At 39.2% G+C, this 72,089-nt stretch overlaps 1 long non-coding RNA gene across 1 annotated transcript; it reads left to right on the top strand.

The window, feature by feature from the left end:
• Positions 1-36,741: 36,741 nt before the first annotated feature.
• LOC150019769 (uncharacterized) lies at positions 36,742-60,855 on the top strand. The gene is made up of 3 exons (XR_016509296.1): positions 36,742-36,854; positions 53,574-53,662; positions 60,697-60,855. It is a non-coding gene; the product is annotated as an uncharacterized LOC150019769 (long non-coding RNA).
• The last annotated feature ends 11,234 nt before the right edge of the window (positions 60,856-72,089 follow it).

The raw sequence follows: 72,089 nt of genomic DNA, 5'->3' as shown, positions 1-72,089 counted from the left end.
TGTCTTTGGCTGCACTGTAAGCTGTTGGGACAGAGTCAGTACCCATGAGGTGCTAAATCAGGACATACCAATAGATTGAGGACTAGGGACCTGGCCCAGGAGACGAGAATGTTGCCAATACTCATGAAAACAGATATTAAATAATGTGATCATACTTGTCATTATTATCCTCTGATGGAGCTAACTTTTTTACATTGTTCTTTGCTCACACAGCTTACATTTTTACTTTGTTCACTTAATCACATAGCAATCTCTGAGGTAAGCAGTGTCATCTCCACTTTACAGATGAGGAAGCTTAGAAACATGCCCAGGGTCAGGGGTCAGACAGCTAGTTGGAGAAAGACCTGGGACTTAAATTTGAACTCTTTCTAAGAGGAGGAAGTTTCAGCAGATTTTATTAGTGGAAAATGTCCAAGGTCTCCATGAAGAGTTGAATTTTCTAGGGAACTCTAAATGACATTGGAGAATACTCATTGTAGTACCCTGGGGGCGCCGCAATTGCACACCCTTGTTTTCCAGAGGCCGTGAAGGAGGTGTAATGGCTTCCCCAGAGTCACAAGTTCTGCACAAGGCTTTCTGTGTTCCTGGCATTTGTAACTAGCAGAGTAAGTGCTATCCGGTTGGGCTGGCCTGTTGGAAGTAATTTGCCTTAGCTTCTCATTGGGGTCTTGAGTCAGGGGCCATTGACACCAAGGTAATCATAGCCCTTCTTGACATGCATGGCTATGACAAGACAGCATGTATAATCCTCTCCAGACCTTCAGTGGGGATTCATGGGGACTTCAGAAGTGTTGACTAAAACTCGGGCTTAGATGGCCCTCTTCTTCTGGGCCTGTTTGAATTATGCTGAAGCTGTCATAATGGTCTCAGAATCAGGTAACACAAGTTGTCTTAAAATTATGTTAGGCTCATTTGATATTAAATTTTGCATTTCTTCTGATAAATTCAGATTATGTATTAGGACACCAGCAAAAAGATAAATGGTTGTTGAGATAAATGAATTTAAGTTTTAACTTCGGCTTTGGCTCTTTCTGATTATTTTTCCCTGAGGTAGGTTATTTTGCTTCTCTCGGCCTCGGTTTCTTCATTTGCACAATGGGGATAATGTTGGGATTAAATGAGATAAAGCATGTAAATAGCCCACTAGCCTGCTTCGTGCAAGGTCAGTGTGCATCAAGTCTTGGTTTTCTTCCAGAAATCCAGGTCAGGGTCCCTCGGCAGGCTCTGGCTGGCCCTACCTGATGTACTCCTTCCCACCAGTTGCAGCCTGGGCTGCTCGCCTGCGGCAGGGAGTGTATTCCACAAGCATTCCTGTGTGCCAGCTCAGGCCCGGGGCTGCTCTGAAGTTGCAATTCCTTTCATGGAGCTCCTGTGTGTGACAGGGTGTGCCCAGCTCTTAAAGCGCTTTGATGAGAATGCCTTTGTGCTAAAAGCTCTATAAATATAAGGAGCAGACCTGGGCGTGGTGTTTCCAGAATACTCTCCATGTTAGCCATCATCAAAGGCTTAGGTCGCAGAAGAGTTGGAAATGGAGGTGGTTTGCCAATTCAGTGAATGATTCGCCAAAGCAGAGGTAACTTTTCTTTTTCAGCTTCCATTTCCTTGACTCACTTGATTGTACAAGGCCCATCTTGCCTTTCCTGTGTCTCCAGAACTACAAAAACCTGATTTCAAGTATAAAGAGAAATGTCAATTGCAAACCATTGCTCTACCAACCTCTACCCTACCCAGCTGACCTACCATCTAACACCACTCAACAGCACCCCCTTGTGGTCAGCAGGGAGCTTCTTTGACCCCACACTTTCACCATCTTTCCCCTTATCCTTGAGTATTTATTCATTCCTTCAACAACTTTTTACTGATGCACCAGGCATAGTAGACACTGGAGATACCAATATGAACAGATATGTTCCTGTCCTCAAGGAGTCGCAATTCTGTCATAACTTAGTTAGGAAACAGACAAATAAGTGACTATGATTACAAAATGTTTGAATGACAACAGAAATAAATATACAGAGGGTGCCAAGGGAGGAGCCAGAGCATACTTATCTGAAGCTGAGGAAGCTAACACTTCAAGGCCTGCTCATATGCTCAGGGCCCTTCTGAGGCCCTCTCAACATGTTCATACACTTACTCGTTTTTACTTTGTCTTTTAAATCCTCACCTGAGGATATTTTTTAAAAATTGATTTTAGAGGGAAAGGAAGTGGGAGAGAGATAGATAAATGATAGATAGATAGATAGTAACATTGATGTGAGAGAAAAACATTGATTGATTGCCTCCTGTACATGTCCCGGCCAGGGATCGAAAAGCAATCTAGGTATGTGCCCTGACTGGAAATTAAACCTGTGACCTTTTGGTGTATGGGCCAACACTCCAGCCAACTGAACCACCTGGCCAGGCCCACATATTTTTATAAAATCCACAAAGTAAGCTATTTTAAAAGGACCAGTTAAAATTACTTCTATATCTACTTCTCTGTCATATTTCTCTTTGTATTAGGTGGCACGAAAGCACCCAAGGGCATTTTGGGAACTGGCTGAGTAAAGGTTGAGTTTGATACATTTTGTTTGAGTTTAAAGAGATATTATTACATGGTTCATAGTTAAGTTACTGTTAGCCCTCCTCATGCAGGAATACTTCCAGAGATACTCCTATAATCCACTGCTCTGGCTCACTAGTATTGTGACATAAAGCTTCACGATCAGAGGTTATATCACAATTTAAATTTGTCTTCTAGCTCCTGGCACCAGAACTATGTGAGTAATGGAAGAGAAACATGATTTAAATGCATGGAGCCAGAAGCTGGTCTGTGCAATGTTTGTCAAGTTATCAGACGTGTCTGTCATATTGTAAGCAGCAGAAGATACACTTATGGAAAAACTTGAGAGAAGTTTTCCCGAATTTGGCAGCAATCTTAAAATTTTATATAATATTACAAATATTGAGTTGTAAAGCTAAAATAAATGTTTTCAAGTAATTTATGATGTAAATCAAATTACCATCAACTATGTTAGAAGAAAGAGAATGGATCTTTCTATTCTCTGTATAATACATAGAAAATATAAAATTGTGCTGTGAGGAAGTGATCAAAGAATACGCAGCGAAAAAGTAGAGGGAAGGTATGTAAGGCAATCATTATTAAAAAAATGTGGTTTTTGTCAGATGTTGTAGCTATATAATATGATTGTTTTTCTCATTCTAAATCAATGTTTACTTTGTGATTTTGTGTAATTTTTCTGTAAAGAGAGTCTCCCCCATACTCTATCAACTTCAGACCTGTAAAACATGGGTCAGGCCCCAGAAAGAGACCCTAAGTTTGCTAAGGGGAGATCATTAGGGCTTCTCAGAGGTTTACTGTGTGAGCAGAGAGTAAAAAGTGAGGAGAGGATTCTCCAGGCAGAAGGACAAAGGTGATGGAAGGTCAGGTGGGAGCATTCCCACACAGCGAAGTGGGACATGGCAACTGGGGGCACAGGGTGTGAGAGAGGCCCACCAGCAAGACCATGAGGAGCAGCTCTGGCTGTGTACCAATGGGTTAAAATCATGGAGAGCTACTGGGGGAGTTAGGCTGGGAGCAAACACCTGCAGATTCGGGAGTTTCTCCTGTCTCTGTCACTTGCAGGTTTTAGTTAATTCTACCTTCTTCAATGTTTCTAATTTCTATGTACATATCATATCCCCTTTATTCTTCCTCTTTTTTCATAATTTTGGTTATTTAAGAAACTAAATCCCTTGTCTTCCCTCCCCCCTGTCCTGTGCAAGCAACTTTTTATTTATCTCTCCCCAATTCATCTGTGAAGTAGGAATGGCTACAGTCATCAAATGAAATAACTCAATAGTGATGAGCACCACTACTTTAGTTTGTTCAGGCTGCTGAAACTGGAACGAGCATGGTTGACTAAAAGTCCTCTTTCTAGTTCATAGGTGGTGCCCCATCTTGCTGTGTTCTCGCACAGTTGTGGGTGAGTCTAGGTACTGGAGTCTCTTTTGTAAGGCACTAGTCCTGTTCATGAGGGCTCTGTCCTTGTGACTTAATCACCTCCTAAATGTTCCTTTTACTAAAATCATCATCTTTGGGGGTTTATGATTTCAACACATACATTTTTGGAGACATGGACATTCAGATCATAACACCCACTATGTGATAGGTGCTGAGAAATGAGCTGGTAATGAAAAGGGCAAAGTCCTTGCCCTCACGGAGTCTATGAGTCTACTGGGAAGTTCAGCTAAACAAGCAACCAGACATCTGGATTTTAATAAGAACTGGAAGAGAAATCATACACCACACTTTGTTTATCCAGTCATCTGTTGATGGGCATTTAGGCTGTTTTCATCTTTTGGCTGCTTTGAATAGAGCTGCTGTGAACACTCATGCACATGCATTGTCTTACCAGTGTTCACTTTATACATGCCTGGAAGTGGAATTGCTATCACTTCTGTTTTTGATGCTTTGTTGCTCTATCTCTCTGCAACCTTAATTTATCAATTATTCCCCTTGCTTCTTCAATCTTTCCATCACTATTGTCTCCTTCTGCCTGGTGTATGAGCACATTGCAAGACTCAATTTGAAATATACATTCAAATACCTTGAAGGAAAGTTCATGATTTTTGGATACACAATACTTCACTGTCAATCAATTGTGAAAAATCTTTACTTTCTAAAAGAATTGGAAATGTATGATGAGAACTGAGGAAAAAGAAAACCTCAACAGATGCAGTTATTGGAAGCTACTTCACTTCAGCCTCAATTTTAGAGTTATCACTACAGTGGTTGGCAGTTTTCACTTCTACGCTGTTGGGGTTTCAGCCTATTTACGAATAAAGACAACAAAAGTTTTACACAGATTAAGGCCAACTTCTCCGTGTTTCCATTTGCTGATTTATTTCTTGATTTGGCAAGTTTGCAATGCATAGATAGATTGCTTTCAAATGCTGCTTCAGAGTGGAGAAGCCCGAGGCTGACTAGATAAGAGATGACAAGTCAGCAAACTGCGAAGTCCTGCTGTCACGTAGCTGGGAGGGCTAAGTCTGTCCTGCTGTCACGTAGCTGGGAGGGCTAAGTCTGGGCCATCACAGACTGTATCCTGGACAAACAACCAAGGCATTCTGTATTCTGCTGAATTTGAAGGTATCTTTTTAACAATGTTCAAGTTGCGTTCTAAGGTTTCTTTCAGCTTTAAAAGCTTAAGATTTTAAATATAGTGCTGGCTTTGTCACATGATCAGATACAGAAGTGACACTGTTCCTACTGACACTTCTTACTCTGAGTCTATGCATGAGATTTGTTGAAATATAAATTTGCTGATAAACATATTTCTTTTCCTTAAAAGTACATTTACTTCCCTTTGAACTTGTAAGGTGTACATATATTATGTGGCGTGTTTGGTAAAGAGTGTCTCACAAGAAGGTCCTGGTTTTAGCAACCTGAGGAAATTCTTCAGTTAAAACTTCATGAAGTTCTTACCAGATACTTTTCAAGTTCCTAAATAGAAGGAGTAAAACATTTTGAAGTTTTCTAAAACTCTTAAAGACACTGTTTTGCTTGGTTAAACTCTACAATCTCATAAAACTACTACAGTCTTCAAATTCTCTTCTTATTTAATCTCAAAGATACTTGCTTCCTGATGTGTGACTCTATTTGTTTTTGTCTTTTTTTTTTTTACATGTTACAATTTCTTTTACTTTTCTTTATTTGGATGAAGTGTCCATATATATGATGTTTTTAAGAAGCCTGCTAGGGGCCTCGGATGTCTATTTTATTTGAGTATGAGGTGAATATTTACTTACTCAGGCTTGTTGGTGCTGCTCTGCCACATCACTTGCTAAATCAGATCCACTTTCACAGAGCCTCTCCCTGTGCTCACCTATCATTCCTGAAGTGGGTCTGTAGTGCTTTGTTCCCATCTGCCTGCAAGCTGCTGAGGTGGGCCCCACATGCTTGAGATGATTTCTTCCCACACACCTGTCCTCTGTTTGTACCTCCTGGAGACACTAACTCATCGATTCTGTCTTGCAGCGTTTTCATTACCTCTTTACATTCTGATTCTAAAAGAGACTGTTCAAGTCATGTCTCCAGGATAGCTGGCCCAAAGGTCTGAGATATCTAAACACTTTCTGCCTGTGTGCATTTTCCAGCATTGACGACGGTGGCTGCAGGATGAAGGTACTGCTCTCCAGGGTGACCTTCAGAGGTCATCATGTCCACCAATCGAGCCATGGGGATTTTCTAAAACATATATTTGCTTTGATAATTTGTTATGTGAAAACATGGACGGAGTGCTTAAGTAGTGCACTGAAGGTAGAGTTGCAGTGGCTACTCCACAGGAGATTAGGAAAAATGTTCCTTTTTTTCTGTATTTAATCTCAGTAAGAGTTTTCTTTTTCTTTTTTTAAAATAAAGGCCAAGTAGTTTATAAACTATGAGAAGGGGGTCTTCAGGAGTTGTGCATCTTGGCAGCACTGCAGCCCTCTCTGTGTTTCTTTACCCCAGAAGAATTTGCAAGTACTTATTTCATTTGAAAGTATTTGTGATTTTACCTCGAAATAATGCGCATTGTATAAATGTGCCTTCCCTCAAGAAGTTTGTTCACTCAACAAATATTTATCGATGGGCCACTCTGTGAGAAACTGTGCTTGCCCTGGCACTTGGATGTCCACAGTCAGGCCTTGTGTCCTTAAAGAGCTTGCAAAGTTGTCAAAAGGGAAAAAGAAAAGATGAATGTAATTGAAGGGCTATTTGCATACAAACACTAAGCACCAATATTAGCAAATTTAATAAGGGTGTCCCTAAGTTACTGGTAAACAACTTTCCAGCCCCAAAGGCTTTGTGCCCTGCTGAGGCTAGATAAATAATTTTACCACAAAATATTAGATTAGAAGAAATTCATTTGTGGTTTGCATGGGTTATAACAAAAATATGAATGCTGCTACAATGTCTTTCACTAATCTCAACTCAGAAAACACCCCCTAGCCTTTCCTTTCAGTAAATAAGTGAAATTTCTTCTGGCTGGTTTTTGGAACTTTGATGATACAGACTGAGAAAAGCCAGGGTTTACCCTTGTTTGCCTGCTTTGAACTTTTCAGGAGGCTGAGCAATTAGCCCTAGAAATAAAGAGATGCAAGTCATGGCTAGAGGTTGCTTGGCCCTTGTGAAGTTTTGTCTTGAAGACTAGTCAGAAATATAGAGACGATCTCATCGACCAGTAGATGAAAAGCCATCGAGAGGAAGTTCACAGAAAAAGAAGGAACTGACTCCTCTGCTCTCACCAGAGTATGGCTGACACATATCTGGGCAGAAACACAGCTCTCTCTAGTATTTGTGGGTTTTTCTTTATTGTTTTTCTTCTGTGCTGTTACAAAACAATTTTCAACTGAGTAAATCTGAAGACCTAATTGGTTTTATTAAATGATTCATGAAATGGGCAGCATCTCACCTAGCAAACAGAGAGATACTCTGAGCAGCTATAGAAAATGGAAGGATTTTAGAGAAAGGAGGGTGAAGCAAGGTCATTAGAAAAAGAAAAATAACAGTTCTTTGGAGGAAAGTAGGAGTTCAAGGAGCTGTGGTGTTTCTTATTGTCTGGGCTAGTAACTGGGCAAGAAGAAAATTTTTTTCTTCCTGTCAAGGCAGTAAAGTAGATACATCTTCCTGTTGGAGATGCAAGGTGTATGTCTTTCTGTTTGGGGTAATTGACAATGATGGGTAGGGCGTGAGAACTCCCTCTATGGGCCTTGCCAGCTCCAATTTTAGTTGATGTTTCCTTGGTTAATTTTCACAGTGCCTATAAGAAGTATAATGTGCATAGGTAATCCATATGTCCACAGTTATTTTTAGAAATAAATGTGAGGCAATAAATGTGAAGCAATGACATATGGACCTCCTATTGATTGTTCAATAATCATATTAACATTTATAACATTTATAGTATTTCTACTCTTTGAGAGGAAAAATCTGAAAACAGTATTTATACAAATTAATTCCTTGAGGAATGGCTGCTGAGAAAATCAGTGCAATGTGCTTAGAGTACTGTTGAAATTTTAAGTTCTTACAGTCAGTACCTAGTGCTCCTGGCCTCTTTCAAGTTTTCTCTTGTTGTTGAGCAAAACAGTAAATGAGCTTAGTGAGAATTTTCAGTGGATTGCCCTACAATCACTTCATCACTTCTAAGTGTTACCTTACCTTTTCCTGTTCCTAAAACCACATCATTAAAATTAATATCACAAAGAAAAATTAGATTTTCCAACTTTTGGTCTCATAAAGGCAGAACTAGAAGCAGAGGGTGAAATTCGGAAAGGTAGATTTTAATTCAACAGAGCAATACCCTTTCTAACCATCAGAACTTCCTCGTGGCCTGGGCTACCTTGAAAGTCCTAAGCAGGTTGTTGGTGGGGCTGTGAGGTGAGAGGCGGCATCATGCCTCTAGGGAGATCAGAAAGAAGGCACTGATATTAGGAGGAAGATGGCAAAAATGATTTCTCAGGTCCCTGTGGACCCTGAGCCTTTACAGCTCTGTCAGCCTTAAAATTAAAACAGCCAGTTGTTTTACAAGCAAAATGTGTTCATTGGGAGTCGCAGGGAATTGCAATATGGGACAAGCAAGCAATCGCAAAACCATAGGCCAGTCCAGAGAACAAAGGGGAGGGTCTTGTTTTTATTAGGTCTTAGGAGGAAATTGGGGAGGATTGTTTTGAACAAAAGTTCACTGGAGAAGAACAAGAGTTCAAGGTTGTGGTGGTTTCTCATGGGCCTGCAGCAGTGCTTAGTGCACTGTTGCTGGGGCAGGAACGAACCGTCCTCCTTTTTCTTAAAAGCTGGAGATGAAATTCCCATGTAATTAATATCCTCCCTTGTCAAATAATTCTTATCTTCCTTCTTCCTGCTGGTTATGCAGCCTGCAACGAGCAGTACGTGCGTGCAATGTTCCTCTTTCAGTGTTTCCCAGCTCTATCTGAAATGAGGTTTTCGTTATTTATTTTTACATTTCCAGGCCCTCAGTAGTATCAAAGAAGGCATTTAAAAAAAATTTTTTTTGGTCACTTCCATCTCCAGAAGAGTAGCACACGATGTAAGAGGATGAAGTTGTTTTCTGTGTTCTGCATTGGCACCAAGTGATCTTTTTTCAGCTTAGTTTCAGGTCCTGAGCTATGGGTGGACCTGACTGCTATCATCGGAATGTTTCTGTCCCCTCAAAATTCACCTTGAATCCTAATCCTCAAGGCAATGATATTGGAAGGTGAGGCCTGTGGGAGGTGATTAGGTCATGAGGATGGAGCCCTCAGGAATGGGATTAAGGCCCTTATAAAAGAGACTCCAGAGAGCTCCCTCACCCCTTTCATCATGTGAGGTTACAGTTAGAAGTTGCCAACTCTGCCAGACACTGACCAGCAGGCTCCTTGATCTTGGTCTTCTAGCCTCCAAACTGTAAGAAATCAATGTTTTTTGTTTACAAGCCACCCATTTCATGGTATTCTGTTACAGCGGCCTGCCTAAGGCCTGACTGAGGCCCACCTTTCTGGACTTTGTGGATGGACGTATGAATGTCTGGTTTACACATATGCACTCCATCCAGTTCAGCCATTTGGCTAAGTAGGTGGTAGAGGGCAGATTCTCATGTGGAGATACTGTTTTTGGGTCTGTGGGGAAATGTCACAAGTGTGGAGTCTAGATTAAATTTATGGTGGTGGGGGAGGGAGGCTTTGGATGGGGAGAAAAGCAGGGCAGCTTTCATGTTAGGAGAGAATGAAGAAAATGTCAATATATTCAGAAATGCAGTTACACCTGCACTTTCAGGCTCCGGGCATGTAAGAATCAGCTAAATAGAAAGCACTCTCTCAGTCCTTCTGAAATCCTGGGACAGCTTCACTGAGAAAGCCTGGACCACGTGGACTAAGTGCAGTCTGGATCTTGCTACAGAAACACTAATGCTATACAAGCTTTTGATTGGGCAATGCAGAAACACAACTTGTGAATCATAGCCTGACTGCTTGAGGACACATCTTTGAAATGAGGCTTGTGTAGAACAAGACAGAGAATTTGCTAGGAAGACTACTCTGGGGCCAGAGGTCAGTGGTCTTCTTGAGGTCTTCAGTGCATGTACTTCCCTTGTAGAAGATCAGAGCACATGCAACTGGGATCTGTCTCCACCACATCCCCAGCCTCCAGCCCCTTCCCTGCTGAGCACATCTTCCTTCCCTATCATAGGACCCTGATTCACCACCCTATAGGATATTTTTATAACTAAATCCAAGGCTAAAACATTTGATACCAGTCCCTAAGGGGTAGTTTTTATTACTGCCATGTTTCTGTGACTGAGAACTTGACTCCTGATTTGAATGCATGTTCTGACCTTCTAGTAGGTAATATATTTTATTTGCCTGTTAACAAAAATTGCCTGAAGAAATATTTTCTCATTGTATGATGAGTTATTTCTACTGGATGCAGGAAAATTGAGAGAGGGGGGCTCCATTATCTTCTGTGTTTAGAAGAAACTCTCACTGAGGATCCACAAATGTAATAAAGTTTTTATTTTAAACACTAAAACCTTAAACAATTGTTTTTTTACTTCTTATAACACAGTATATATTTAAGATATTACATTTCTCTACATTTCCATGTTTTCTACAATTACCTAATTATCAGCACATTTCATGAACATTTTCCATGTTATTAAATATTTTTCTATAACAATATTTTAATGGTTTTATTATATTTCATTCTATATATGCACTATAATCTATTTATTTCCTTATTTTCACAAACTTGTGCTCCTTCCAATTTCTCTTTTTGCAATACCAAAAAAATGTACACTTCTCACTTTTGGCCAAGATGGAGGCCTAGACAGACACACTGTGTCTCCCTCCACAACTAAGAAGGAATACAACTACCTCAAAACTAGAGACAACCAGAAGTTCCAGAAAATCAAGCTGCATGGAAGTCCAATAAACAAAGATATAAAGAAGAAATACTCATCCAGACAGGTAGGAGGGGTGGAGCCAGGCAGAGAGGACGCGGTGTGGTGGCGGCAGCAGCAGCAGCAGCAGCAGCAGTGACAGGCTGGTGGAAAGCACAGTCACATGTTTTCAAAAGTCAGAATGGACACCAGGGGAGTGCTTCCAGCACCAGACCAGACCACACAGCTCATGGTCCCAGTGCCAGGGAAAACAAAGCCTCATTGCTTTTGACTATGCAGACCAGTGGGGATTGGGGTAGAGGAATGAACTGCTGGTCTCTCAGCAGAGTCCGCTTGTTTAAAGGGCCTCCACGGTCCTAGAACGTCTGCAGGCCCACCCACCCTGGGAACGATGGCCAGGGCAACAGCTAGAGAGGCGCCAGTCCCATATGGAAGTGTGAGAAGTGCCTGGAAAAGGGGTGAGTGCTGAGCAAGCAGCATTGTTCCCTCTCAGACCCCTCCCCCACATACAGCTCCACAACGTGGTGAAACTGGTTGCCCTCTACTGATGACTACCTAAGGCTTTGTCCCTTACAACGTAACAGGAGCAATAGCACTACCTAAGGCACAGAGGCAAACAAACACAGGAGCCTATCAAGATGAGGAGACAGAGAAGTGTGGCCCAAAATGGGGAACAGGTCAAGGTTCCAGTGGAGAACTAAGTGATGAGGAAGTAGCCAACCTAACAGATGAAGAGTTCAAAACACTTGTGATAAAGATGCTCACAGGCTTGACAGATATGCTTGAGTACAGCAAATACATAAGGGAAAAAGTAAAGGCTATGATAAGCGAAATGAAATAATATCCACACAAAACCAATGGTGAAGGGAAGAAAAGCAGGGTTCAAGTCAATGATTTGGAACATAAGAAAAAAAACAAAAAACAAAAAACAGTCAACCAGTACAGAATGAGGAAACAAGAACTGAAAAAAATGAGGAGAGGTTTAAGAACATCTGGGACAACTTTAAATATGCCAACATCCAAATCATAGGGTTGCCAGAAGGAGAAGAGGAAGAGCAAGAAATTGAAAACTTACGTGAGAAAATAATGAACAAAAACTCCCCATATTTGGCAAAGGAAATAGACGTATAAGTGCAGGAAGCACAGAGAGTCCCAAACAAGCTAGACTCAAGGAGGACCACACCAAGACACATCATCATTAAAATGCCAAAGGTTCAAGATAAAGAGAGAATCTTAAAATCAACAAGAGAAAGGAAGAGAAATACGTACAAAGGGGTACCTATAAGACTGTCAGCTGATTTCTCAAAAGAAACTTTGCAGGAAAGAAGGAACTGGCAAGAAGTAAGTATTCAAGGTGTTGAAAAGCAAGGACTTACAACCAAGATTACTTTATCCAGCAAAGCTATCACTTAGAATGGAAGGGCAGATAAAGTGCTTCCCAGATAAGGTAAAACTAAAAGAGTTCATCATCACCAAGCCATTATTATATGAAATGTCACAGGGACTTACTTAAGAAAAATAAGATCAAAATTATGAACATTAAAATGACAACAAACTCACAACTAACAACAAATGAATGTAAAAGAAACAAAATCCAACTAAGCAAACCAGAATAGGAACAGAATCATAGGTATGAGGATCATTTGGAGGGTTATCAGCTGGGAGAGGTAAGGCTGAGAAATGGGGAAATGGTGCAGGAATTAAGAAGTATAATTAGTAGGTACAAAATAGACAGGGAAAAGTTAAGAATAATATAGGAAAGGGTGAAGCCCAAGAACTTATATGCACAACCCATGGACATGAACTAAGGGGTGCGGGATTGCTGGAGGGAAGGGGTGTACTGGGCAGAGGGGAGCAAAGGGGAAAAAATTGGGACTACTGTAATAACATAATTAATAAAATGTACTTAAATTTTAAAAAATGTACACTTCTCCTAGAAATGTGGGATAGCACCCATTTCTGCAAAATCATTTACATAAAATATAATCATTTTAACAATTTTCAGGTTGATTGAGTAGGTAAAGAAGGCATCTGTTGTTGCTGAAATTTGCATCTTTTTTATAACTTGTAGGGATAATCATAGTTTTAAAATGTTTCTTGGTTATTTGTGTATTTTTGTGAATTTTCCTTTTTATTCTTTGCCAATTTGGGAGAGGGGAATGCATTTCTTCCCAATTAATTATAAAAGGTTTAAAAATTCTATTATAGATGTAACATGTTGCAAATAAATTTAGTATTTTTTCATTTGCCCTTAAATTATATTTACATTGTAGGTTTTGTTTTTTTGACATATAGAACATTTTAACTTTATAATGTTGTCAGGACTTCTCCAGAATCCTTGAAGAAATAAAAAATATGTAAGCCATTGTTTCTGTTTTAAGGAACCTACAATTCAGTTGTGGAAATAAGATATAAATGTGTGTAAAACACACAATCTGATTTTAAAGCAGCAGCTTTTCATGAAGAAGGGGTGAAACACTATTAGATGGGCTGTTGTTGCTCAAAGTTTGAGACCAACCCTTAGAGACCACTTGTCCTCATTGACCCCCTACCTGGTTGATGATCACAGATTTAAATGTCAGTTTGGACAAAAAACAAGAGCATCTCCGGGCAGTGTGTGATCCATCACACATGAATGTGATGATGCACTTGGCCTTCCTCCCAAGAGCACTGAGAGAGCTCTTCTAGGTAACTCACTCAAATTTATGCCAGCACTTTTGTTAATATCAGTTGACATAAATTGTGTTTATCTCTGGCCTATGAAAACTTAGAAAAATGGAAAAAATTTTAGAACAAATGAGAATGAACATGAGTTTTCATTAATTTCTTTTTGTAACTTTCAAATTATACTGTGTTGTCTCAAGAGTTGGGGTCTTGCTTTATTTGTGTCTCTTTTAAGCACTTCTCAGAGTACTGAGCACATTTGTCAGAATTTGTAAGTTGTTTTAAAGACTCCAAGCCAATGAGACCTCACTATGGGTGTGTGTGTGTGTGTGTGTGTGTGTGTGTGTTGCCTAGTCTGACTCCAGTCAGTGTGTGGGGAAGGCTGAGGGACACTCTAGAGGCATCTCTCTGGACGGTGTGACAAACAGCAGTAGAAGTCCTGAGAACGGGAGCTTTTCCAGTGCAGGTGGACTTGAGCCAGTGTGGTGCTGATAAACATTAAACAACTGGGTCTCTGGGGAAATCAAATCATGCTGTGAGCATTTGCCCATTTCTCAGATGTAAATGGTGGGCTGCAAGATACCACCATGAAGTCACTGGATGTGGAGCTAGAGAAAGAGGTGCTCCATAGGCTCTCATAAACTGCTGTGAGCTGTCATTCATTCATGGCAGGTTCACAACCACTTCTAGTGGTGAGAGCCAGAGAGGCAGAATCTAGTCCCCAAGGGATGTCATAGCATTAAGCAGAGAGTGCATCAAGGCACCAGCCCCACTAGCTGGAGTCAGTGCTTGGCTTAGGGGCAGCCAGTTCCAGTGCTAAGCCTTAAAGATGAGGCAGAAGTTCAGTCAAAAGTAGGAAGGTGACTGCACTCACAGAGGCTCAGGAGTACCAGCACTAGCCTCAGGACAATTTCAAACCCTCTATTATGACCCAGTGGTTGACACCCTGGAAGCCACGATGTCAGACAGACCTAGCTCAGACACAAGGGAGAACACCAGGGACAGAGAACACCAGGGACTCCAAGACAAGGCCAGACAGGTCAACTTTTCAGTGGACACCCAGTGAGTGAATCCGATGTCTTCATTTACTCACATATGGAGGAAGGGAGTAGTCCTCTCTTTTCAGTATTTGGACCTTGTGAGAAGTTACATTACAGCAACTATTTTATCAACAAATATCTTTAGGTCAACAAGAGAGACACAATCTTGGTCTCCTGGAGCCTGCATTCTTGTGGAGGAGACAGAAGATAAACAATTTATAATGGGGCAAAATAGTTTCAGATGAAGAAAAAAGCTATGAAAGGCTAAGTTGTGACAGAAAGGAGACAGGAGATGGGCTACTTCAGACAGGAGTCATGTTCTTTCTGAGAAGACAGTGTTGGAACTGAGGTCTGAAAGATAAGAAGGGAGCAGTTGTTGGAAGAACTTGGGGCAAACGTAGAAGGTAAAGAAAGTGTCATGGTCCTGAGGCAAAAAGAAAAAGGGAGAAGCTTAGCATATTTGAAGAAAAGGTAGGCAGGCAGAGAGTTGAAGTGTGGTGGGACAGGAGGCACAAGATGGGGTCAGAGAGGTCGGTAGGCCCATGATCTTGTAGGGCTGTACAGGTCAAACGGGTGGTTGGATTTTGTTCTAGGTGAAATAGAAAGTCCTTGTTACTCAAAGTGTGGCTCATGGACCAGGAAAACAGGCTCACTCAGGAGGCAAGCTTCTACTTCTTTACTGAATCAGAATCTGTATTTTAACATGATCCTCACCCGATTCATTTCTACTGTCTTAGTCAGCTCTGGTGGCCATAACAAACAGCCCAAGTGGCTTATACAACAAAAATGTATTTGCTCATAGTTTTGAAACCTGGAAGTCTCAGATCCTGGTGTCATCTTGGTAGTGTTCTGGTAAGAGCTCCCCCTGCTCCCTGCAGACAGATGTCTTCTCACTGTGTTCTCAACTGGTGTGTGTGTGGTGGGGGGACAGAATGAGAGGGAGATTGAGACGGGGTGGGGGATCTTTCTCTCTTTCTGTTCTTATAAGGCCACAAGTGTAAGGGATCAGGGCCCCACCTTTATGATCTTATTTAACCTTAATACCTTCTTAAAGGTCCTATATTCAGATATAGTCACACTGGAGATTAAGGCTTCAACATATGAATGTGCAAGGGGGCATAATTCAGTCCACAGCTTGTACATTGTCTGTGAGCAGCAGTGATCTAATATTAATAATTTTCAAAATTTAGCAGATAGAAATCACCTGGAGGACTTAATAAAACCCAGATTTTTGAGCCACCAGGGATTCTCATTTAGTTAATCTAAATCTGATTCAATAGGTCTATCCAATACTTTTTGCATTTCTAACAGACTCATTAGTGATTCTACCACTGGTCCATGGGCCATACTTGGAGTAATGAATTAGATCATATATTTGTATAACCAATTTTCTAAATTTTATTTATGTATTTGTCTATTTTTTAGAAAGAGGGTAAGGGAGGGATAAAAAGAGGGAAAGAGACATTGATTGGTTGTTTCTCATATGAGCATTGACTGAGGAGCAAACCTGCAACCCAGGCATGTGCCCGGATGAGGAATTGAACCAGTGACCTTTTGCTTTGCTGGATGATGCCCAACAAACTGAGCCCCACTGGTCAGGGTGGGTAACCACTTTTCAAAGAACTAAAATATCATAAAATAATCTAAACTAAATATTTTTAAAAATGTACTTCAGTAATTCCGAAGACCTTTCATATTTCAAAGACAGAGGATTTTAAACATCATTATATATATATATATATATATATATGTATATATATATATATATATATATATTTAAGTCTTTTAAATTTGATCTTACTTGTTATTCTGGATAAAGGTAGTTTCCTTATCTACTTTTCTTTGATAACCTGAAAATGTTTTGCAAGCATTTTGTTAACCCTTAACTCTACTCCAGGGTGAAGAGTAAATAAAAAATTAAATATAGAAAATAGCAAACTTGACCAATCAGCAGTGGAGCAGGAAGCAAGAGGAAGGGTTTGTTAAACAGATGTCTGCCCATGTAAGACACTAAGAAGTGTGAGTGATGATCTGCTGTTTTGAATTAAGCAATGAACTTTGTAAGTTCATCAATGCATAGACATGAAACTCCCCCACCCCTTGAATACTAAGGGTGCAAAAATCAATAGTGTCTTGGGTCATAGGTTTCTAAAACTGTGGTAATGAAACCAAATGGGGACATATGTATCAGTTGTAATTCGCCCTGAAAGCAGCTAACTTAGGACAGTTCTTTAAATCCTGTAAGTTGTGGAGTTTAGCAACAATGCAGTAATGAGTTATACAAGCTGTGTTGTTTCTATTATAGCATCATTTTACCTAATTATTTCTGCTATACACCCTAGTGGAAACAGTGCATATTTTTTTTTATGAAACTCCAACCATAAACATTGGAGCTCAGGCAAGAAAGAAACTTTGGCAGGGTCCAGAATAAAACTGTGATATGTGTACAGTATTCCCACAAATATACAATGAAGAATTAATATAAAACATCATGCCAAGAGCACATTACTTAATATTTGTGCTTTAGTATTACAACTAAACTTGTTTTGAGGATAGCTGATTTTTCTCCTATAATTCAGAAAGTTTAGTTCAGTAGTTGAAAGATTACAACTCAATTGGAAATGTATTATTTCATAATTCATCTAAAGAAATGTTTAGGGGCAAAGACAATGTATTCAGTCAGCAAATATCATTCCCCACATTAATAAGAGTATGAGGATGCTATTGACAGGTTAATTTCATGAATGTCTATTCCCAGAGTGAAACTTGGAATTTTGAAAGTATTCAGGAAAAAGAGATGGTGTTAACATCATAGGGCTACCTTACACAACAGAAAAGTTTTTTTTTTAAATTAAACTTCTTATTTTGAGATAATTATAGATTCACATGAAGTTGTAAACAATAATACAAAGAGATTTCGTATACACTTAAGCCACTTTCCCTCCATGGTAACATCTTGTAAAACCATAGTACTATGCTATAATCAAGATATTGGCATTGACCGGCTTAAGAACATTCCCATCACCATAAGCTCTTTCGTTTTCTTTCTTAGTCACACCCACTTACTTCCAGGCTCCACCCCCTCCTTAACACCTGGCAACCACTGATATGTTCTCTATTTCTATAATTCTATCATTTCAAGAACAGTATCTAAATGAAATTGTTCAGAATGTAACTTTTTTGAAACTGACTTTGTTTTTTCACTCAGCGTAAGTCTCTGGAGATTCATCCAGGTCGTTCTGTGCATCAGTAGTTCATTCCTCTTTATTGCTGAGTAATGTTCCATGGTATGAATGTTCAATGGTTAGTTTAACCATTCGTCCCTTGTAGGTCATCTGGGTTGTTTATAGTATTTGGTCATCACAAATAAAGTTACTATAAATATTTGTGTACAGGTTTTTGTTTACACACAAAATCTTCATTTACCTGGGATAAATGCCTAGGAGTACAGCTTCTGGGTCTTATGGTAGTTGCATGTTTAGATTTTGAAGAAAACTACCAAACTGTTTTTCAGAGTGGCTGTACCACTTTAATTTCTACCAGTAATATGTGTGAGATAGTTTCCTTGTATCTTCACCAGCATTTAATGTTGTCACTATTTTTTATTTTAGCCATTCTGATGGGGGGATACTAACAGCTCATTGTGGTTTTAATTTGTGTTTCTTTAAAGGGTGATGATGTTGAACATCTTGTCATAGGCCTGTTTTTCATCTGGGTACCTTTCCAATGAATGTCTGTGTATGCATTCTGCCATGTTCTAATTAGATTGTGTGAAACTTAAAAGTTCTTAGTATGTTTAGATACTAGTCCTATGTCTGGTGTATAGTTCACAAATTTTTTTTCCCCACATTGTAGCTTGTTAGTCTTTTGAAGAGTATAACTTTTTAGTTTTTTTGCTTATTTGGCTTTCTTCATTTAAATCATTCTTAAGTTACAGTTGACATACAATATTATATTAGTTTCAGGTGTATACCCTAGTGATTAGACATTTATATAACTTAATAAATAATCATCCCAATAAATCTTGTATCCATCTGACACCATACATGGTTATTAGAATATTATTGACTATGTTCACTATGTTGTACTTTACATCTTTGTGACTATTCTGTAACAACCCATTTGTATTTTTTAATGCTTTCACCTTTTTGCTCATCCCCTCAACTCCCCTGCTGTCTTGTAACCATTGAAATGTTTTCTGTATCTATGAGTCTGTTTCTGATCTGCTTGTTTTTTATTTTGTCTTTTAGATGCCATTGTTCATACATATGTATTTATTGTCATTTTATTGTTCATTTTTTAAAAGTATATTTTATTATGTTGTTACTGTAGTTCCAATTACTTTTCCCCTTTGCTCCCTTCTGCCCAGTACCCTCTTCCCTCGAGCAATCCCATCCCCTTTAGTTCATGTCCATGGGTCATGCATGTAAGTTCTTTGGCTTCACCCTTTCCTATATTATTTTAAACTTCCCCCTGTATATTTTGTACCAACCAATTATGCTGTTTAATTTCTGCACCATTTCCCCATTTCTTCCCCTTCCCCCTTCCCAGCTGATAACCCTCCAGATGATCCTCATACCTATGATTCTGTTCCTATTCTGGTTTGCTTAGTTGGATTTTGTTTTTATGTTTTAGATTCAGTTGTTGATAGTTGTGAGTTTGTTGTCATTTTAATGTTCATAGTTTTGACCTTCTTTTTCTTAAATAAGTCCCTTTAACATTTTATATAATAATGACTTGGTGCTGATGAACTCCTTTAGCTTACCTTGTCTGGGAAGCACTTCATCTGCCCTTCCATTCTAAATGATAGCTTTGCTGGATAGAGTAATCTTGGTTGTAGGTCCTTGCTTTTCATCACATTGAATACTGCTTGCCAGTCCCTTCTTGCCTGCAAAGTTTCTTTTGAGAAACCAGCTGACAGTCTTACAGGCATCCCTTTTGTAGGTAACTCTTCGCTTTTCTCTTGCTGCTTTTAAGATTCTCTCTTTATCTTGAACCTTTGGCATTTTAATGATGATTGTCTTGGTATGGTCCTTTTTGGGTCTAGCATGTTTGGCACTCTCTGTGCTTCCTGGATTTGTATGTCTATTTTCTTCACCGAATTTGGGAAGTTTTCCTCCATTATTTTTTTACATATGTTTTTCATTTCTTGCTTTTCCTCTTCTCCTTCTGGCACCCCTATGATTTGGATGTTGGCATGTTTAAAGTTATCCCAGAGTTTCCTAAGCCTCTCTTCATTTTTTAAAATTCTCGTTTCCTCATTCTGTACTGGTTGACTGTTTTTTTCTTCCTTATGTTCCAAATCATTGATTTGAATCCTGGTTTTCTTCCCTTCACCATTTGTTTTGAGTGGATTTTTCTTCATTTCACTTAGCATGGCCTTCACTTCTTCCCTTATGCGTTTGCTGTACTCAAGCATGTCTGTCAAGCCTGTGAGCATCTTTATCACCAGTGTTTTGAATTCTGTGTCTGTTAGGCTGTCTATCTCCTCTTCTGTTAGGTTGGCTATCTTCTTGTCACTTAGTTCTCCCATTGGAACTTTGATCTGTCCCCCATTTTGGGTCATATTTCTCTGTCTCCTCGTCTTGACAGGCTCTTATGTTTCTTTGCCTCTGTGTCTTAGGTAAAGCTGTTGCACCTATTATGTTGTAAGGAGTGGAGCTTTAGGGATTCGTCAGTACAAAGCGACCCATTTCACCACGTTGTGGCGCTGTGTGTGGGAGAGGGGTCTGAGAGGAAACAATGCCGCTTCCTCAGCACTCATCCCTTTTCCAGGCACTTCTCCCACTTCCGTAGGGGACTGGCACCTCTCTAGCTGTTGCCCTGACCATCGTTCCCAGAGTGAGTGGGTCTGCAGATGTTCTAGGACTGTGGGGGCCCTTTGAACAAGCAGACTATGTTGAGAGACCAGCAGTTTCTTCCTCTGCTCCAACCCCCACAAGTTTGCAGTCAGAAGCAATGAGGTTTAATTTTCCGCAGAGCTGGGACCATGAGCTACACAGTCTGGTAAGGAGCTGGGAATGACCCCCAGGTGTCCCTCCCTACTTTTTAAAATGTGCGACTGTGCTTTCCGCTGGCCTGCCGCTGCCACCACTGCTGTTGCTACTGTTGCTGCCACCACACCGAATCTTCTCCACCCTGGCTCCGCCCCTTCTACCTGTCTGGATGAGTATTTCTTCTTTATATCTTTGTTTGTTGGACTTCCATGCAGCTTGATTTTCTGGAACTTCTTGTTATCTCTAGTTTTGAGGAAGTTGTATTCCTTCTTCGTTGTGGAGGGTGACCCAGTGTGTCTGTCTAGGCCTCCATCTTGGCTGGAAATCCTTATTGTTCATCTTTAAAATCTTTTTAATCTTCCTTTTAAAGAAGACCCTATAACATTTCATACAATACTAGTTTGGTGATGATGAACTCCTTTAGCTTTTTCTCGTCTGGGAAGCTCTTTATCTGTCCTTCAATTCTAAATGATAACTTTGTTGGGTAGTGTAATCTTGGTTGTAGGTCCTTGCTTTTCATCACTTTGAGTATTTCTTGCCAATCCCTTCTGGCCTGTGAAGTTTCTATTGGAAAATCAGGTGACAGTCTTAGGGGAGCTCTCTTGTAGGTAACTAACTGCTTTTCTCTTCCTGTTTTTGACACTCTCTTTATCTTTAATCTTTGGCATTTTAATTTTTATGTGTTTTGCTGTGGGCCTCTTAGGGACTTTCTGTGCTTCTTGACTTGTATGTTTATTTCCTTCACTAAGTTAGGAAAGTTTTCTTTCATTATTTTTTTCAAATAGATTTTCAATTCCTTGCTTTCTCTCTTCTTCTTCCAGCACCCCCATAAAATGAATGTCAATATTCCTGTAGTTGGCCCAGAGGCTTTTTACTCTATCATTATTTTTAGATTCTTTTTCTTTTTTGCTGTTCTGATTGGGTGTTTTTTTATTTCCTTATATTCCAAATGCTGATTTGATTCTCTGCTTCACCTAGTCTACTGTTGATTACCTGTTAATTATTCTTCATTTCAGTTAGCATATTATTCATTTCACACTGGTTCTTTTTTATGCTTTTCATGTCCTCTTTTTATGCTGTTGAAGTTCTTGTTAAGTTCATTGAGCATCCTTATAACCAGTGTTTTGAACTCTGCATCTAGAAGATTGCTTCTCTCCACCTTGTTTAGTTCTTTTCCTGGAGTTTTATTCTTTTATTTGGGATGTGTTTCTTTGTCTCTTCATTATGTCAGCCTTCCTGTATTTGTTTCTATGAATTAGGTAGAGGTGCTACGTCTCCTGGGCTCAGTCGAGTGGCCTAATGTAGTAGGTGTCCTACTGGGTCCAGTGGCACAGCCTTTCTATCACCCAAGCTGGCACTCCAGGTGTACCCCCTCACGTAGGCTGTGTATGTTCTCCTGTTGTAGTTGAGCCTTGAATGCTATTGCCACATCAATGGGAAGAACTTATTCCCAGGCCAATGATCTGCAATGACTGACTGTGATCACTGACCATTGTGGAAGATAAGCTGTGCAGAAGCCCACCTCACAAAGCAGGACTTACTTCAGCGGGGCTCTGGTGCCCCCTGAGTATGCCCCTTGAGTGTATCCCTCGTGGAGGTAGTTGACTGGGGCTTTGATGTAATTTGAAGCTGTCCACCAGGTGGGTTGGCTGTGGGGTCTCTCAAGAGGTTTCTGCCAAGGTCAGCTGCCATGTGTGTTCTGCCCAGAATCACCCAGCATGATCTACAAAGTGATCTGCAGGTGGCTGCTACTTCTGCTGGGATTGGAAGTGCTCAGGGGAGGTCAAACCTTGAACCAAGGCCAGCTGCTGCTAGTGCTGGGCCTGCGGCCACTTAGTGAGAGGTATGGGACAAACTGAGGTCAGATGCTCCTTGTTTGAGAGATTTTAGACAAGTCTGAAGTATGAGCCAAGATAGGTCATTCCTATGAAAAGCCACTGGAAACAGCTTGGGTGAGCTCATAAGCTGGGTGGGGCAAGGTCTCAGGGAATCACCAGGGCAGGGCAAACTGTGTAAGCCAGAATTATGGAGTTTCAGGTATGGTGCCCACCTGCTGACATTTTTGGGGGAGGACTCATGAAAGGAACAATGACCTTGGCCAGCACTTTTGTCTGGCAGAAATCTGCCCCCCAGCTCTCACCCTAATGGCAGAGTGCAGTTACTTCTCATATGTCCCTGGTGCCTTTCAAGCTGCTGCCTCGCTGCTGAAGCTCAGAAGGAATGAGTCTAAGTAAGTCTGTGTGGGGGCCCTTTAAAAGAAACTGCTTGGGACTTCAGAAGCCCTCCTTCTCCCTCAGCCACAATCCTTGCTGGTTTTTACAGCTAGAAGTTATGGGGACTTCTCTTCCTGGCACTGGAACCCTGGGCTGGGGCACCTGGTGTGGGGCTGGGACCTTCTGCTCCTGAGGGAGGACTCCTGCAGCTGAGATGCTTCTTTGGATTTTCATCTGCCACATGTGGGTGTGAGACCAGCCCATTCTGTGTCTCTGCCCCTCCTACCAGTGTAGACATGTCTTCTTTAAATCCCTAGTTGTAGGATGTCTGTTCAGCTAGATTTCAGGAAATTATGAATGATGGTTGCTCTGTAGTTTAATCGCAATTCTGATGTGGTTGTGAGAGTAGGTGAATATCATGCCACCATTTTGACCAAAAATCTCAAAAGTTTTTAGTTTTGATGATGCACAATTTCTCAACTTTTATTTTACAAATAATGCTTTGGGTGTCAAGTCAAAAACTCTTTGTGTAGCCATAGACCCTGAAGATATTTACCTTAAAATTTTATAGTTTTACATTTAAAGTTTTACATTAAGTCCACAATCCATTTTGAGTTAAATTTTGTAGAAAATGTTGTATTTTGGTGTGAGGTTCATATTTTCCCCTGTGGATGTCCAATTGCTCCAGCATCATTTGTTAAAAGTTTATTCTTCCTCTTTTGAATTACTTTTACACTTCATTAAAAATCAATTGGGAATATTTGTGTGGCTCTATTTCTGGGTTCTCTGTCCTATTCCCTTGATTTATGTGTCTGTCCCTCTGCCAGTGGCACACAATCATGATTACTGTAGCTTTATAGTAAGTCTAGAAATTGTGTAGCCTGATCCCTCCTATTTCTTTTTCTTTTTTTCAGAATTGCTTTTGCTATTATAGTTTCTTTGCTTCCCATATAAACTTTGGAATAGTTTCCTCTAGATTTAAAAAAAAAACAAAAACTCGCTGGACTTTTGATAGAAATGGTATTGAATCTGTGGGAAGAACTGATACCTTTACTGTGTTGAGACTTTCAAGCTCGAACACGGATCTCTATTTATTTGGATTTTATTTTATTTTTTTCATCAGCATTGTGTACTCTCCAGCATACAAAATCCTATACAGGTTTTTTTATTTTATTTTATTTACACCTAAGTATTTCATGTTTTGAGCAATTGTAAATGGTATTATATTTTTTATTTCCATGTCCACATGTTCCTTGTTAGAATATAGAAATATGATTTTTATGTTTATCTTTTATCCTGAAAGTCTGCTGATCTCATTTATGAGTTCTAGGAATATTTTATAGATTTGCTGGTTGTATTTTTTTTTTATTTTTATGAAATCATGTCATCTGCAAATAGGGGTAGTTTTATTTTTCCTTCATATTCTACATGCCTTTTATTATTTTTTTCTTGCCTCACTATATGGCTAGCATTATCCTGAGTAAAAGTGATAGGAGTAGACGTCATTGCCTTGCTTCCAATCTGAGGAGGAAACATTGAGTTTTTCACAATTAAACATATTATACACAAGTCTTGTCAGGTTAAAGTTTTCCTCTAAGATCTTTGTTTGTGTTAATGAATGTAGCAATTCAGATTATATGAATATTACAGGAGTTTTGCTCTCCCTTTAAAATTTTGCTTGTTGATATGATGAAAATTATGTTTCAGGTTTACAAAAGGACTTTTGTCGTCTTTTCCTGCTGGATGGATGTAGCGTTGTTTTGCCTCTGATGGATTTGTTATGAAATGCACTGCTTCCTCACAGGAAATCTTTGCTATCAATCTTAAACTAACTCACTAAGAATGAAAATAAGTCTCAGGTCATAATTTGGCTGGCATTGGGTATAACACAGGAAAATTTCTGGGAAACAACAGAGTTGGGGCCCTGAGTTCTCCTAGTCTCCTCTCTGTTCCATGCCTCCCAGGCCTGCAGAGAGCTAGTCTTTCAGGCTAGACCACAGGGTGATGGATATTTTTCTTCCTAACTCTAATTCTTTGTGGCTACTTGACACTGCAGAGCTCACATGAGGCCTCTTTTATTCTCTGATCCTGCCCAAACACTCCTAAAGCCCCATTTCCTTGTACATCAGAGCTTCTCAAGAAGACAAGTCATGTGTTTTCTTCTTTGTTCCACTTAGACTTTTCAGGCTATGAGTTGCTGAGTTTATCTCTACTGCTTGCCCACTAAGCTTTGCCCATTCCAGACCTCTCTTTGGTGTTAGATATTTGCTTTAGAAAGATTAACGTTAACACTAGGCACTATTACCAACCACAAAGTGAAAAAAATGTGGCAAATTATACAGTTCAGTCCTATAGATATGAAGTACAACGAACTTTTATTTGCTTAGTTTGTTTGCTTTAATTGTGCAGGAGGGTTATCTGCATTGATCAAACATCTTTGGGGTAAGACCCATTGATGCCAGGGGACGCACTGATGCCAGGGGACCCACTGATGCCATGATGCCCACTGATGCCAGGAGACCACTGATGCCATGCAACAGTGAGTTCAGATTTGAAGTCATCAGTACCTGGGTTCAAATCTTCATCTCTCTAAGCTACTGTTTCTCCATTTCTTTCTTTTTTTTTTTTTTGTATGTTTTATTCATTATGCTGTTACAATTGTGCCAATTTCTTTTCTCTTTGCTCCTCTCCACTCAGCATCCCCTGTCCCTCCAGCAGTCCCACCCCTGTTAGTCCATGTCCATGGGTCATGCATATAAGCTTTTTGCCTTTACCCTTTCCTGTGCTATTCTCAACAACCTCCTGTCCATTCTGCACTCTCCTACTATGCTTCTTGATCTCTGCACCATTTCCCTCCTTCTCTCCCTTCCCCCTCCCAGCTGACACCTCTCCACATGCTCCCAATACCTACTATTCTGTTCCCACTCTGGTTGTCTTCTTAGTCTGTTTTTCTTTTTGTTTTTATTTTTAAGATTATGTTGTTGATAGTTGTGATTTTGTTGTCATTTTAATGTTCATAATTTTGATCTTTTTCTTAAATAAGTCCCTTTAACATTTCATATAATAATGACTTGGTGATGATGTGCTCCTTTAGCTTTACCTTGTCTGGGAAGCACTTTGTCTGCCTTTCTGTTCTAAATGATAGCTTTGCTGGATAGAGTAGTCTTGGCTGTAGGTCCTTGCCTCTCATGACTTTGAATATTTCCTGCCAGTCCCTTCTTGTCTGCAAAGTTTCTTTTGGGAGATCAGCTGATAGATTTATAGGTACCTCTTTGTAGGTATGTCTCTTCCTTTCTCTTGTTGATTTTAAGATTCTCTCTTTATCCTTAACCTTTAGCATTTTAATTATGATGTGTCTTGGTGTTGTCCTCCTTGAGTCTAGCTTGTTTGGGACTCTCTGTGCTTCCTGGACTTGTATGTCCATTTCCTTCACCAAATTAGGGAAGTTTTGCTTCATTATTTTTTCACATAAGATTTCAATTTCTTGCTTTTTCTCTTCTCCTTCTGGCACCCCTATGATTTGAATGTTGGCACATTTAAAGCTATCCCAGGGGTTTCTAAACCTCTCCTCAATTTATTTAATTCTTGTTTCTTCCTTCTGTACTGGTTGACTGTTTATTTCTTCTTTATGTTCTAATTCATTGATTTGAACCATGGTTTTCTTTCATTCACCACTGGTTTCACATGGATTTTCCTTCATTTCACTCAATATAGCCTTCATTTAGAAATGGGTATACCTATACCCAAAGGGGTACCTATAAAACTATCAGCTGTCATTCTTAATCTTTTATGTCAAGTCTGTGAGCATCATTATCACCAGTGCTTTGAACTGTGCATCTGATAAGTTGGCTATCTCCTCATTGCTCAGTTCTCCCACTGAAACCTTGATCTGCCCCCCATTTTCGGCTGTACGTTTCTGTCTCCCCATCTTGACAGTTTTCTGGGTTTGACTCTGTGTCATAAGTGGAGCTATCACAGCTGTTACATTATAAGGGATGGAGCTTTAGATACTTGTCAGTGCTGGTGACCTGTTTCACCAAGTTGTGGCACTGTATGTGGGGGAAGGGTCTGAGAGGGAACAGTACTACTTGCCCTGCACTTGCCCCTTTTCCAGGCACTTCTCCCTCTTCCCATTCTAAACAAGCTGCCTCCATTGAGAGACTGGCAGTTTCTTCCTCTGCCCCAATCTCTCACTGGTTTTCACAATCAGAAGCAACATGGCTCTATTTTCCCTAGCACTGGAACTGTGAGCTGTAGTCCTGTCTTGGGCTGGGATTGGTCTGGTTTGGATCTGGGATTGCTTCCCAGATTTAAAATGTATGATTGTGTTTTTTTGTTGCAGCTATAGTACCTGTGCCACTGCCGCTGCCACAGCGCCAGACCTCATTCTCTCTGTCCCAGCTCTGCCCCTCCTACCTGTCTGGATGAATGTTTCTTCTTTATTTCTTTGTTTGTTGAACTTCCATGTTGTTTGATTTTCTGGATCTTCTGGTTTTTTTTTTTTTAGTTTTGAAGTGGTTGTATATTCCTTCTTAGTTGTGAGGGAGATGCATTGTGTCTACCTATATCTCCATCTTGGCTAGAAGTCCTGTTTCTCCACTTCTGAAAGGGTTTAATCATATCTACTTCTCATGAAGTTGTAAATATTAAATTAATCAGTGTCTATAAAGTGGTTAGCAGAGTACCTGGTACACTTAAGTGTTCAATAAATGACCATTACTTAAAAAATACAGAAAACAGATTCTAAGAAGCACCAACAAACAATAGGAGTCACAAAAATGGGGAGACAGAGAAACAACCCCCCATCGAAAAGAAAGGTAGAGTCTCCAGAAAGAGTGCTAAATGAAATAGAGGGGAGCAAACTATCAGATATGGAATTGAAAGCATGGATTATGGAGAAGCTCAATGAGCTCAGCGGAAACTACAAAGAACTCCAGAAAAACTACAGTGAACTCCAGAAGAACTATAAGGAACTTACTGAGAATTATACCAGCATCAAAAAGGACATGGAAGCTATCAATAAGAGCCGGGAGGAAATGAAGAATATGATCTCTGAATTGAAGAACACAGTAGAAGGAATTAAAAACAGGCTAGAGGAAGCAGAAGATCGGATCAGCGAGCTGGAGGACAATGTAGACAAAAACTCCCAGACAGTGCAATGAAATGAAAAAAGACTGAACAAGACTGAAGAGGCTCTAAGACAGCTGCAGGACAACATGAAATGTAATAATATCCATATCATAGGAATTCCAGAAGGAGAAGAAGAAGAGCAAGGAATAGAAAACCTCTTTGAAAAACTAATGACAGAAAACTTCCCTAACATGAAGAGAGAAAGAATCATGCAAGTCCAGGAAGCACAGAGGGTCCCAGTGAAGATGAACCCCAACAGGCCCACTTCAAGACACATCATAATTAAAATGGCAACATTCAAAAACAAAGAGAGAATCCTAAAAGCAGCAAGAGAGAAACAACTAATAACATACAAGGGAGCTCCAATAAGGCTATCATCAGACTTCTCAGCAGAAACACTACAAGCCAGAAGGGAATGGCAAAATATATTCCAAGTAATGAAAAACAAAGACCTGCAACCAAGAATACCCTACCCAGCAAGACTCTCACTCAAAATGGAAGGTGAAATAAGGAGTTTCCAAGACAAAAGAAGGTTAAAAGAATACATCTCCATCAAACCGGCATTGCAAGAGATGCTAAAGGGTCTGCTTTAAGAAGATGAAGAAACAGAGAGAGACAGAGAGGAACACGAGTACAAAGGAGGAAAATGACAATGAATAAGTACTGAAAGAAAGAAGGAACTTCTACCATTTGCAACAACATGATTGGAACTAGAGAGAATTATGCTTAGCGAAATAAGCCAGGCAACAAAAGAAAATTTCCTTATGCTATCACCTGTTAGAGGAAGCTAATGAACAACACAAACAAATGAGCAAAATTGAACCAGAGGTATGTAAACAAGGAATAAACTAGCAGTTACAAAGGGGGAGATGGGAGGGAGAGAAGTGGTAAGAAGGGGATGGGTCTAGTCAAAGAACATGTATAAATGACCCATGGACATGGACAACTGGGTGGAGACTGAATGTGGAAGAAGGGGGGGCAGGGTGCAGGGAAGCAAGAGGGGGAAAAAAGTGAGACAACTGTAATGGAAAAACAAACAAACAGAAAAATTTTTAGTGGTGGGAAAAAATAAAAATATAAAGAATAGAAATGCAAGTTCAGTGAATATTAGAAGGACAAGGATTTTCCTTCACACTGTATATATTTCCTCCCTATCTGATCCCTCCAGAATTTGACATTCTAAAGAAGTAAGTAATGACCTAAGTTTCTTTGCATAAAACTAATAAGACCAGTTGTTAATAGAAGTTTTTGGTTTTTTTTTAACTAAGACTTTGAATGGAATGTCATGCCTAAAGGAGACATGCTTGGGCTTTGGTTGTTACCAAAAAGCCTGAGCAACTGGGACTGACTTTCAAAGGTAATAAAAGTCCACGAGATAAAAGGCCTGGTACCTTGGATGGATGAGCGGTCCATAGCAATCTTTCCAGGGAAGGAATGAAGGTTGTTTTCCTGAAAGATGGCTAGAAGAGACCTTAAGGCACAATGGAAAACCAGGAGGACCTGGAAAAGACAGGTGTTTACAGACAAGGCTGAATGCCAGGTATGTGGCTCAGCTTCTGTGCCCTGAAGGGCAGACTGAAGGTCACCCTAAATGTTCCTTGCGTAAGTTCCAGCAAAGCAGAACTAAAGATCATAAGTGATCATTTGCTGCTCTTGTTGTGTTTATGCAAATGAACAGGATAAGTTAAAAATGAACTTAATGCAGTCCCTTTAATGACAAGGAGGGTAATCTTAGGGAGAAAAATCACGATTCAAGGAAGATCACAATGCCCAGTGGTAGACTATAAAGTAGTGCAACTAACCGTCTTTAAAGTTTCTTTTCATTTAAAATTTGTTTTCATTTGAAAGTTAAACTATGTCTGTGGCATTATCAAAGATGTTTAATTTACAGGCAAGAAGGATGTCAAATGCCTTGCAACTGGATGTCTTTCCGATAAGACAGTCCTACAGATTTAGAGACTTGTATGTGGGTTATGTTACATAAATTAACATGTGTTTTCTGTTTTCAAAGGGCATAAGCCTACGATCTCATTACCTGAGTGATTGTCTGTATGTATAGGCCTCACTTAATCCTGTCTGCATTGCTGCCTCCTGAGACTCAATGGTTTGGCTGAACTAAGTGGCTGGGTTGGTGAAGAATGGGGTGGTCTGTGGGCTTCACTTTAAAACTGGTTTCTCTTTTCTATCCTAATGGCTTGGACAGAAAGAGCCCAGAGGCCTGAGAGGGGGGAAACCTAAAATATTTCCCTCAGTTCAAACTAAGTATAATGGGCAAAAGGGTTTTGGACAGGTGAGATGTACCTGGCATACCTTCCTCCAAAGAAGCCCTTCTTTTCCCTAATGTGGGACATTGAAAAATTAATACCTGTCTTTTGTCATCTAGTGGTTACGGATTGAATGATGTCCTTTAACCCTGTTGCCCCCAGAATATAACAAGGATGCCAGCCTGTTAAACCAAGCATGCCGTTGTCCAGAGACAGCCAACCAACCTGGAGTCTGCATGATCCTTCCCCTTGTGGGAAGGCCACCCTCCCCTCCACACCCCCACTCTTATAGGGATTTCTTGACCCAAGGGTAGGTAGGACGACAACCATGTCCAGCTTGAAGCAGCTAGTGGAGCTCGAGACCTTCATTCATTGTCCTTTATAAGATTGTAAAGGGTCTTAAGTCTGAGAGGGAGGGATTGTTATTTTTTATTGTTAAAATATTTAATTAATTAATTATTTAAAAAAAAAAGAAGAAGAATATATGAAAGGGTGAGGCAGGAGAGCTTGTATGTATGACCCATGGGCATGGACTTGGGGAGGGGATTGTTGGGGAAGGGGGGTGCTGGGCGGAGGGGAGCAAAGGGGAAAAAATTGGAACTATTGTAACAACATAATCAATAAAATACCCTGGCTGGTTTGGCTCAGTGGATTGAGCATCGGCCTGCGAGCTAAGTGTCGCTGGTTCGATCTTCCAGTCAGGGCACATCAGAGAAGGAAAACTCTGACTCCAAAAAACCTCCGCTGCCTTGCGGCATACCTCTTCAGGGGAAAGGCTAAGGGAGTAAACCCCGACAGAAAATCCGGAGCCGGAGTCCCTAAGGCGGTTTGATGTTGTAGTCAACACCGGCAACTCCTGCGGCGCACCTGAAGCCAAGCTGTATTGACTCCGTCTTTCCCTTGGACCCTTCAGCTGCGAAGAGGGGGGGGGTCTGCTGCATGGGCAACAGCAGACCCTCCATATCACCCTGCCCAGGCTCTGTAGTTTCAGCTTCACTGGAGAGGACACTCCAGCGTCATCGCAAGATGTCGATTCAACACGGGAGGAGACAGATACCGTGTCACTCCCGAGTCGGACTGCACAGCCATTCTCGGCGGTGCAGATAGACTCTTAAGAAGCTACACCATCGTCTCTCAAGACGGACGGCTGCCGACGACGAATCAATAAAATATACTTAAAAAACATACAGAAAACAAACAGATGAAAAGTCATCTTTGGTAACTTCCAGTCCCTTTTCTTGCTCTGGTCTATGTTGACATATCTTACTGTATGTCCCCAAGGTCTCATTTTGTTCCCCTTTTCTATATCTTCCCTTTCAGAGGTGAAACTCCAAGTAGCACTGCTGCCCAGGATCACACACCACATGGAAAGAGTAGGGCATAGCTGCTCAGCATTCTGGAAGCACCTTTGTGCCCCTTGGACTGCACGTACCCATGATTAAATTCTGACATTTTTAGTGATTTTCTCTGAGAAGCTCAAAGCATTCCCAATCTTTTTTTTAAAGTTTTTAATTATTTTTAGAGAAAGGGAAGGGGAAAGGGAGGGAGAAAAAGAGGAAGAGAAACATGAATGTATGAGAGAAACATCAATCAGCTGCCTCCTGCATGCCCCAACTGGGGACCTGGCCCACAACACAGGCATGTGTCCTGACTGCGAATTGAACCAGCAACTTTTTGGTTTGCAGGATGATGCTCAACCCACTGAGCCATATCAGCCAGGGCAGCATTCACAATCTTTATTCTGTCACTGGAAGATTTTATAAGAAGCAGCATATACCAGGATTGACCATCATTCCTGTAGGTAGTTCTGTATTTTGTTGATAAGGTATTTTACATAATTTTGAATGAAAATGGTCTTGTACACTTTTTAGTCCACAGACCCTTTGAATATTCCTGGCACTGAGAGGAGCGCTTATATTTGTTTCTTTGGTTACTAATATTTCCCTAGTTGCTTGAAGTGATTTATGTATTTAAAGAACATTAGTGAGGACCTTGACTCTCTGGAACTGCGTAGACATGTAAGGGAAGTGGTCTGTCCTCCTCAATGAATAAAGCTGGAAAAAAGAGCTGAATACTTGTTACTGTGACAGAGCCTTAGTCCAACTGTGCTGTGAGGTCCAGCCTGTTACTAAATTCATCTCAATCGAGTGTTGTCTCTACTAGGATGGGTAACTCCAACTATACTCTTGCATGGACTGTATCCTATAAGAAGCTTATGGAAACTAAGTTAGAGCTTTGGGGAATTAAAAGGTAAAAATATCTTTGAATTGTTTCCAATACCAATTGCTGTCTTAGAGGGAAATTAAGACTAAAAATAGTCCAGCTCTGGAAGAAGGAACATTCTTATAGCTTGAGGTAATGTAATGGCAGCACAGCATTTCTTGGTCACTGTGGCCAGGCTGATGATAGTGACATTGATCTGCCTACCAGATGTACCATCACCATCTTTGCATAGTTAACATATAGGAATTTAAGCAAGAATGATGTTAGTGTTTTGCTGAATTCATACCTCTGTGGCAATAGAGGGCTTACTCCCCATACCAATGATCATCCATGAGACCTCTCCGTTTATCCATGCTCCTTTTACCAACAGTGCAAAACATGTATTTGGAAGATGTGCACATAAACGAGATTTGTGTGGTACATTTCTGTCTTTCCATCAGATATTCTATTTCTGCAAAAATAGTAACTAAAAGGGATTTCTAGTGTTGAAAAATGGAGCAAGTTGATGTAGCCACAGTTCAAGTTCATGACTAAGAAGTTATGAAGATAAAATTCAAGAGAGATAGAGACCTTGAAAAGAGAATAGACAGGAAGTGAGCAAAGAAAAGAAATAATAGCTATAACCTTCAATACACACAAAGAATAGAAATGGACATCTGTTTTTTGTGAAAGTGGGAATGGCCACTGCATGTTCCAGTCCCTTCTAGGAATGTACTGGCACCATTTAGAGTCTACCTGCTTCTCAGCACAGATGACCTGTCCCCTGTACACTGGCTCTCTGACCATTGTAACCCAGGAGAGGCAGATTCTAGACTATGAATCTGACTTTATAACAGACTGCTTTTGGCACACAGTGAAACATATTTGTGTTTTTTGTGTTCACATATTATTTCTTTATCTATGTTGTATACTTCCAGAGAGCAGGGTCAATCAATGTCTTTTAGTTCTTTCTATGATATTTTGGACTAGAAAGTGCTAGTGAATGTTTCAATTTATGATGGTTGGAATAAAAATGAATGGAGAGAAAACTGAGAATTTAAGGTAAAAGAAAAAGTACTCAATTTCATCATTTATATACTTAATATTAAAGCAATGCTGCTCTGGCCCTGTGTGGACTATGTTCTAGAAGACACCCATAAAGCAATATATCAATATCACCACTACTTTGTTTTACAAGGGCAAACATTGCAGTACACTGGTAAACTGGTATACATGTCAAGTTATAGCATTGATTTAAGTGTAGTGATCACATCTTGAGTAGTCAAGGAGTAATTGGGGAAGGCAAGATTGGTTTTATAGCTAACAATTACAAGAATTCTTACTTGAATCTTTTCAGATTATCATTTCACTATGCAGTGTTTCATTAGCTAATTGTTATTGAGACAATGAAGGAGTTAGTTCCAAAACAGTCAATTACTTAGTCCAATTTGGGTAATAAAAACATTCTATGAACTGAAATATAATTTACTTTGAAAGGAAATCATATCTCCCTGGAGGCTGTTCAATGGTTTGGGGAAAATGGTTCTACTATTTGTCTCTTTGTTGCAACATTATATGTTGCAAAAATATGCTAATTACATTTGGTTGGCTCTAAAGACTTACCAAAATGCTAAGATATTAACAAAGAAAAACTTCCATGAGACAGTTGCACAGAGTAAGAACCTGGGACCCAATGTGTACCCAGAGTGGGGCAGAGAACACCTGAGAGAATCCATCTCTCAGTTTTGAAGCTTGCTCTTCTTTCTTCATGCAGTAAAAACTGCTAATAACCCAACAGGGACTCAACAAGATCCCCCATTGACTCTAGGTGGTATATCCCTATTAGAATGTGAAAGTGCTGAGGTCTTTGAGAATTTCTAAATTGTAATTTTTTTTACTAATTTGACTCCTGCTTTTTAGTAGTAAAAATGAATATTTTACAGAACAATTATACTAGACAATCATATTTACGGTCCACTTAAAAAGCCTTTTAATTGCTTTTAGGAAGGCCTGCTAATGATTTATGGTTATAAAACAATGTGTTTGGGAGGCCTCAATGTTCTTGAAAAGTTCCTTTGCCACTATTGTCTTCTCTGCCATGCAGCACCAAGTGCTTAGAAGGAGGGATTTCTTGGGATACAAAGATGGTGAATGTGGTGGCCCAGTTCCTTTTGTGTTTTAGAATAGTTGAAATATTCCTCTTTCCCTTCTTTTAATTTGCTCTTCCTCTCACCTCTATGGCAGAAGGTGTGCATAGAAACACACACACAACTCACACACCTGAGCCCCATTTTGACTCTGTACCTGAGCCTCCGTCTGCAGTTCTTTAGGACCCAACTGGTTGCATAGGAAAGATCTGGAGCTACCTACACCCTATGTCTGCATGTCCCACCTGAAGGTGCTTAGATGCTGCATTTGCACATGAGGTGCTATGTCTGTAACTGACCTGTTGACCTGGTGAGTCAGAAGAGCTTGTCTAAGCCTGGAGGACATCTGCTCTTAGTCTCCATAAGGGGGTCCAGTAGCAGCTCCACATCTCGGGTTCTCTGCTTGGTGATGTGCCCCCAAGATACTTTCCCTCTGATACAGTAAGTGCCAAACTGTCAAAGCGCCTTTGTGAGATATCAGAACCATGTAAGACTATAGAGCCTGTCTCTAAGAAGAGAAGTGGTTTAAAATAAACTATATTTTCTTAACATGATGAAATTGAAAATAATGTAATTTTCAAGGCGTTTATACTATTAATTTCTCTGCATCCCACCTTTTCAAGATTACCTAGAGTCCCTTTAATACTGCTGAACACACAGTAGATACTAAGTTTAATACTGTTGGAACAGAAATATTTAAAAAGTAGAAATGTTGTGTTCTATACACAGAGAGTATTGCTGCCTGCTGCTTTTCAAAATTATATAATATAGAGTTATAAATTGCTAAAACTATGCTCTGTGGTAAATTGATTGACTCAATGGCCCCAATTCATCCTGCATCCATGCCCTTTGCAATGTGCCTTTAGTGTTTCCCATGAAGAAGTAGAATAGATCTCTAACTTCCTTTGGCCAAAAGCATGTTAAGAGACTTAAAATAAACAGACTTTTACAAAGGTGCTTGCACATTTCTGCTTCTTCCCTTGGTTCTCTGCCTTCACAATGAGAACATGTCCATTATGGAAAATGAGTCAACTCACTCAGTTGTCGTAACTGAGGCTGTCCTAGACCAGCTGACATCCAGCTTACCTCCAGGCACATGAGAGAGCCCAGCCAAGATCAGCAGAGCCACTGAGCCAATTTCAGGTGACTATCGTGTCTGAGCAAGCCCAGCCAAGTCCAGAAACAGTGCCCAGCTGACCCATAGAATCATGAACAAAATACATTCTTATTATTTTACACCACTGGGTTTCAGGGTGTTTGTTACCCAGCATCATTATGCAAATAGATTATCAATGAACTAGTTAACACAATGTAGTTTTTCCCTGATTCACAAGCCACTTTAGAGTTTTCATTAGAGTAATTGTTATGACAATTAATTATCTTTGTCTAGTTATGGAGATAAGAAAAATATAATGGGTTGAGGTGAATCTGCTTAGACCCTGTTATATTGGCTGCATATTTATTTCTAGATAAAGATTTGGGGCATTTAGTATTATAAGCATAAATGGTATTATAGCAAATACGTTTGAACTGTGGTGGATGGGAAAAATGTACAATTGTCCTATATTCCAAGTTACACAAAAGTAAATAAACAACAAAAGCAAAACCAAAACACTCTTTGGTTGCCCATCCTTTGTCTTTAAAAAAAAAACATTATGGGACCTGGATTATTTAATTTTATACCTAAATGGATTCTGGATCATGTGAATTAATGGTTTACATTTACCTACTTAACATATAGAGCATCATGGTTTTTCATTTGTAAGCAACACATACTGACTCTGGCTTAATCAGAAAAGGAATTTAGTAGATGCATATTGAGAAGTTCACAGAATCTAAGGGAACCCTGGAGAACTAGCATGGAAATGAACAGAAGCTAAAGCACTTTTTAGGATCAAAAAGGGAAATGAATAAAAAAATAAACAACTTAAAAAAAATTTAAAGTCCAGGTCCACTGTGTATGGCTTTAGTTTCAGTTTTCCACTGCAACCCTTTCCTTAGTTCCTTTTTACTGGGAGGAAGCAAAGTTGCTTTGAGGCCTGTTTAGTGGTGAAAAAGCTGATTTAGGGAGTTGTCTAAAGATAACTGGGTAAGCAAATCTGCCCCAGTGGCCCCTATAATTAGAGGTGAAGTTAAGTCCTAAATCTAAATTCCCTGGTCTGTGACCGTCACACTTGCAACTGCCTGGGAGGCCTGCATTACTGTTCATGGACTGGCACGGCTGTACAAGCAGGGCTTCAGGGTGACCAGGTGGGAACATACCACCCAGGAGCTGTGGGACTCAGGTAAATTTCTCAACCAATCTGTGCCTCATTTTCTTTTTCCGTAAAATGAGGATAAAGAGAGTATCTGCCTCATAGGGTTGTCGTCGAAAACCTTTCATACACACCCAATCAACTAAAGTTAGCTTAGTTCTGCTCAGGGGGAACTTAGTGGGACAATGAGTTGTTTGCTGTTCACAAAATGTGAAGACTGAAGCAGGTGGTGAGCCAGAGACTGTGGGCTCTCGTCCAGATGAGCTTGGCTTCAGACTTGGTTCTGCACCACAAAATGTGTGACCCTGGGCAACATTTTTATCTTCCCTGAGCATGGGTTCCTGAGCTCGGGAGTACTGGACATCTTTAGAGTACTCAGTGGTGTCTGGAATTTAGTCGGCAGGCAATTGTGTGAGTCCCTTCCCTCACCTCTGAGTGGCTGAGGGTTCTACCATATAGTATCTGTGAACAGAAAAGTGGAACAGGTTATAGAATTCATTACAGCCTTATTCCTAGGGAGGCACATCAGCTGGTAACAAGTCTGGTGCCATCTCCCAGTGTAGCCGCTGTGCCCTCAGCAGAGCCCTACTCCCAAGATCACTTCCTGCTTTGTAGGTATTCAGTAAGAATGCTTTAGGACAGCAAGTGCCAAGAGAGCCCAGTCACTAACTGATCTACCCTTCACCACTGACCTTGCAGCCAGTGTCTCCCCTCTCTTCCTCCTCCTCCTCTTCTGCTTCCTCCTAATACTACCATTACTTTGAGATATGGTGCCATGAGGGGGAAATATCTCCTCACATCTGTGTTTCGCATTTTCACTTCCATTTCAGTGATATAGTTTTTTGTCCACTAGGTACTGTAATATGCAGAGAGGGAAATGTTCCTGTGGGTTTCTGAACTTCGTTCACATGCAAGGGAACATACTCAGGCTAGAAACATTTCTGACTTTTGGCAATAATGTTCTTGGCCAAATATTTTCAAATTCTGGCTACATTCTTACTGCATACTTATAGTTGCAAGGATTCAAGGAAGGGTTTAGTGAGCAGGAAGAGTGATTACTTTCAGAGAGAGAGAGGGAGGGAGGGAGAGAGGAAGGAAGGAAGAGTTAAAGAGGGGAATATCACTCCTTCTACCATTCTTGACTTCTTATGGCTAGACTAACAATAGAATTGACACAAGACCAGATTAACAAGGGAAAAATCAATTTAATATGTGCACATATGAGATCATAAGTGATGTTCATAGATATAATCACAGATCACAGTTATTTTATAATTTAAAGAATTAACAGGAAAAAGAAACTTAGGTTTGCGTGCTCACTAATGAAGAATACAAGCAAAGTTTGGGCTTGGGTAGTAGATTAGCAGAGGAGTAATGTGGTTTCTTTTCAGGGACTTTCCAGCCCTGGATTCCTTACCTCCTGTGATTCAGGTGTCTCCCTCAGCACCCCCACTGGAGCAAAGAGGGCACCTCTCACAGGGGAGATTTATTTCCTGTATTCAGGGAGACAAGGAAGGGTCAATGTGCCCTTTTTGCACCAGCTGCTTGTCAGGTAACTTTAATTTGACATAATCAACATACCATTGTGAGATATTTTGGGTGGCCTTCCCCGGGCCTGACAAAGGAAAGAAAGAAGGAAGAGATGAAGGAAGGAGAGAAGATGAGAAAGAATTTTATGTAACATACCATGGCTCAAGTTTTCCTAATCAAAATTAACATTTGGAAAGATATAATGTTAGATTAACCCCAATCTATATAAATAAAGGGGTATCCCTGCGTCTTTGGAAGCCATACTTTGGAAGCCATCCTCACCTCCTACCTACTTTCTCAGTCCCTCACAGGCATGCTTGCTCTCTCAGACTAGAATGGAGATGTTATATCCTCTAGAGTAAGATTTCTTAGAGGAGAGTCTAAAAATTTGGCAGACACTCATGTGAAAGCAAAGAGCTCTATTTGGGACAAAGCTATTCAGTGAAAAGATAATGGAAACTTGGGAAATCTAGTTCCGCTAAATATCTGTGATTCATTCACAGCCAGAGCCTCGGTTCTTTCTTTAAATAAAAAATGAAACAGTGATTTGCTAAAATGATGGTGTCTCTCCATGTTGGTTTCAGATGGCAAAGCTTCACACAGGCCCCTCCTGGGTCTGGGGTGACATTTCTGTCTTCCCCTTGGGACTGGTTTACTGCTGAGTTTTTACTTGCCTTACTCTGCCAGGAACTGGTAAGTCTTTGGGCAAAAGATGCAATAGTTTAGCTTGATTCCTTATATTGGGTGAGTCAGGTGACAAACTGATGATTTACCTCATTAGAAAATGAATCATGAATGTTCTCCACTGTTCAGTCTTGATCTCCTTCTAGTCTTAATAATAGCTAAGATTTATGAACTATTTGGAGTGCTTGCTTTAGTCCAGGCACTGCTCTAAATACATTTCTTGGGTTAAGTCGTGCTAATACTTGTAAATACCACAGGACTTTGGGTCTGGTTTTGTTTGCAGACATTTCTCAAGGGCTGAGAACAGTGCCTGGCAGATAGCTGATGCTCAGTACATATTTGTCAATGAATAAAAATTTCTTATTACATCCCTATGAAGAAGATAGTTTGCATATTAGGAAATTGGAAGCCTGAGAAGCTATGTGACTGTCCTAGGTCATGGGGGTCGGAAGTGGAGGACCTGGTGTAGGGCTGACCCTGGCTGTTTGCTAGAGAGCCCATGGTCTCCGTCACTGTGAGGTGTAGTCTTGCTTCCACTCAGACTTCTCCAGGAACCTAATGATCCAGAAAGGCTGGTCCCTACATAAAAATACCATAGTGCTGGCATATTTCTGCTCTGAGATGCTCTTATTTCTCTCCAATCCATTACTCCCATTCTTCCATTGCTATCCCTACCCTTTCTCTTGATGGCACCTATAAAATTTCATTCATGTCTTAATGCTCAATGGAAACTCTACTTTTCCCCAAGCCCAAACTGCTTGTGCCCTCAGGGATATCTCCTGGCCTCCTATGCCCATGTACGTGTACCACAGCTGCAACACTAACCAAATTCAGTTTTGGTTACCTTTTATATGGATAAAGATTTCTGTGACTTTAATCAGATCACAAACTCCTCAGGGGCAGTGACAATTCTGGATGACTAGCATTGAACTTCTTTCGAGCAATCATCATTCTTTCCCCCAGTGTCTCACCCCCATTATGTGCCATTTTCTTCCTCATCGTTAGGTGAGATCATACCAAAAGTGGCTGGGGATTAATGACAGACTAAATAAAACTAAAAAATAGATTTAGTGTATGAGAGTAATTCAGCACAGTAGTTGAAAATGTGGGATTTTCTCTCAGTTTGCTCAGGTTCTAATTTCAGGAACATTGAGTTGATTATTTATTGCTGTGATAAAAACCCACAAGTTTGGGGGTCCCAAACTTAGTGCTGTAAGGTCACAATAATTATTTTTGTATCTCCAGGTCTCTCACAAGGCTATAGTCAAGATGTCAGTGAGGGCTACCATTATCTGAAGGCTTGACTGGGGCTGGAGGACCAGCTTTCAAGGTGGCTCCCTAACCAGGCTGGCTGCTGATAAGATACCTCAGTTCCTTGGCATGTGGTCTTCTCCACAGCGCTTCTGTCTTAGTCTTTTTGTCAGATGGACCAAACCTGCTACAGTGCTGTTGGATACCAGGAAGCAAGGATTACTGGCACCATTGTGAAGGCTGGCCATCACAGCCACATTTTTGGCTGTGCCGACTTGGGCAGTTTACTTCACAACTTGAAGCCAAAATTCCCTTATCTGTAAAATGGGGACAATTATTGTCACTACATAACCTTATAAAGCTCTTGTGAGAATTAAATGAGTTAACAGGTTAGGGCTTAGATCACTATTCAAATATTAACTATTATTATTAGAAAGTGAAAACTGATCTCAGAGTAAGAGAGTAAACTGACCTGAGGAGTCTAGACCCCCAACCCCACTTGTTTTCTTTTTCACCCCTTCCCTAGCTCTGAGTGCTTATATCTAAGGTAGCAGTGGGTTGAATGTGTTTTCAGCATGAAAATAGTTTCCAAAGCAGATCTTTCACTGTAGGGCAGAACCTGGCTGTTGGTTAGAGAGGCTTTTTGTAGAGAGTTGCAGTTTTACTTTCCTTTTCTTGCTCAGATTTCCTGCCAAACTGTATTGATCAGAGAGGATTTGTCTCAGAGACAAGGCAACTTGGGTCTGTTCAACACCAACACAAGATGAAATGATGTTAATGAGTTGCCCAGAAAAAATGGATGAATGTCAATTACTTAAACTAGGGTCACTTACTGAGGGTCCCTTTGAGAGACAGAAATGGTCAAGATGAAAATATAGTCCTCTGAACAGATGGAAAGTTGATGAAATAGTTTTGGAACATCCAATATATGCTGCCAGACACTATATTAAATCTGGGAAAATAATAGAGCTTCAAAACCAAGACAAATAACAATTCCTGACTTCATGGAGCTTACAGCTATTCCGGTGAGGCAGACTTCAACCAAAAATTACACAAGCATATGTACAGTTGCAATCTCTAAAAAGAGCGGTATAGTGTAGTTTGTGTTTACAAAATGGGTTTGAGTATTTTGAAAGATTGGAAACACTAAAAGAGTACTAGGAGAAATGTGAGTTTTATTTTACACATATTAAGTTTTAAGTATCTCTGAGAGACCAAAGTGGAGTTATCAAGTAGGCAGCTAGATACATGGGTCTGGAGTTCAGAGTAGCTTGTGAGTCATTTGTGCATTTTGTGTGTGACTGGTATGTGAAGCTATTTTCTGGAGGAAGACGCGGCCCTCGAATGGAACTTTGGGGAATTCCAACATTAGATATGTAACAGAGGAACTGAGACAGCAAAGGAACTGTGAAGAGCAGCAAAGGGGTAAGAAGCAGTCAGAAAAGGGAAGCACCTTGAAGCCATGACTGAAAGTAATGCAAGAGGCTGTTGACAATACTGAGTGACCCAGAGGTGTTTTAGTGTGACATGTTTAGAGCAAAACATGGGCACAACAACCTTTGCTGAACCCCTCCTAGAGAAAGAGAGCAGGGTGCACACAGTTAGACACCATATCATGAAAACATGGAAGGGACAAAGTGAGAAAGAGGACAAGAAGAGAGCAAACGGAAAGGAATTTGTTAAAGCTTTCTTCAGAATATAGATTGTTCTTAACCATAAGGGGCTTGAATTAAAATCAAAATAAAGCAAAGCCTGTCCTCATTCCCCCCTTAGTCTGTTCACCATGTTCTATCCACATTGTAGGGGCTGGGGGGTGGGGTGCGGGGACTGGGGATGATATTTTGCTGCTACAGTCAGGAGAGTTGTGTGAATATGACTTAAACCTGGCCCAGCTTAAAGGTTCTTTGTACGTTGGTTGCTAAGCAGGTATTGATACAACCTAATATTCATGTAACTTTTGACCTACTCATCACTATACTCATATACATCACAAACCCTGTGACCAAAATATGGTCACTGTGCCACAAAAACACGTAACAATGATTGCAGTTGTCACTGTAGAATCGTGTCTTTGGGAGAACTGCACAGAATATGATGATTTGCTGCTAACTCAGGAAAGCAATGATTAACCACACCTAAATTTGATTGTTTCTTTGTGGAAACTTAAGCACAAAGGAACATAGACAGACATGCTTGCTCACAGTCAAAGGGTGCCTTGCTTTTCTGATAGATGTGTTCCTAAAATGTGTGGGTTCAACAAACTTTTGTAAACCAAGTAATATATTGTCCTTTGACTCTTCATTCTCATTTCAGAGATAATTTGATTCATAATCAAATGAATCAAATTATCAAACATTTTTGGCTAAAAGTTATTTTCTTTGTTCCTTCTTTCTCCTCTACTGCCCCCACCCAATTTTTTATTTTTATTTTTTGGTCAAGAATTTAATGATCTAAAAACACTTAAAGCCGTTAGAAAGTTACCATAAGGAGAATAATCTTTCACAATATTATTAATTCATGGCTCTGCTGGGGCCCTGAGGTCCAGCATGTGTTTAGAGGATGACATTCTGGAGACAGGCGTCTGAACCAGAGGACCTCTGACTGCAGGCCCAGTGAAGTTTATGACGCAGAATAGAAATGTGACTTCTCATCTAATTTGATTGTGTTCTCTGAAATTTGTCTTTCTAGGCCTGGATTTACTCTGGAATAAAAAAAGAAAAAAAAGGAGAAAATTCTTAAAGACACCCCTCCCCCCATATTATAATCACAAATGTTGGGAGATCTTCAAAGGGAGAGAGAAGAGTCAGGAAGTTGCAAATTTAAATTGAAACTTGAGTCTTAATTCACCATTTCATGTCTTGGCAATGTTGTTGATGTATCAGTGATATATGGGGGGCTTTCCAACCATGGGTGGGAGAGCTACAAATTATGGGTTAGTTTCTTTTCCTTTGTACCCAGAATGGAAAACTGGCCCAGTTGAAAGGCAATTTGCACAGTAGGTGAAATAAAGACAGTTTAAGCTTGGACTCAGTGTGTATGCATACAAAAATTGAATTTTTTTTCAGTGAATTTTCTGAGCATTTTAGACATAATTAAGGAAGCAATATTCAAAAATAAGAGAAATATTTATGTAAGTTCTATTTTCAAATGGAAAGAATATAAAGATATTAGACATGGGGTTCCTATTCACAAGTTGTATCTTGGGGCTCAATCTCTGTGCAACTTTTCCTGCCAAATGAGAGACGTTTTGAGTTATCATGTTGCAAACAGAGGTAGAATAAAAAATAATTTTCAGGGGGGGGCGCTTTACTGCTATTGGGCCCTTTGGATAACGTTCATCAGTTGCTTGAAGAGATCCTCAAACTCTAATTCTGGATGTTTTTTCTTCAATCCCTTAGAGCAGGTTAAAGAGAGCTGAAAATTACTTGACACTTTCAATGAAAGGTGGAGTCTATGTTTCTTCTCCTTGAAGCTGGGGAAACTCAGTAACAACTTTGACAAATAGAATATAGTAGAAATAACATTGTGCCAGTATTCAGGCCCAGGTCTTACAGGCCTGGCAACTTTCTTTCTAGTTCTTTCAGCCCAGAGCTGTCATATCAGACATCTCGCTATTGTAGGAGCATCTATGTAGAGAGGCTGGGACACCATATTAAGAAGGAGAGGGGTCCAGCTGAGCTGAGACTTCCTGACTTTTCTGCCAAAGTGCCGTGCCCATGGATGAACCTATCTTGAACCCTCTATCTTAGCCCTGCTACCACTGAAAACCACCCACTGTCCCTAGTCAATGCTACATGGAACAGAAGAAATACCTAGGTGAGCCCTGCTGAATTTCTGACCCATAAATCGTGTGGCTAAATCAACAATTTTTGTCAAGAAATAGGTCTCTGATAAGAACCTTTGAACCATCCAAAAAAAAAAAAAAAAAATTAAGAAGTTTTCCCATTTCAGAAACTCCTTTCTAAGACACATGACTCATTTATAGCCACCTGCAGATTACAATCTGCAGCACAAATTCCAGGCAGCTTTGCAGCATCTAAATTTGATTAGGTACAGAAAATTCCTATATTAAATTCTTATCTGGTTTTGAAAACTTTCTCATAGATGCCTCAAGAACAGATGCCATTCATTCTTATTGACCTTTGCTCCACTGATTATAATCACATTCCCTGCCAGAAAGTGCAGTAGATTAGAACAAGTCATCATTTTTAATAGGTTATTTCAGGAGCAATATATTAGATTTGTAGAAACTTCATTCCAGAACATCAAGGCAATTTTACTGAGGAAATGTAAGAACTGAGCTCTTCTACCTCTGCACAAACATAAAGGTATTGGATGGCTAAAGTTACTAATTGATTTGATATACATCATACTTAGAGATACTACTCTTCTGTCCAAAATAAATCAATAATTTCAACTCAGTTTTTGCCCTACAGATAGGTGAGTACCTGCTTTTCTGAAATGGTGGGGTAATGGAATGTTCTGGTTATTCAGATATTCAGATATTTTACATAATTGAGAATTCCTATCCATACCATACAGCATTAACCAATTTCCAAGAATTTCAAGTAAGTGAAATATTTTAAAACTTCCACTGAAAATGCTTTTTTCCTCCTCTATAGATTCAGAAGGTGCTTCCCTTTCCACAGTGCCCAAGGGGGCTGTTAGGAACCTGATGTTGTAGATAAAGTGCCAGAAAATGGGAAATCATTTCTTAAGTCTATTCTGTTTCCAGATTCCAGAATCTGGATCTTGTTCCTTGACCATTTCTCTTTTCTTGTTTATAAAACAACTGTGGGATGTTTACACAATGGAATACTACTTAGCCATTTAAAAAAAAAAGAAAATTTTATCCTTTGCGACAGCATGGATGGACCTGGAGAACATTATGCTAAGTGAAATAAGCCAGTCAGAGAAAGACAAATACCATATGATTTTACTCACATGTGGAATCTAATGAACAAACTGAACTAACAGGGAAAATGGAGACAGACTCATTGAGAGCAGGATGACAGTTCTTGGGGGAGTGGGGTTGGGGGTGGGGGGATCAAGTAAAAAGGAAAAAGGACTCATGGATATGGACAACAGTGTGGCGATTGCAGAGGAGGTTATGAGGGAGATAAGTGGTAATGGAAAAAATACAATAAAAAGGAAATCAATAAATTAAATTAAATGGGACTACTACTAAAAGAAAAAAAATCCACTGGCTTGTTTGAACTCTCTTGATGTTCTTATTTAGCGTAAACAAGCATTTCCTATACATAAATACATACCCATTTCCTGGAAATAATGTTTTCTGCTAAACTGGGAATGGTGAAAAGTATTCTTGTGGGAACCTTGTACGAACAGTTTTAAAACTCCTTGGCAGGAGCAAACGTACTCCTGAGAGGTGAGCGTGAAAAACGCGAGGGCGCAGCAGGGAGAGTGCAGGGACAGGAGCGAAGGGCAAAACGACCTTCAATGCGGTGTCTTCCCCGGAGGGCAGCACGTTAGATTGTTTACTGCCATTTACCCAGAGAATCCAGACACTGGCTCTCAAAGAACTCTACCCTCAGTGCGTCTGGCCGGAATTGAGGAGCTGCCAGGGGGACTGTGTCATCTTCGCCATCCCATCGTTTCCCTGTATGGCATTGGAAGCAAAGGCATAGGGAGGGCAGAGCGGCCTGTGTTTCTCCTGCAGGAAGCAGTCTCTCAGGCCAGAGGGAGGCCAGGAAGCAGAGCACAGAGGAGGAGCCTGATCTGAATATTTGCTGTCATCATCCACAATGTAAATCAGCGCGAGAGGCAATGGGGGTGGATCGCTGGGTTCATGGGGTCAGGTGAATCTGATCCCTCCAGTCCTGCCCAGACAGACTATGCTCTTTCTCCCTACTGGCGGTGGTGCTGGGTGAGAGAAATCTCACAGAGCCTATTGGCCTCGGGCACCAGCCCCAGGCAGGCCATTTCCCAATGTGTCCCTGTGCTCACATTGCAGACATTTCATCCACAGCCTGTTCCTGGCAACCAGAATAGTCAGCATTTAGGTTTCTTTACTGAAGTTTTGGAGAGTTAATCTCCATGATTGGTGGAAGTAGCCCCAAATTTCTATCCAAGCTGCCACTCTATCTGCTAACTGGCTTTGAAACACTTAGAATCTTGATGTCAGTTCCTTTTCATGGATATATATTTTATGTAGGAAAAAATAATTATCAAGCTAAAATCTTGCATCTTTCAAGCATCTGTGAATAGGAAGCTTCACAACTGTGTTACTGGGGAGACCACAGTTAGGGGACTTCCTCCCCCTCCTTGGTTCTTGCCTTGCTCGCAAGAGAAGAATTCAGCCAAGAGACAGATACGTGTAGTGGAAATGAGATAACAAGTTTATTTATGAAATATACGTTAGCATGAGACTATAGGCAGGCACCCAGCTGGTCTGAATGCCCCACATATAGAGAAAATACAGTTGTTAGTAAGTTTGTTAGTAAATTTGTTCTATATATTTGAGCCCAAAGCTGCAAGCAGGAACCCAGCTAACGTGAGTGCACCAACTACTGGGGTTCTATATACTTTAGTCAGTGTCTAAGTTCTCCCTCCTTTCCCTTCCAGACCTTGTGACAGTTACAAAGGTTTTCTTTCCGAGCTAGTACAGATGATATACACAGAATTTCAAGGGATCCCCTCTTCCTGTGCTATCGTAGTTTTGCTTGCGATGTTTGGAATGCCTGGCAATCTTACTGGACCAGGCTCAGGTCTGCTGAATCAGCGGGTGAAACATGTCTCCTTTTTGTTTCTAGCCTCCTGCTTTAAGTTTTTCATTAGACTGTACTGGGCAGGGGCCCTGCCACTCATTGCTGGCTGCTACCTAACAACTGTATGATTGGAGGGTGAATGAATGACTGTGTGAATGGATGATAAATGAATGACTGTGTGGATGGAGGGTAAATGAATGAATGAATGGCTATTCTGTTTGCTGGATCATTGATGTCAGTTTCCTACTGTGAACCCACAACAACTGCCAGTGGGGGAAGTTAGGCTATATATGAGTGAATGAATTGGTAAGTATCATGTTCTTTATGTCTACCTGATGATTGAGTTAATTGAGTCAATTAGATCTAAAGTCAATGGATTTTCCAAGTCTGAACTTTCTGAACATGTGAAGGCTTTTTGGGTGGTCAGGCACACATTTTTATTCAATAATGCATTGCTAATTTGTCAAATATTGATTGAAAAATCCACTATCTGCCTGGCTGTGCCCTGAAGCTGAAACTTAAGCATGAATGTAGACAGACATGGTCCCTGTCTGAATGGAACTTTTACCAGCAGGAAAAGTCATGATAGACACATCGTTATACAAATTGTTAATTACCTTGTGACAAGTGTGGTAATGAAAATGTGCAGGGTCCAATGAGAGCATAAAATAGAAAATCTAACCTGGGAGGCTGGTAGATAATGTTACACTTCCTGTAAAAGAAATAATTGAAGTAGATAGGAGTTAGCTAGGGCAGAGGAAAGGTGTTCTAGGCAGAGGAACAGCTGTGGGAAGGCCCTGGAGGTAGGTGGAGCTTGGCACAATGCAGTAAGCTAACAAGCCAGTGGGGTGGAGAGCTGGACTGAGATAACCAAGGGCCTTACAGAATGTTTTAAAGATTTGGAATTTTATGCTAATGACATTGGGGAGCCACTAAAGGATTTAAGTGGTGATGTGACGTAATCAGATAGGGATTTTCAACAGATTATTTGGCTGTTCTGCAGAGAATGGACTGGAAGCAACAAGAATAGACACAGAACAGTTAGGAGGTGACTGCAGAATCCAGGAGAGGTACTGGTGGTCTTGCATGAGTGCTGGAGGTTGGGGACAGGAAAGGAACTGCGATAGCCCCTTCCCTCTGCCCTTGGCCCTGCTCACTATACAGCTCACCACTGGCTTTTGAAGTGGAATCTGATCATCACAGAATAAGGGCAGGAAGGGAAAATCATCAAAAGTCCAGTCATTCAACAAATGCATATTGCTCACCATATCAGGCACTGTTTATAGCACTTGGGGGTACAGACTGCACCAAATGAACAACCAACTGACATTCTAAAGGGCAAGCAGCCTTAAAGGCCAGATTCCTCCAATTTCTTTAACCGCAAACACTTCCCTGTGTTGTGTTATGTACTGCATGGAGGCACTAATGTAATCTTTACAACTTTTCCTACATTTCCTTTATTCATCATTTTCCTTTTTCTCTCCTCTTCTGTTATATAGTCTGAAGATATAGTATCAATTTTATTCCAATTTTCTTTTAAAATTTAATTTTTCTTTACCATTTAGTCCTGTTATACGCCCCTCCCCCCAGCAATCATCACACTGTTGTCCATGTCCATGAATACCTTTTCCCTTTTGCTCAATCCCTCCACCCCCTGACCTCCCCCCTCAACTAGCTGTCATCTTGCTCTCCATCTGTGAGTCTGTCCCCATTTTCCTTGTTAGTTCAGTTTGTTCATTAGATTCCACATAAAAATGAAATCATACAGTATTTGTCTTTCTCTGACTGGCTTATTTCACTTAGCATAATGTTCTCCAGGTCCATTCATACTGTTGCAAGGGTATAATTTTCTTCCTTTTTTATGGCTGACTAGTATTCCATTGTGTAAATGTCCCATAGTTGTTTTATAAACAACAAAAGAGAAATAGCTCTTTCATAAGTCAGATCTGCTTGATCACTTATTAAGGAGGGTGGAGCCATCTTTTTATCACTTGCATTTCTCCTTGAATCTCTTTGGCCCCCATCCTAATGAAGATCTGAGACACAGAAATTCCCATGTCCAAAGACAGAAAGACAAAACATACCTGCAATAATTTGGAGAAGCCATACTCATCACTGTGATGAGAGACTGTTCACAGGCTAGAAGGCTTGAAGTCCTATGCCTTCAGAGAGAAGCATTTTTAATGCAGAGATCTCTGTGAAACAATGCAGGTCACAGCTGAGCTCCACCTCCACCAAGAAAGATACAAGAGGAAATGGGCTCAGTGGCCGTTCGGTGGATATGTGTCAAACATAAATAGGCAGTTAAAGCAAAGCTAGTGTGCAGAGGAAAGAATCTGACAGTTCACCCAGGTCCCAGGACATAAGCCCAGGAATTTGTTTTTTAATTGTATCCTGAATACTATGTGTCTCTTGAAATGACAATAATGTCATTTTGGTGCAGAAAACTGTGACTGTTCTGTGTACTGCTGACAATTTCAGTTGCTGGGCCATTATTCCTCTCAGTCCGAAAGCCCAGGTTATCCCATGTGCTTCTGGAAGCAGGTACAAGAGGATGCACCAGAGCAGGGGCAGGTGGTAGTAGATGCTACTGCTGAGGGTGGGGGAGGTGGTGTAGCAGATATGGGCATGTTGATGGAAGGGAAGGCCTCTGGCTCTCTGAAGCTGGTTAGAGAAATGGTAATTTATAAGGCTTGAATAACATATTCTCTTCCCCAATCTCGTTTCAGAGGATTATAATCTTAAGTATGAAAATGATGAAACCAAATTATTTTTAAGGAACTCTTCCAAACCTCAGATACAAAGAGAATCAATTAAAGGGAGGAGCTTATTTTTGAGAAAGGATATGAGAATTTCAGGGCTGGCTTCAGGTTTACACTACTTCCTGTCATTCACATTTCAGAGAGGGGTGTGTGTGTGCGTGTGTGTGTATGTGTGTAAGGGGAGGCTTTGCAAAGCTGGTTGTTCATTTCACAAGAGTCGTCTTAATTAATTTTATGATAGAAGTGAGAGAATTACTTAATGTGTATGTGACCATTTAATCTCCTTTCTTTTTTAAAAAAATTTTATTGAATTATTGGGGTGACATTGGTTAATAAAATTATATAGGTTTCAAGTCTCCTGTCACCATTTATCCCCCCTTTATCCTCTCCTACCTCCCCTTAACCCCTTTCCCTCTGGTAATCACCATACTGTTGTCTGCATCTACGAGTTTGTCTCTTTTTTGTTTGTTTACTTTTTTGCTTAATCCCTTTAACATTTTCTCCCAGCTTCCCAACCCCCCGACCCCCTAACAGCTCTCAGTTTGTCTTCTGTATCTATGAGCCTGTTGCTATATTGTCTGTTTGTTTATTTGGTTCATTAGATTCCACTCTCCACTTCTTTCTTGAGGATTAAAGGAAGAGGCTTATTCTTAGAAGCTTAGTGACCAGGGATGGTGTCTCTACGTGGTAACACCACTTCCCCCTTCTACAATCCCCACAGAGGCTTGTCTCTCTAATAATGAAGAAATTAAGTCTCAAAAATTAGCGTATTCAACCTTTTATTTTTATTTTCTCACCTAAAAGAGAACTTGGAAGATCTTGTTAGTCCTAATTCTCCTTGACTGTGACATTAGAGTTTAAGAAAATAATAACAAGAAGTTTGATTTTTAGAGTAAGTTACCATTGCTGACAGAAATCAAATTTATAACACCAGGAAAGTCTGTTTTTAATTCCTGCCATTTTCCTGGGATAGTGTTTGGCTTGGTCAATAAAACTGATCTCTCACTTCTGGAATTAGATTGCATTCCCAAGCTGAAACGTGCCTGTATTTAATTTGGATATGCTGGGTCGGTGCTGTCCAAATGGGACTTCACTGAGGTGCTGCGGTAGTAGCTGAGGAACATTTTAGCTTGAAACGGGTCTCCTAAGACTCAAGGATATTAAACCATTGCTTTTCAGAAGTTGAGTCTGATTGTGCATGTGCCAGAGGGAGAGAGGGGGCAGTAGTGGGGGATATGGTGTTTTATAAAAAGTCATAAAAATAGAATTATATTTAGTCAGGCAATCCTCTCTTTGCTTACATATCTAAGAAATAAGTCGGAAACTTAGCAAAGAATCAGCATGATTACTGATACTGAACGGCTTCAAAATGTCTCCTCCCTCTTAGTTTCTTTTTCTGCCAGTTGGAGACAAGGGGATTTGTGTTCTGAGGTGGCTATTTCTAGAGGACTCAACTACTTGGTGTGAATTAATACAATTCATTATGGACAGAGCTAAAAATAAAAGTCAGGTGACCATCTCCAAAAATGGTAAAAACACATTTGATAAAACTTATCAACAATCTATGTTAAAATATTAGAATTAGAAAGATTTCTTAACATGACATGATAAAATATATGTAACTCAACTGAAAGCCCACATCTTACTTAGTGAGGAAACACTAAAGGCTTATTCACTAAGTCAGGAAAAAGACAAGAATAGCATTACTCACTGTTACTATTTAACCCTGTACTGGAGGTATTAACTAGTGTGATTAAACAAGAGAAAATAATTAAGGGGATAAGAATTGAAAAGGAAGAGATAAAAATATCCCATCCCTCTTTAGAGATGATATGCTTATATATCTGGAAACACCAAAAGAATCAATGGAAAAATCTACCCTACATTTAAATTTTAGTATAGAGACAGAATATAAAATTCACCTATAGAAAAAAAAAATCACACACACACACACACACACACACACACACACACACTCACTCATAAACTTCCTAGTAAGGAAAAATAGTGGATGATAAAACGTATTTAAAGTAGCAAAAATACAAAACGCCTAGGCTAAAACTGAATAAGAAATTGGCAAAGTACATGAGGAAAACTATAAAACACTATTAAAAGCTACGAATGCAAATTTAAATAAATAAGACACACCATGTTTGTGCATAACAAGATCTAGTAGACAGATGTCAATTCTCCCTATGTCAATTTATGTGTTTAATGCCATCCAAAGAAAACTGTGTCTTTTTTCCAGAGCCAGAACAATTGATTTTAAAGCCCACTTAGAAGGATAAACAAACAAGAAAAAAAAAAGAAGAGGAGTGTGGGGAGTAGTCCTACAAGATATTAAAAAATTTTTAAAGCCTCTATAATCATAAACAGTCAGTATGGGTGTATCAATAGACAGACAAATAAAACCAGATAGAAAAGCCAGAAGTAGATACAAGAGCATATAAAAATTTAGTATGTGTTAAAGGAAAAATGTCAACAGTAGAGGGAAAGAAGAACTTTTTTTAACACTAGATAACTGGATAGTTATATAGGAAAATATAAACTTAAATCTTTCTTCACACCATATAGTAGAATAAAATTCAAATGGCTCAAATATTTAAATGTAAAAAGTAAACCATGTGAGTACTAGAATAAATATGAGTGAAGTCCTTATTATGTAGAGTTAGGAAAATCTTCCTAACTATACTCAAGATCAAGCAACAATAAGAAAGAAGATAAGCAGAATAGCAGTCAATAGGGGGGAGGGGAGAGGGAGAGAAGGGGGATAAGTAAGGGAAGGGATTAGTCAAAGAACCCATATAAAAGACTCATGGACATGGACAACGGGGAGGGATATGATTGCGGGAGAGGGGGTGGGTTGGGTGGGGGAGAGAAATTAGGGGAAAAGGGGACAACTGTAATTGAAAAACCAAAATAAAAAAAATAAAAAAATAAAAAGAAGATAAATAAAATTGGCCACATTAAAAAATATTAAAATAAAAAACTGTTGTGCAGCAAAAACCAAATAAGCAAAATAGCAACAACAAAAACAAAACTCTAGTAAAGAAGACAAAAGACTAAACAGGAAAAATATTTGCAACTTACATTATAAAAAGTGTTAATATTCTTAATATATAAAGAATTTCTAAAAATTTATAAGAACACCAATAACCCAAATAAAAATGTGATGAAAAACATAAACAATTTATTGAAAAAGAAATAAAAATTATCCTTAAAACATAAGAGATACCTAACCTTGATCAGAATAAAGGAAATACAAATAAAATTATACAGAAATAACACTTTTACCTACCAGACTGGGAGAACTCCAAAAGTATTTCAACATATATATTCTATTGGCAAGACTGGGGAAATAGACACTTTATAATTGCTGGTGGGAAAACAAATAACACAATCTTTATGGAGGAAAATTAGTAATATATTTAAAAATTATGCATTTATCCTTTGACTTAACAACCCATTTCTAGATATCTGTTCCAAAAATACACAGGTAAATATATGAAATGACATTTATATTCATTGTGAGACAATCTGAAATATCCAATGATTAGAAATATCCACTGTCCATCAATAGGAGACTTGATTAAACTATGGTACATCCTTAAAATGGAGTACCAGGTAGCCATTAAAAGGACAAAGGAAGATTTCTGAATATTGCCATTAAGTGATCTGTAGAAGATGTTGCTAAGTAGAAAAAAATGGTGAAGTAGAATGTGTATAGTATGCTACTTTTGTGTAAGTAAAGTTGGTAAATGTAGATATAAATATATGTTTTCTTATTAAATTAGGTTTCTGGACCCAGTTTGCACATGTGTGTTTCTGTATAGGGGCTTGTTCCTCACAAAACATCATGCAAAACTTGAAATTGAAAGATAAGGTAAGAAAAAGCTTCTTGACAATGATTTTTTATAGTACCCCAAAGGCAAAAATTATAAAAATAAACACAGACAAACGGGATTGCAACTATTTAAAAAGCTTCTGCACAGAAAAAGTAATAATCAACAAAGTGAGGAGACAACCTATGGAATGGGAAAAAGTATTTGCAAACTATATGTCTGATAAGGGGTTAATATCCAAAATATATAAGAATCTCAGATAGGCCATAACAACAACAACAAGAAAAACCTGAATTTAAAAATGGGCAAAGAACCTGAATAGATATTTCTCAAAAGAAGACATAGAAATGTCCAACAGGTATTTGAAAAGCTGCTTAACATCACTAATCATCAGGAAAATGCAAGTGAAAACCACTGTGAGATATCAGCTCATATTTGTTAAGATGGCTATTTCCAAAAAGACAAAAGATAAGTCCTGAATAAAAGGGAACCTTGTACATTGTTGGCGGGAATGTAACTAGGTAGAGCCATTACAGAAAACAGTATGAAGGTTTCCCCAAAATTAAAAATAGAATTACCATATGATTCAACAATTCCACTTTTATGAAATTAGTAAGATTTCTGCACTCTCATATTCGTTGCAACATTATTTACAATAGCCAATACATAGAAACAACCTAAATGTAGATAGATGAATGAATAAATGACTAATTGAAATAAACCAAACAAAGAAAGACAAATACAACATGATTTCACTTATATGTAGAATCTAAAAAAGCAAATTTATAGACTCAGTAGGCACAAGGGTGGTTACCAGGGGTGAGGGGTGGAGGAAATTGGTAAATGTAAGTAAAAGGGTATAAAGTTTCATTTATGCAGGATGAATAAATTTTGGAGGTCTAATGTACAGCATGGGAACTATAGTTAATGCATTATTGTATATTTGAAATTTGCTAAGAGAGTAAATATTAACTATACTCACCAAAAAAGTAACTACATGAGATGATGAACATTTTAGTTATCTTGATTGTGGTCATCAGTGTGTTATTGTCACATGTATGTATATCAAAACACATTGTACACCTCAAGTATATATAGCATTTAGATACAATTTTTATTTGTCATTTATACTTCAATAAAACTGGGAAAATATAGCAAGTTGGCATAACCACATTTCAAGAGACTTAAAATACAATAGTTGATCATGTATTTCAAGTTGGAAAAGTCCAAAGAGTAAAAACAAACCACAAAGAAATCTTAAACTATAACCAGTAGTCTTATGTTAGAGTTATCATCTGTATTATTATATTTAAACTACTACAAATTGTTTCAAAATATGACATTACATTGTAGGATAATGGAGATGAGTCATTTTATTAGTATTCTTAGACACAAAGATTTTCAGCTAACTTGAAAGGACTGCAAATGCAAGAATAGCCCAGTAACAATGAGCACCACTTGAGCTCAGATTGTGAACTCTAAAAACCATTTCTTCCTAGGAGGAGAAAAGATCAATTCTTAGTCTGGGTAGAAAATGTACCATTTGAAACTCATGCATCTTATGTTATTTATCAATAACATAAATTCCAGTCTACTGGAATCTTGTCAAAAAGGAAAAAAGACATAGAATCTAACTTGAAGGGTCTATCACTGGCCAAAACTTGCAAAGTTTTAGCTAAAAAATGGATAACTATAAAGAACTGAAACACATCAAATATTTAGAAATCTGTGCGTCATAATAATACTCTAAGAAGAAAGCTCATTGTTTACTTTTGGGGGTTGTTAGGACATCAAATCATTATTCTTAAATTTAATATAAGACAACATTAAGTATTTAGCTGTCTTTTCCTATAAGGACAATCTTTCAAAGTAACCAAATAGTTTATGGAAGAATTTTCTTCTTCTTCTTTTTTTTAAAAATTAATTTTAGAGAGAAAAGGAGAGAGATAGAGAGAAAGAAACATCAATTTGTTGTTCCATTCATTCATGCATTCATTGGTTGCTTCCTATATGTGTTCTGACCAGGGACTGAACCCATAACCTTGGAGCATCAGGATGACTCTCCAAATAACTGAGCTACTTGGTCAGGGATTGTTTTATTTTTTAATTTTAAATTATTTTTATTTTTTAATCAGTTGACATGCATTATTATATCAGTTTCAGGTGTACACCCAGCAATTAGACATTACATAGCTCACTAAGTGGTCATCCCAATAAATCTTGCCCCCATGTGACACCATATATAGTTATTAGACTATTAGTGGCTATATTCACAATGCTGTACTTTACATCCCATGACTATTCTTTTTTTTCCCAGCTTTTCTTTATTGATTATATTGTTACAATAGTTCCAATTTTCTCCCCTTCACTCCACTCCCAAGACTATTCTTTAACAACCAATTTGTACATCCCAATTCCTTCCCTTTTCTCACCCATCCTCTAAACACTCTCCCATCAGGCAATTGTCAAATGTTCTCTGTATCTATGAATCTGTTTCTGCTCTACTTGCTTGTTTATATTGTTTTTTAGATTTAATTTTTGTATGGTATTCAATATGTATTTATTGCCATTTCCTTGTTCATATTTTTTATCTTTCTTCCTTCTTCTCCTTAAAAAAGACCCTTTAACATTTCATATAATACTGGTTTGGTGGTGATGTACTCCTTTAGCTTTTCCTTGTCTGGGAAGCTCTTTATCTGTCCTTCAATTCTAAATGATAGCCTTTCTGAGTAGAGTAATCTTGGTTGCAGGTCCTTGCTTTTCATCACTTTGCAAATTTCTTGCCAAACCCTTCTAGCCTGCAAAGTCTCTTTTGACAAGTCAACTGACAGTCTTATGGGAGCTCCCTTGTAGGTAACTAACTTCTTTCCTTTTGCTGCTTTTAAGATTCTCTCTTTGTATTTAACTTTGGCATTTTTATGTGATGTGTCTTGGTGTGGCCTTTTTGGGTTCATCTTGTTTGGTACTCTCTATGGTTTCTAGAATTGTATGTTTATCTCCTTTACCAGCTTAGGGAAGTTTTCTGTCATTATTTTTTTAAACAGGTTTGGAATTGTTTGCTCTTTCCTCCTTCCAGTACCCCCAGGATGTGAATGTTCATACACCTGAAGTTTTCCCAGAGGCCCTCATTTTTCTTCATTCTTTTTTTCTTTTTGCTGTTCTGCTGGGTATCTTTGCTTCCATATATTCCAAATTGCTGATTTGATTATTGCTTTCATCTGGTTTACTGTTGATTCCCTATAAATTATTCTTTATTTTAGTTAGTGTACTCTTTATTTCCTACTGGTCCATTTTTGTGCTGTGAAGATTCCTATAACCAGTGTTTGAATTCTGTATCCAGTAGGAACCTTGTCTCCATTTTTTTAACTTATTTTTATGGCGTTTAGTTGTGTTTTTTTTTTTTTTTTTGGACATATTTCTTTGTATCCTCATTTTGGAAGCTGCTACAACTCCCAGGCTTGGTGGAGTGGCCTAACATAGTAAATGTTCTGAAGGATCCAGTGGCACAGCCTCCCTGATCACCCAAGCTGAGCATTCAATGTGTGCTCTGCCTCCATGTGGGCTGTGGACATTCTCTTCTTGTAGCTGAGCCTTGATTGCTGTTGGCATGTCAATAGGAGAGATCCATTCCCAACCTAATCAGCTGCTAGGACTGGCTACAACCACTGACCACTGACCTCTAACCACCTTGGAGGATCAGCTGTGCAGGAACCCACCTAATAGAGCAGAGGCCCTTCAGCAGGTAACTGGTGCACCTTGAGTGTGCTGCTTGTAGAGGTAGTTGGATGGTGATGCTTCAACGTGGTCTGGAGCTATCTGCTGGGTTCACTGGCTCTGGGGCCTCCTGGAAGGTGCAGGCTGCAGTCAGTCACCACCTTTGTCTTGCCCAGAACCACCCAGCATGAGCTACAAAGTGATCTGCAAATGGTTGCTACTTGTGCTGGGCTTAGAGGGGAGTGCTTATCAAAGGAAAAATGGTTTCTGCCAGCAGTTCTGTCTGGGAGAAAGCTGTCCCTCAGCTCTCACTTTAATACCAGAAAATTCAATTCCTCCTTTTACATCTCTACTGCTTTACAAGATGCTGCCCCAGTGCTGGAGCTCAGAGGGAGTGAGATGGTATTAGTCCATGTGCAGGCCCCTTAAGAAGAACTGCCTGGGACTCCAGTAGCCCCTGATCTCATTTAGCTGCAATCCCTCTGGTTTTTATAGCCAGAAGTTATGGGGAATTCTCTTCCTGGTACTGTAATTCTGAAATGGGGAGCCTAGTGTGGTGCTGGGACCCCTTGCTCCTCAGCAGGGACCTCCACAGATGAGATATCTATCCCCATTTTTATCTGCCACATGTGGGTGCGGGACCAGCTAATTTCTCATCTCCGCCTCTCCTATCAGTCTTGATGTGGCTTTTTCTTTAATTTCCTTGTTGTAGCACTTCCCTTCAGCCGACTTTAGGTAGTTGTGAATGATCATTGTTCTGTAGTTTAGTTGTAATTCTGATGTTGCTGTGGGAATACCACATTTATCTGCATTGCCACGTTTCCCAGAAGTCCAAGGATTTTTTTCTTCAGAGAATTATTGTGAATAAATGCAGAAAGACTGATAGAATCAGAAAAAATTACTAACAAATTAGTGATAGCATTAGAAAAATTACGACTCTAAGAGGAACCAGGAAAATTTGAACATAACTGATTATTAAGGAAGTGTGGTCAATTTTGTGGGGTAAGTAAGATAATGGTGTTATAATTATATTTTTAAGGTTTTGCCTGTTAGGGTCATATACAGAAATGTTTTGGGAATGATCTAATACTTGGGATTTAATTTAGAACATGCCAACATAAAAGTTGTGGGGGTGGGCAATAAAGCAAGTAGGACAGAATATGGATACATATTGAAACTAGGTGATAGGTACACAGGAATTCATCACATCATTTCCTCCGTTTTTCTCTCTTGATGTTTGTTGTATTTGAACATTTTCATATAAAAGTGTTAAAAAGAATCTTGGTGTTAAAAAGGGCCATTATGAAAACACCAAGTAACAGTTTAAGTGAAACTTACATAGTGAGAATAAAGAATTTATATCCTTAAGAAAGGGAAAGACTGATTGTTCTTTGGCCATGGTCCAAGCTATGAATAAGTAACCTCCAAAATTGATCTTAAACACTTCCCAATCAATCAGTGACAACTTCCCTTAGGTACTTCTGAAAGTGAGCTAATCAGAACAGTCTCCATTCATCAACAAGCCTTTCATGTCCGAAGACCAATCAATACCCAAACACTTGAACTTCCAAAAGTCTCCTAATCCTTGAACTCCATGTTTTCCAAAACCCTAGATAAGATCATGAGTTTGCTTTGTCCAGTGGGACTGTAACTTATAAGTACTCCCTAGCAACAAGTTTAGGTGTTTGTTTTACATGAGTGGTGACTTCCTCTTTTACAAAAAGAAATCACAAACTTTTAAAATAATATTTTTCAAAACAATTTTTGAAAGTCTGCTAAAATCAGCAAGACTAAAGTTTGGGAACTTGAACCTATATTTTTAATCAGCTCAAGTTGCACTGGCCTTTGAAGTCCAGTTCTAGATGAAGCTCGTCCATTTAATATGAACTCCCATCTCCTTCTTTCCTGAGCAAGAAGAATCAACCCAATTAATAAAACACGGGATTATTAAAGAAGTTGGGGAAAAGAGGGACAGAGCAAAGTGATGTTTTATAAGATACTCTGTAAGTGTGATTTGTCCCCTTCTATCCTGAAACACACTGCTTATCAGTAAATGTTTTCAAAGGTGTACTTGCTTTTATGTTTTTAAATAGATTACAATATGCTTGTCATAAAATGAAAAAAGGCTTAACCCATTCGTTTAAAATGTTCATTCCACCTCTAATATCTACACCGAGTGAATAACAATATCATCTCCTAAACTACGTTATGTGATGTGTGACTGTTCCTGAGTGAGATCTATAGTTTACAGAAGTGCATGCACTAATGTTTAGATACCAAAGGAATTATTCTCTGATCTCTGATAAGTATTACTTTTCATTTAAGACCCCAAAGGAGAAGATAATATATTAAAAAAAAAACCTGATTTGAACAATTTATAGGATTAATTTATTCAGGATATAAGTTATAAAAGTGCCTTTTAACTCCTTTTATCAAAGTTATCATTAGTATATTTATTCAAAAATCAATATCATTTGTGTTTTATTAAACCATAAAGTTTTGGTATGGTAAATTACAGAGTTATTTAGGAATGTCATATAAGCACAGGACTGCTGCTATTCTTTGTAAACTAAGAAATGACTTAATAGATTTCTCTGGTGACTGTGATTCAGTTGTTTTTAGTCTATCAAACTGATATAAAAACTTACCATCATCTTGAAATGATCAAATATTAAATACTCATATATACATAATTTGAGCAGACCCAGAAAAGTCAAACCCTTTGTAAATGAATTCAATTTAAGAGAAACAATATTTGGGGAACTGAGCCTCAATATCTTTGAAAGCCGATAAGGTATTCAATGCTTTCTTCTGTGGTCTAAATTTTAATAGTTTCCACATGGGTAACTTTTCAAGTAATTTATCAATGTGCCATAGTACTATTCCTTTTTGTTTTTAAGTTGTGAAGTTCTCATAATTTGTTGAGTGATAGGTAGAGAATTTTAGTATCAATTAGAATTTGGTAATAAGTATGAGTATGGTATAGGTACTGAGACAAAAGAACCAAACAAATGTTCCAAAAGACTATTTTAGGAGTGTCATAGTGATAAGGAAAGGCCATTTTAAAACTGAGTTCCTATGCTGGCTTTAGGGGCCAAGAATCTGCAGAAGTCTGTACATTTTTGGAAAGAGAATCTTTAGCCTATCAGATTTTCGAAGTCGTCCTTGACAGTGCAATTCAATTAAAGTAAAGTAGGATGAGTATACAAGGCCGACCTTCTGATGGGATCTAAATATTTCAGCCAGCTATCTGGATATTTTGTCTGCACAAATCAAATCAACCACTATTTGATAACTGAACAAAATTTTCTACTTTTATTTGAATTTATCAACCACTTTTATTATTAACCTCATTTTCTAGATGAAGAAGATGAAGAAACTGAAGCTTAGAATTGTTAACTATTTCTGCAAGGTGGAGCTGGGATCCCAGTTTAGGCAATCTGATTCCAGAGCGCACTCCTTAACCACTGATTCCACATGTCCCGAGAATGCTTAACTTCAAGATTTAATTCATGAAATCTCTTACACTTGGAGAAAATAAACATTAATTTCAACTGAAACTAATTTCTTGCTTAATGTCTCTCTCCTGGTGCAATTCATTGAAAAAAATTTACAGGAATTTACATTTTATCATAAGGAAGATATAAAAATGACGGTATATAAAATGCTGCGCAAGCCAGAACGAGTAACAGTAGCCACAGAAAATTAAGACTGGTGCAGAGAAAGAGCCGTTAATAGTTAAAATGGGTAAACGGGGTAGGGGACAGGGAAGGGTGGTGAAGGGAAGGATAGGGTGGAGTCTGGTATTGGGAATGTGGACGGGGTTCATCTGGTTGAGTCTAGAGCTTCCCCAGGAACCGCTCAACGCTGGCCCCCGGCCCCGAAACTCAATTCCCAGTCCCCGCCCCGAGTTTTCGGAGAGAGTAAGCTGCCCGCCTGAGTACATCGGACAGTCAAACCCTGCGGACCTCAGCCTGGGGCCCGCACATTGGAAGGTCCACCGCCGCCGCTAGGCCAAAGAGCCTAGAAGTGCTTTTAGTACAAGGGTTTGTTGTTATCTTATATCTCACTATATCCCTAGCACTTGGCATAAAGCTCTGCACATTGTAAGTTCTAAATTAATATTTGCTTCATGAATGAATGCATTTTATTTCCCTTCCTAGCTCTGCATGGAGAATAATCTTTGAAGCTAGTGCCTTATTTAGATTTGGGGTTGGTTTTAGATTATATTTCAATATTGGCTAATGAGGATCTGGCCAGATCTAAAAAAAAAAAAAAATACCAGGGTGTTCCAGAAAGTCAGATGCCCTACATACAATATCTTAAATCATTTTCTTATCAGTGTAATCTGAAAACAGTAAGCAAGAACTTATATATCATGATTCTCAGAATTTTATTTTTATTCTGTAGTTAGGCAATACAGCTTTAGCCATTATTTTGCATTTAATTGGAGGTGTGTGTGAGGGAGGCAAAAAACAAAACAAAATAGACCAATAAAGAACCCAAAAGCATGTGCTTTTTCTAGGTGAAAGGATCTGTTTATAAGTTGAGGTCATGAACTTCCAACTATGGCAAGATTTGGTTGCTTGTACAAGTGAGTGCATCGCTGAGAACTTGGGTTAAGAAATCTGCTTCAGGAGAACTGTGTAGCCCGGTGATAACAACCAGATCATCCCCTGTGTTGCCCTATCAAAGTAGCTGGGTCAGAGCCTCAGCCAGCAACTCAGTAGCTGTTGGTATATTTCCCTTCATTTCTGCTCTGCAAGATCCTTTAAAAGAGAGAATGTGTTTTCCTTCATTTCTGTGCCCCTTGCACTTAATATGATATACCCTATAAATGGAAGGTTCTCAATAAAAATGGAAATAATTAAACCTTAGTAATTTCTAGATATTGTAGAAACTACAGTCATCTGGAATCTTGTAGAATCTTCAAAATAAATTAATTTTTTACTATTATGTATCTAAGTTTCTTAGTACATAAATGGGGCTAATATTACATATTTTGTGGGGGGGGGGTAAAAAAGAAATCTTTAGTTTTTTCAGAGACTAATTATAAGAATACTTTTTAAAAATATTTTTTCTTCCTGGATTCATGGACTTCACGTTTTAATTATGAAAAATAAAAGACTAGGCATTTTAATGAACAACTAGTCTGGCCCATGGTAGGAAAAATGTGAGTCTTTAAAACATTGATTGTGGCTCAAGTCTTCTGAGGCCCTTTGAGAATTTCTTCCCTAAAATTTCTAAAACTTCGTATCTTGCTGGGTGCTCTTATTCGTGCTTCCGGATGAAACCAATTACTGGAAACTCACAAAGCTGGAAAGAATTTGAGCTGCATGAACAGAGCCGACAGCATTGGACAGAGAAACAAAATCATGGGTTTTAGTCTTAGTTCAGTTATTAACTTGAAGGTGATCTTTAAGCATGTCATTTAATCTCTAAGGACCTCAATTCCATCAATCTGTAAATTGAGAGGGCTGCATTAGATGACCCTTATGTACTCTTTAGCTTTCACAATCTATAAGTCTTTAACCTAGTTCACTTCCTCCTTTGAACAGGGACAGCTCAGTTCAGACTAATAGTCTAATGAGAAGCAATCCTTTTTGGATTAAAATATATGTACTGGATTTCTTTGTGCTCCAGATCCACTCCCACATTTCCACCCTATTTTATTTCCCCAGAGGCTAACCCCTAAGGACTACTTGGCCAGGCTCTATTGCCCTGATGATTTTGGTTGGGGTCAACCCTGGAAATTATCAGCAGGAGATCAGAAAGTGGAAGGAAGGAGAAGTCAAGGTTTCCATTATCTGATCCTAGTCTCCTCTGGGGCTTCCTGGGTGTAGGGGCTACATGTCTCTGCTTCTGTGCTGAACACCACAGTTCCTGTGAAGGGCCTTCTTCTGTAGCCACAGCTCTGGAAATTGCTCCTGCTTCTGTCTCTTTCAATCTAGAGATGAGAGTGGCTTTCAGCTGCAGCTGCCCCAGGGGTGCTTCTCCATTTCCTTTTCTTTTTTCTTTTTTGAAGATTTTATTTATTTATTTTTAGAGAGAGGGGAAAGGAGGGAGAAAGAAAGGAAAAGGAACATCAATGTGAGAAAGAAACATCTATCAGATGCCTCTCATAAGCGCCCAGACAGGGGACCGAACCTGCAATCCAGACAGAATCGAACCTGTGAACTTTCAGTTTGTGGGATGACGCCCAACCAACTGAGCCATGCCAGTCAGGGCAACTTCTCCATTTCTTGTTGTTGATTTTTCTTAATCCTGCCTTATTTTTGTAAAGAGGTCATTCATTAAACTCTCTTTCACCCTTTTTCATTTTGAGAAGAAGGCAGGCCAAGTCTACACACTTAGTGAAAGAGTGGTTCTGAGAATTTTTCCAGCTGAAATATTTTATTAAGCTGATTTAGGTATTCAACAAAAACAGGAATTTATTAAACACTTTGACAGAAGTGGATCTGTAGAAAGACCTGATAGAAGTTACCTCCACTTTTGAAATCCTGACAATTATCTCCAGGTCTAAATAATAATTTTGACTAGTGTTTCATCTGTCTTAAGATTGCAGTGAAAATGGTTCCTAGATTCATTGGCAGGTCCCAGGGAGATTAGGGTTAAAGGTACCCTGTTTATAGAAGTAGAGTTGGTTGGATTACACTGCGGCTGATTTCTTTAATTAGATTACTCTCATTGGAAGGCAGAGCATGTAGTTTCTACTGAAATAAAAATACCCCATGTATATACAAGAGGACTGAGAACTCTCCAATATAGTTGACGAGCTGACCAATAGCATAAGCCAAAAATAGATTATTGACATGTTTGGGGCACATTCCCCCCAAAAGAAATCTGGTGGAACTCATCTTAGTCCATGGAAAAACTGTAAGGACAAGTGACACTGAGGAAAGATTCTTAGGACTTCTTGGAACTTCAGCACATTGAGACCTCTTCTGGAGTAAGAATAAGAACAGAATTAACAACAAATTCTCCAAAACATCAAGAGGAATCTAATTATTTGCCTGACAGAGTAAGATCTGAGTAAATCTTAAAAAAGGAATAAAAATTAGGAAGTAAGCTGAGGGAGGAAGAAAAGGCTTTCAAAGCCAGAAGAGAAGCATAAGCAAAGGCACTGAGGTGTGAAATGACTTAGTTCATTGAGGATCAACAAGAAGAATGGTTCTATTATACAGTTCAAGGTAGCGATGTAGCTGGGGAACAGACCAGAAAGGTCTGTATATGCCATGCCAAAGACTTTGTACTTCAGCGTATAAACCAGTTACTTATTGTAATGAATTAAGTTGTTTCTCCCCTTGATATGTTGCAGCCTTAACCTCCAGTACTTATAAATATGATGCAGCTATAAGTGAAAGGATGCCAGGGATTAACTGTTACCAGCAAAAGCCAAAAAGAGTAAAGAAAGGATTCCACTGACAGTCTCAGAGGGAGCGTGGCCCTGATGACACCTGGATTTGAACTTCGAACCTCCAGAATCATAAAGGAATTGATACTTATTTTTGAGCCACCTAGTTTGTGGTAATTTGTCATGGCTGCCTAGGACACTAATATACTAACACAACTACCTATAGGGACAAGGATTGTTACATAAATGGGTGAAGCAGACCAAGTGTAAACAATAGGGAGCACAGGAAATTGTGGCAAACTAGAGAACTTCTGCTCATATTTACACTAAGATATTTTAAAATATTTTTAAATACAGCCTGCAGCAAACAGAAAGAATTTGTAAACTGAACTAGACCTGTAAATTCCCAAGAGTGCAAGCCTTACATAATAGGAAGAATTTAAAGGGTTTTAAGCTGAGGGATAATATTAGTTGTGTATTGTAGAAATATTACTCTGATGGCAATGAAGAGGATAAATTAAAGGAGTACAGTAAAAGTAATTTTGTAAGAACCAAGTGAGAGATGATATAGATATAGATCAAGGCAAAGACAGTGGATATAGAGAGGAGGGGCTGTGGTTTTTAAAGCAAGGAAGTAGGGGAATTGGTTTTGGGGAAGCTTTGAGTGACTGGTAGTGTGAATGCCATGATTATGCTGTATAAAAGACTACCTTAAAACTCAATGACTTAAAACAATAATTATTTATTCTCATGGATCCGGAGGTTGCTTGTGGCTTGGCTGGTTGAGGCTGGGCTTTGCTAGACGGCTATACTTAAAACTGTGGCAGCTTGGAACAACTCTGCTTCTCACGGAAATATGTGGTTTGGATGAAATAGCACTGCTTCATATGTCCCTCATTCTGTTCAAACTAGCAAACTATATGTCACGTCCTTCTGATGGCAGTGGAAGAAATGCAAAAGGCCAAGAAGAAACAGCCCCATATAACTAGACTGAAATGGGCACATTGTCTACTCTACCATTTCTATTGGCCAAAGCAAGTCAAGTAATTATGTCGAAAGTCAAAAGTCAGGGGAGTGCATTCCTCCCACAGATAGGCTATGGCAATGGTATGGATGTGTGAGGGGTGAAGAATTGGGGCCAGTAACTCAATTTATAACAAGCCTCTACCTGGCCACAATTATTCACATCCCTTCCATATGCAAAATATACTCACTAGTATCACAGTACCCCCCAAATCTCATCAAATCATGGCATCAGGCTCAAAGTCCAAGACTTCAATATCTGTATCAAGTCCAGATATGTCTCTTCTTAATTCAGAAACAATTTATATGCTCCATATGTGACCAACATACAATGGTGAAAACAGGGGCATGGTAACCACAATAAGCACTCCTATTAGAAAAGGGGACGAAAGGGATACACTTAGCACTGGCCTACCACAATTTTGAAAACTCACCTGGCAAGTAGGGACGGGCCATGCTGCCCTTGGTAGTAAATGTACCTTAATTAGATCTGGGCTCTATTCCCTGAAAGTAGCTTCTTAGTCCTGAATTCTTCATGGATTTTAGTTTGCCATTCTAGGAATTTTTTTTTTTTTTTTTTTGGTCATTTCTGAAGATGACTTTGGAAAGATGCCCATTTTGGTCACTGAGCAGCTTTGTAAGACTTCTGCCTTTCCTGTAGCAGATTAGGGGCCCAGAAGTCTATACGTTTTGGTAAACCTCAATCTCTTTTAATCCAGACTGGCAAGTCTTTTCTTGTAGATCTTTATTAATATGCAACTAAAAGTAATCATCTCATGATTTTAACACATCAAAAAACTGTCTTGCCCAAGTCATCAATTCATTCAGTACCTTGTTTATCTTCCAAGTTGACAGGTAATAGTCTTACCAAATGCCTTAGGTCATCATTGTTTCAGTCACCTATAATAATTTCTGCCACCCAGCCCTAAAGCCAATAGTACATATGATGTATTTTTCTTATGGGAGCAGTCCCTGCCCAGAACCAATTCCTACATTAGTTAGCTTTTGCTACAAACTGTCACTCTGAAACTCAGTGGCTTAAAATATCAATCATTTGTCCCATAGATGTGAGAGTTGGCTGGCATATGGCTGACCAAGCACACTGGGCTGGACACAATCAGGCCATGGCTAAGATGTGGATGCAGAATGTGTAGTGTTCACCATGACTGATAAAGAACAGAAAGAGCAGACAGGGGGTAAGAGGAGGTAAATAGCTCAGTTTGGATACATTGCTCTTGTGGTATCTGTGGGACACCCAGGTAGAAAACATATGGGTGGGACTGGAATCTAGGAGACTGATCTTTGTTAGAGAGAAAAATTTACAGGCCATCCGGTTGTAAATTGTGAGGAAGGACATGGGAGTAGATGCTTGCCCAAGGTGATCATATAAAGTGACACCAACATTTAAAAGGTGTGGAAAAGAAGAGAAGCTCACAAAGAAAGCTTTGATGGAGCAGAGATACAGGAGAGAATAGTGCTGTGGAAGACAAAGGAGGAGAATTTCATTATTGTGGGAGTGAATTACACTGCCAAATACCACAGAGTGGTTAAGTCATGAAAACAGAGTCTTTTGGATGTCGTGATTAGATTACTGATAGAGACCAAATAATTTATTCTCAAACTAGGACACATTTGAGAGTGAACAGAGATGCTATTAATAATCACAGCAGAACCACAGGTGTTCTTAGGCAAACAAGGATATATGGCCACATTAGTCTTTGGTGATATCTGCCAGGCTGTTTCTGTATGGTAAATGAAGTGTAAACTTGACTTACAGTAGACAGAAGAGTGCTATGGACCAGAGAAGTGTAGAGCAGATTTCTTTTGAGGGCTTCCTTAGAAAGGAAGTGGGAAAGGGGGACAGTGCCACAACCACACACTTTGTACAGATTATTCTTCTAATTGAGGAGTCCTCAAGCGGCTTCTAGGGTTGTGTATCCAAGTATAACTGACTGAGATTTTCTAAGAAGATTTAGCAGGTAGAGCCAGCTAGTGAGACGCCCCCCCGCCTTATTTTACTTGTTTTTTAAACAAAATTGGTAGAAGATCTGTTGCTATCAGTGTAAAAAGAAACCAGACAATGGAAAAGAAAAAACACCTGGGCTCATGTTGGGATTTGTTTTTTTCTCAGAAAAAACAAAACCGTACTCATATACATGGCCTTGAGATATTCTATCGTCAGAGGGCCTCAGTGTTACAGTAATATGCACTGTGGAAAACCTAAAGTAAATATATTATGATACAACTAAGTCTCAAATTGGGTAGAGTATTAAAACAACTCAGAATATGATGTATAGCTGCAAGAAGCACAATACTTTTTCATTCTTTTGCCCTTGTTAACTTTTCCTTCAAGTCACTCCTTCCTCCACCATCACCAGGCCCAATCTACTGTTAAAAATTATTCTAAAACCAGACTGATGACACGGTCCTGGCTTAACAAACCCTCTTTGTTAGCCATATCAGTTGGCTCAGGCGTTCATGTGAGCAGGCATCAAGAATAATTGCATGATAATCTAGGTCAAGTTTTCTCTTTCCCACCAGTGCCAGAGAGTGAGAACGCCAGTTTCATTGACTTCAGGAGCCAGCACCGGGCACAGGACTGAGCTTTATCTATGTAGTCATGTTTCTTTGATTGGACTCCGTGCGGGGAAACAAAATCCCCGCTGTCAGGCAACACAGTGAATGATTCTGAGAGCTTTACTTGATCTCAAACCCTATCAGCGTATTTATGCACATTTTGGTTCTTTTTTAAGAATCCTTTCAGTTCACTAGTGACTAATAGAATAACATTACATTTTGGCTAAGCCAAGTTACATTTGAAAAGAATCTTTTCTTTTAGGACATAAAAGATAACTGACTTAACAACTGGCAATGGAAAACCACTTCAGCTATAGCCAGTCCCGAAGATGAGAACCAACTGATTTTAAACATTTCTTAATTTCATTGAAATTTCAGGTCAGTTTAAAAAAATTTAAAGGCAGAACTTTAAAGGCAAGTACATAAAATGTAAATTGCCTCCTGTACTATGGCAGATTGATGGACCATTGTTTCTATTCTTCTTTCTGAATGAGGAGTGGAACATGATCGTCAGCTTTGGTGTGGATTCACTGAATAGCACAAAGGCCAAGTCAGAGCTGCCTTCAAAGTTCCAGCTGCACCTTTTATTAGGTGTGTTACTTTGAATAAGTTAGTTAAGTTTTTTGTGTTTTATTTTTCCTCAGCTATAAAAAGGGAAAATCAAAATGGCTACCTCATAGGAGTATTGTAAATATTAAGTGAGGTTGTGTTTGAAAAGTACCCAGTATAGGGCCTATTATATAATAATATAAAAGCTCAATGAGTATTAATTATACTTTGTTTCTCTTGTCATAGACCTTGATTAAGGAAGCCCAGAAACCAACCTCAAAAACAATTTCCAAACCTCATGTCTGGACAATGGGGCATGTGCTCAGTACCACTGATGGCTTTCTGCGCACAAATGCTCAAGTTCAGAGAGCCCAGGAGCCCCCAACACTAGGGAAATAGGAGACCTAACTCAGAACAGGCCTTCCACCTCTCTCACCCCAGCTCAGGTCTGCCCTGGAGCAGTATCAGAATTTGGCTCTGTGTGCCCCTCAGATTGGAACTCTCCAAATTACTGGCCTGCTTCTCCCTCCATAGCCCTTGAAACTTTTGTCTTCTCAAGTCTTAGCTCTACTAGAACTGTGGTCACTGACTGGGCTTGTAGGGTGTCTCATAATTATGCTTATTCCTGGCCTGCCACTCATGCCCATGATTGACCCTCCTCCCCTGGTTCGGGGACTGTCTCAGTTCTGCATAAGAGCAGGATATTTTATCATTCATAATAAGGATTCAGGTGGCATATGTGACTAAGTAATACACAAATGTTATCCTCTGCAAAGTAATCTTGCTAGTAGGTTTTATTGGGCTTGTTTTGTGCAATGTTTATGTTGCCATGCTTACTTGAAACACAATACACATAAAATGACAACAGAAAAATAAGTCTCAAAATAATTATTATGACTTTTAGGATATGTTGTAGAACTAAAAAATCAGTCTTAAGTTATTACAGTTGAAGATGAGAGAGTGGGGAAGAATTTTTCTTTATAAGTTCCAAAAGAATAAGCACATTACAGTTTATTGGAAATTCTATAAAGGAAAACAGTATCGATGAGAGACATTCTATCATCCTTGAGTGTGTTTCACGGTGCTTAAAAGTAACTTTTAAAGTGCAAAGTTACATATTATTTACAAAAACAGTTTTATCAGGTACCCCAAAAGTTTTGAACACATTTATACCTCTTTACCCAGAAATTCCAATTCCAGGGTGATATCTTACAAGAAATACTTACTGAGTGCCTACTGTCAAAACTTTTCTCGGTATTTGAGATACATCAAAGAAGAATGATATATATCACTGTCCTCACAGAACTTACATTCTAGCAGGTGGACACAGAGAATAAATAATTAACATAAGAAGTATATTATAGAGTATGTTTGAGGCATTAGTGCTGTGGGGAAAATGTAGAGAAGGTAGGGTGGATTAGAAATATGGAGGTAGCTAGGAGGAGGTTACAGCATACATAGGAATCCATAGCATCATTTTTAATGGTTGCATAATATTTCATTATTTGGAAGGGCCATGATCTGTTAACTAATTTAACTTATTCACAATTCACTATTATAAATAAGCGTTCAGTGAATATCCCTTTACGCAAGTATATATAGTTGTGTAATTATCTGTCTAAATACCTGCCTGATTACTTTTTTTACAATAAATTTCTGGAAGTTAAATTATTAAGTCAAATACTATAAGCAGATATGAAGCTTACTTTATAGGAAGTCTGGTCCAATTTACACTTCTTCCAGAACTTTCACTTTCACTCATAGTCACAAAAATATCAACTAAATTTTCATGATAATGTCTATGAAATCAGAAAAACCTAAAATATAACATATTTGAGGTAACCATTAGATTATATACAACTTGCTAGATATTAGTACATCAGCATTTAACAGTTTTTCTTTATTTTATATGATAATATGGGGGATTTTTGCTTCTTTATACTTTTCTGTATTCCCTAAGTTTTCTACATTCAACATGAATTTCCTTTTATTCTTACTTGATAATAATGATAAATAAATTTAAAGTGAGCAAATAATATTGGGAAGCTTTGTTAAAATTCAGTTTCCTGGATGAAGAAGTGCTCTTTCTTTGTTTCCTTGTCAACTCTCTAAGATGGTTAAGGTATCTTAACTAATGACTCTTCTGTCCTCTTCTGGCCAAGCTCCTCGGCTGCTGGTGTAGGGCACATTGGAATAAGGCCTGTTCCTCTTCTGCTATGTGGCTTGGTCCCTGTGATTTAGAAATGAGTTGTTGTAAAAGACTAGGCTTAATTTAATTTAAAATGTGGTGTTATTTGAGATGGGGTTCTTGCAGGGTGGTTCTGCTCCTGAACCTGCCCAAAGAGGCAGTTCATCCCTTTGCCTAAAACCATTCTCTCAGGAGATCAAGTCCATGAACAATGACCAACTCAGCTACTTATTTAATTTATGCAACAAATAGTTACTTATGGACTGTTCTATGTGCTGGGAATACAGAAATGAATATAAAATACAAAAATGAATGAATAAATGAATGAATAAATGAATAAATAAAGCCCTGCTTTCCTGGAGCTTGTATTCTAGTAGGGGAGACTTAACCATAAACAAGATAAGTATATCATTGGTAGATTAGATAGTGCCATATACTAAGGAAGGAAAGCAAAGTAGGAAAGGATGAGGCGTTGTAGAGGAGGATGAGAAGATACTGGAATTTGAGTTGGGGTGAGCAGGTGAGGCAGCCTCAGTTGCAAGCTGGGATGTTTTCAGTAGGAATGAGGCATATTTCTTGCTCTGTCCTTGAGACATTCTGAGATCAGAATGACTGGGTTGCTGGACTCTAGTTAATATCACCAGGGCAATTCACTTGGGATCTGATCCTCTTCCTTCAGGGTTTTGGGAGCTGAAGAGATAGGTGGGTAATTGACAAACAGGAAAAGACAGCTGCAGTGTGACAGAGCAACTGGAGAGGAGAAGTCACAAGAGAGAAGGAGAGACTTTTTCTGAAGCTGGGAGACATGTCAGGCATGTCTCTTGTTTTAACTAAGCTGCTTTCTTTCCCTTTCACTTCCCCTCCTTGGCTTCTGCTTTGTGGTTCTTTGGCTTAGCTCCAACTGCATTTGAGGTACTTCCAAAACAAATAAACAAGACTCCTACATGTTTAGAAAATGCACAAGGTAAGAATTTTTTATTGAAAGGCAATTTGTGCCCTTGTAGCCACCACTTGTTGGCAAATACTGAGATTTTTTTTAAACACTGAAAACAAATACTTTAAA

Source organism: Furipterus horrens, unplaced genomic scaffold, assembly GCF_987537825.1.
Source record: "Furipterus horrens unplaced genomic scaffold, mFurHor1.1.pri manual_scaffold_2, whole genome shotgun sequence".
In the NCBI taxonomy this organism is placed as follows: domain Eukaryota; kingdom Metazoa; phylum Chordata; class Mammalia; order Chiroptera; family Furipteridae; genus Furipterus; species Furipterus horrens.
The sequence above is the reverse complement of the archived record's forward strand: the minus strand, read 5'-3'. Positions and strand labels throughout refer to the sequence as shown.